We start from the raw sequence: 60,948 nt of genomic DNA on the forward strand, positions 1-60,948 counted from the left end.
TTTAAGAACGTTAATCTAACTCTTTTATTTTTATACCTGTAATAGTTCAGACCAGATAACATTTGCGAACGGGGATTCCTTTTTTTTTTTCCAAATATCGACAAATTGACTCTTTAAAATATTTTATGCACAATCTTTCCAAGTGTACAAAGCCAACTCGAACGCGGAGTAGCGTTTCTCTACACAAAATTGCCCATTATGTTGTATAACATGCGGCCCTACGTAACAATGAGTCCCAGTTGATTGCAGAATTCATACGCATTCCCATGTTATGACTGTATACTATACACAAACAAACAAACAACCTGTTGTCAAACACAGGCGTGAGATACACTTGCTCGAGAACACGACAAGCAAGTGCGGTAATGAATTGAATGCACTACTTATTCAGTGAATCTGCTCTGAAGCAGGTCGATCATCACGACCATTATACACCTCTCCTCTGTTCAAACTATTTTCCTGAACTCGTCACGTAAATCACTTGCAAAATCGTTCATAACATGGATCGGTTCCTTCCCCTCAATCCCACTGGATTTATACTTCCTTCTGGCCACAATCTAAACTCACCTAAACGAATGACATCGAGTGGTTGTTCTTCCTGTATTATATTTATAGACTCCGTTTTTTCGTCCTTATCAAGATGTTCCATTGTTTCATTACCAAAGCTTAAACAAAGAATGACATATATGCTTATCAAAAGTGGTTCATTCGTTTACATCGCACTATAAACTTCATTCAATAAAGTGATATACAATAGAAAGCATTGGGCATCGGGTTTATATTCATATAGGAAAGACCGGTAGTGTTGCAGAAATCATTGTGTTCACTTGATCTTACTGCTTCAGATCTTCGCATGTCCTTACTCGCAACTGTGTAACAGATTACATTTTGGCAAGAAACATTGCGATAACTTTCAAGTTGGTTTGATGAATCCTTCCGTTAGGTTTGAAGGTTGTAACTATTGTGGAAGGAAATTACCTTCCATTGTCGACATCGCTGATTGATCGCACATTTCATCTCCAGCACTTTTAAACTGTCAGACAAATTGCGGGGTTGCGGAGGGCAGAGCACATTCCATCGAGGATAAAGTCCTGCTAAAAATCAGCGAGGAAACGCAAAAGTCACGAACATGGAGTTGGTTCACCCGGACTGTTGGTTGACGTGTTGGCAACCCCATGAACTCTGGCAGAATGTACGTGACCCCGTAAATTAGAATGACCTATTCCATTATCACCTACGTTTTGTTTTGTTTTGTTTTTCTCGCTCGCTTGCTTGCTTCCTTTACGGGGCGTCAATACGCTTTGAAAACCCTGGCTCATCGTTTTCAGCGATTTGAGTCTACGATGTCTGAGATTTCGGCTAGAACCATTGGGAATTTCCCCGCTAGATGCGCGGGGAGGTCTTACGCGACCCAGCAGTGCAAGGTGGGGTATTCAACAAATCGCAAAGAGTCAGTTAATTCCGCAATTGTCTACGTTTGCAATCTTTTCTGCGTATGCCATCAAAGGATCGCATCGCCGGCAGTAAAATGGTCCCGCTGGCTTTGCAAGTGGTGGCAGAGTTTTATTGTGTGGTTACGTTTTACTTGGAAGCTTTGAGTTGTTTCTTCGTCCATTCCTCATCGATCTATGATATTCAATTAAAGATAATATAAACCAGAGCAGAGCGGGCTCTGAAAAATTCGAACGAGCCGTTAGTTTGACTCGACGTGGTACCACGACAATCAACATACACGTATTGTACGAAACCATTATTGCATGATTACTAAGACATGAGAGCACTTTGGGGAGAGTAAGTCTCACAGTGTTAGTTATATGAAAGGTACTTTAACCTGAAACACAAACTAAGACAAGGACCCCGTTTACAGTGCCAGGCTCGGCCGCGGCTCGGCCGCGGCCCAGCCCACCTTCATTTCAGTGTAAACGTGCAAAAGGCCAAATGCGAGGCCAAAATTGGCCTCGCATTTGGCCACGCTCTGGAGGTGCACTGCAAAAAGTCCGGTGTTAAATAGTGAACACCGAGCTGGTTTTAAATTTTCGGTGCTCATTTATGGTGTTAAATTAACACCTATGGGTGTCATTTCAAAATTTTAAACTGTTTTTTGAAGAGTTTCTTAGTAACTGCACTTCTTGTTGATTTTTTATTTAAACAAGACGATCAAGAATTTTACATTAAAATACTAGATTTTTGAAAAAATGTGAAAATAAATTTACACCAAAGTAACACCAGCTGGTGTGGTCCCTTATTGAAGCTGGACGGGTGTTAAACCATTGATATTAACACCAGCAAATATCAAATCAACACCATGTGGTGTCATTTTTGAATTAACACCAGTACAGTGTCAAAATAACACCAGGTACAGTGTCAAATTAACACCACGAAGTGTCAGGTGAACACTTTTCAACACCATCACAGTGCATTTTTAACACCTGTGGGTGTGGTCCTTTATTGAAGTTTGATCGGCGTTAGATTTAACACCCGTGGTGTTAAATCTAACACCGATGTTTTTACAGTGTGGTCTCGGCCGCGGCCGAGCCCGGCCTTTTGTCAGTGTAAACGCAAACTGGGCCAAATGCGCAGCCAATTCTAGTCTGGCTTCCAAACCCTCTGTCTGTACTATTTCGCTATTCAGGATATTAACCCCCTCAACGTCGAAAACTAGTATAGTTTAAGGTGGTTTTGTCCTGCAAAGGATTTTTTCCTTCGGCAAAGGCCTTTGCCCGAACGGCGACTTCGTCGCCACGGAATTCAGTTGGCAAAGGGTCTGAAAACCAGACAATACCAAACTGCGTTCGTTTACATGCAGAGCGCCACTACGACAAAATATTGAAAGGTTTGAATCAAAAGCGCGGCCGAGCCCAGCAGTGTAAACGGACAAAATTGCGGGGCTCGGCCGCGCAATTGAGGCCGAGCCCGGCCCCGCACTGTAAACGGGGTCAAAGAAACTCAGGGAAACTTTAGAGGTACCAAAACTTTATTTTATCTTTGAGGCTGAATTGCTTGGCTAGACACTTAACATTGATAAATCATAATGCACGTAAACAAGAAAGACAGTGTACTTAAATGACAAATTCAACTTTTAAGCAGCCGAAAACGTCGTCTATGATATGGATTACACAAGAGTATTTCAGATATTAAGTGTTACTTGGTAATCACTGATCACTGTTGCTTCTTTTCTGTCAAACAACAAGAGTTAATCTAATGCTTTGCAGATGATTTACGTGTCACAGTGCTTCGAACAACAAGACATCGAGACAAGTAAACGGCAGGAACAAAAAAACAATTTGCATGCCAGCTTTCTTGTCATGCCACTTCAGTTGAAATGGGTGGCTCGTTAGAGACGCGCTTATCATAAATAACAAAAAGATAACTATTCAGCAATATAAGCACAATCCATACACAACTGATTCACCAAACGGAAAACGAAACAAACTGAAACTAGTTATGTATATACATGAATAAACATATATACATATATATATATATATATATATAACGCGTTCAATTTTGCCTTTATATTCTCACGTATTGTCAATATGTCAGACCTTTCCTAGAACAAAATAAAGGACGGTATTTCAGTTACAGGTATGTTTAAATTAGGTAAATACAGTGCATACTGCTGTTTAATGCAGGCAGTAAAATACAGAGTTTTTTATCGTTACACGAAGCGCGCGGCTTTAGATAACTACCGTGAAATTGATTACAAAACAAACTTTAATCCCTGTAACGTGAAGACTGCTCTTCAGATTGTCGTTACCTTTTCAACCAAAGGGGTTAGTGAGTTTGTGGTCCAGCGGTTCTGAACAGAGACTTATCTCACTTCTGTTGCTACATGTTCTTTTGTATTCTTTTCTACATGTATGCACGTATATGTGACGTACATACTCTCTTATCGTTATGCCTTCTTTTTTTTGTTGAAAAAATGTAAACCATACAAACGAATGCAAAAGAAATTATATCTGGCAAGGATTAATGTACCACAGGAAATATAGCCTCTCCCTTAAGGCAACATATATTGCGTTGGACAGGCAGCAGGTAGAACACATGACACAGTGTCGAAAAAGAATACCCTCGGATAACAGAACGCCAAATTGCTCGTGATCTTGACATTTATGAGATTGAGATGATCTTGACATTTATGATATTCCTCGACGCGTCAATGAAAACGGCAACAAGGGCAAGAAAACAGATGAAGTGGATGCCAAAAGGAATTGCCATTATTAATGCCTGTATCCGGTTTCCCATCCAGCCACCATTGGCGGTTCCAGGAAGCCACGGAACTCCCTTCCGTCGGGTGACCAGCGGGCTCCGTATCCCTCGATGTTGCGAACCTCCAGAATGGGCAAGGCGTGCTGCAGAAAAAGAGAATGAGAACAAAAGCAAAGGTAATTTCCGTGCAAATAACGTATGTCGCGTGATTCAGGAGGGAATAGGATTTATCAGTTAAAATGCATGGAGAGTAGACTGGAATATGTGCACCCTAAAGACAGCACGCTTATAGGTACCGAAATTTTCACACAAAGTTGCCACAACAAAGAAAACCAAAATTGGGGGCTTGTCCGGGACCGCTACGCCACAGACCAAAGTTACAATTACACATGTGCTCAGTGCGGTTGATTCACTGAACGTATCTGAACAGTGGAAACCCATATCGCATTGAACATATCCAAAACACATCTTTTCTTTGGAAATGGAATCCCCGTGGATATCTGAGCAGATTTTTTTTTCTATTTTCCTCATCTGAGGTACTTTATTTTTCCACATAACTTCGCATATTTACAATCACTTTATCCACAAGTATCCAAACGCACTCAACACAATCATTTTGACGGGAAAAAAATAATCAAAGGGTACATCAATGATACCAACCAAAGTAGTTGAGTATTCTTTAATAATCCAATATCACTGAATCTTGTTTGGTTGCACTTCAAACTGATCTGTGCAAATTGACGTTCAATGGGACGTTCTTAATAGATCCAAAATCAAGATGCAACAAGTGCTACGAGGGAAGACACACACAAAACAAAGCAAGTGGACTTCTACAAATGTACACCAAAATCCAATCTTGAGATTCGGTGATTGCTGGAGGCCCCGTGGGCAACAACATAATTTGGGGTTTTGGCTACGCTCTGGGGACCCCTGGGGGGCAACACCCGTACGTTCGTATTGTACAAATTTCGAAATCTGGGTCCCGATAAGGGTCGCAATTACTTGCGAAAAGCTGACCTACGCATGTACATAAGTAATGGTATGCTTACTACACCACAATACCAATTCAATACACCACGGCACGTCACAGCTAGTAAAAATAGGAAGGAACGACATGCGCAGTACATTGTGGGATATGTAATTATTTTTTTCCGGTCACCGTTCACTCTGTACAGCTTCGCGTGCTTTTGCACAAAAATCGCACAAGATCACGACCCAAATATTGTAGAATAACGCGCTATTTCTGTTCACACTATCACAATTTCTGAATAAACGCATTATTTTGAACGCATTTAGAACGGTACTTACGCCTCTCCCCCCCAATTAATTACTTCTGCCAAATGTGGTCAAAATCTTGTCACCTGCTGACAAGATGAATGGAAAAAGAAAAGAAAATTAGCCGATTTGGGGTATTTGGACCCTGCCCCAGGGTCCCCGTGGGAGGCACCACCACTACATTATAGGCCTACATACCCCGCTGGAAAGAAAAGTGTCCCGCAATGTGAAACACAATGTGAAATGCAATGAGGCTTCTCTTCACATAGTTACATTCGAACGTTTTAACATTGTGAACACGTTGTGAATCATCAATTCAGTGTGAAATAGAACATACCATGTGAATACGGTGAAAAACCACACAACAGTCATTCATTCAAGTGTACGGCGCAATTTGCCTGGTTGATACCATTTACTGACTACTGCTAGTCACCTGGGACGAACCACGAGGGGTCGGCATCATTCGCAGGTTTTCTTGTGCGGGTGTGTAGGGAGACCACTATACCAGGTTGGTACCCTGCTCTTTGCGATGAATGAATGACGTGGGCTCTTTAACGTTCGCGGCTAACTCAAACACTGGACCTCTATTTAACGTCCTATCCCTAGTGACAGAGTGTTTTGCCTCTTATTGTAGGGGACAGAATGCTTACACACGACATTGCTCTGTCAAACTCGGGAATCGAACCCGGTACCCTTGGATCTGGAGGCAGACGCGCTACCGACTGAGCAATGCCACCACCAACGCCACAGTGTGAAATCATCTTCACACTGTTAAATTCGAGTGTTTTCACATGTAATTCATGAAAACATTTTTAACACGCTGTGGGACACCGTGTTCTTTCCAGCACGGCACTATGATCCCCTACCCCACTGTTGATTCCCGACAATTTTTGGTCAAAGTTCATAAGTATCTTCTCGATTTCACGAAGAAAATAAAAATGTCTAAAATCATGGAAACTAGCTTATTTTGCGTGTTTGGGTCCAAGCGTCCATACCCTTTAAGACCCTACCATGTAAATCATAGTCTTGCACCTCCGTTTTAAGTTTGCATTTTGTCGATTTGCCATCTCTCTGATTTCTTGAAAATCGTTACACCCTTATAGAGTTTGCTGCCTTCATACTTCAAACTAATTATGACGCCATCGACTTTTTGTGTGTATGGATTTGGTACACAAAAATGTAATCGCTAAACCTTTCTGCTCACAAAGACTAAAGAAATGGGGAATATATACACGATCTGAATTCAGACGGGGAAAAGTTGCGTGAACTACAGGGATATATTTTGGTACGGGGTATCTTTGGACATTTGAACGTTTAATCTGCTATTACACAAATAGCCAACGTCGAATACCGAATTATGCTACAACCATGACCATGGAGGTTTTTTATTTGAAAACAAGGAAAAGTAGAAATTACGCGGTGCGTAATATATGTCCCCGCCGGAAGTAGCATTTTGTAACAAAATGTGCAATATAGGTAAAAAATCAAGGTCAAAGGTCAAAGAAGTCAAAGGTCAAAATTCTGTGTAGAAGTTTTGAAGCCCTCACCTAGTGCCATCACATAAAGCAAATGGAATCGAAATTGGGTTAGAAATGGCGAAGGAGTAGCATTTTGTAGCCAATGTACAATATAGGTCAAAAATCAAGGTCAAAGGTCAAAGAAGACAAAGGTCAAAATTCTGTGTAGAAGTTTTGAAGCCCTCACCTAGTGCTATCACATAAAGCAAACGGAATCGAAATCGGGTTAGAAATGGCGAAGGAGTAGCATTTTGTAGCAAAATGCACAATATAGGTCAAAAATCAAGGTCAAAGGTCAAAGAAGTCAAAGGTCAAAATTCTGTGTAGAAGTTTTGAAGCCCTCAACTAGTGCCATCACATAAAGCAAACGGAATCGAAATCGGGTTAGAAATGGCGAAGGAGTAGCATTTTGTAGCAAAATGTACAATATAGGTCAAAAATCAAGGTCAAAGGTCAAAGAAGTCAAAGGTCAAAATTCTGTGTAGAAGTTTTGAAGCCCTCACCTAGTGCCATCACATAAAGCAAACGGAATCGAAATCGGGTTAGAAACGGCGAAGGAGTAGCACTTTGTAGCAAAATGTACAATATAGGTCAAAGGTCAAGGTCAAAGGTCACAACTGAAATTCTGTGTAGAAGTTTTAAAGCTCCCATGTAGTGCTATCATATAAAGCAAACAGAATCAAAATTGGCTCATAAATGACAGAGAAGTAGCAAATTGAACATTTTGATCACACACGGACGCACACACGGACGCACGGACGGACGCACGGACGGACGCACGGACGGACGCACGGACGGACGCACGGACGGACGGACACACACACGTACGGAGCCCGTTTCATAGTCCCCTGCCCGAACTCGTTCGGCGGGGACAACAAGGATCCATGGGGCATGTAATGAAATCGCAGATTTAAATATTCTTCAACACATTGCATATCTGTTAGCAATGAGTACATATTCTTACAGCAGGATAATGGCAGAGCCCCGGCTTCCTGATGGTTATAGTATCATTAACGGAAAGGAAAAAAATAATTGGAAATACCAGGGAGAGCTCGTATAGGGCACACTTACATTTGGGCCCACAAGAGCTAATGGACAGTTTGGCATTTACGGGTTAATGAACGAGCAGCCGCATTACATTGTGTTACATAGGCTGTTTCTAATCACTGTGTACGGGAAATTCATAGGACAGATGAACTCAGCGCATGAACTTTGAATATAGAAACGGCTTGGCAGACTTACAAACGCTGTTCGGTGGCAATGACCTGAAAGTTTTGTGTTTTTTATTTTTCATCTTTTGTCCATCATTTTTCTTCACTCTCTTTACTCTCCATCTATCTTCGGCATATACAATCAGCACTCAGGAAAATAGCAGAATTAGGGCGGAGAAGTTCTGCTGCCACTTCGGGAAATTACTGAATTTTCTTCCGATTGACGCGATTCCCGGCTAATTTCCCCCGGCTTCGCGCCAGGCTCTGAAATAATAGTATGATGACTGCCGTATTTACGAGAGGTTTTGCCTGACCGACGACGCTGCCCTCTCGACGCTGTCTATCTGGGAGGAAGCGTTGGTAAGGACCTTTCAAACGCGATCACGAAGACAGGAATGGCCTTTATTCAGAGTCGGTAATAATTGGTTGAAAATTTTCGATCGCAATTTTTGGGTGACCTTGTGATGGAAATACTGGCCAAGGATCTAGTGCTGATTCACTGAAAATACACAATCGAAACCGAACAGTCGCACACGTCATTGACCGCCTCTTCACATCATTCTATAGTGTCGCTTTATTTAATGTAACTCGTAGGACCATGGAGCTACCAAAATGACGGTAGCTCCATGGTAGGACAGAGCAAAGGACCGCGTAACATGCCTGGATGAATTTCATCATCAATACGACCCTTTGAACATTAAATGATTCTATGTCTCACTGACAAATGAGACCTACTCTGAACAGATATGTGGGGCTATTCAACTTGCATGGTAATGTGATCACTCGAGCAAAATGTTTCCTTTTTTCAAACATTTGAAAATTGAAATAAAACGGTAGCATTTATTCGATATGGATGAAGACTCCAAGGGGATGTAGCAAGACCAATTTGGCGTGTGTCATGATAAGCACATTCGGGCATTACATGGGAAGGTTGTGCCAGGATCACACGTTACTGCGAATTTCGACATTCAGCGGAATCCTCTTTTACGACAGACAGGGCTGCACATGCGAGTATCACTTGGTGTAAATAGTTGGTTTGGCACTAAGCACGCGAAATGACTCAGCACGTGTTGTTTCGTGTCGTTTTCCTTGTTTTTGTTCTTGTTTGCTTTTTAAACTGTTGTTTCTATGGTAGCACGTGAGAACATGTCATGAGAGAGAATGAGTGGTGACGGAACACAAGGGCTGACAAGACTAAACAAAATGGGCTAGTCTCACTGTCGAGACTCATATTTCAGCAATGCTGACACACCGCTCTTTAGTATTTGTAATACGATAATTCTGAAAAACAAAACTCATGAATACTGTCAGTACTTTTGATAACATTATACATTTTCCCATGATCTCACGTAATACTAAAAAAGAGCAAAATCCTAATGTCCTAAAGTGTCGTTTCAACGGCAGCGTCACTCTTAATCAGGGGGAAAACACACACAAGCGAACATAAACACATACACAAAGATGTGGGTATTCATGCAACCCATCTACCAAAGTCGAAAGCAAAACCAAAACCTTCGTCAGTCAGAGAAAGAAGAGAACGAGTGCACGTGCGTTTACTGGCAGTGCCAAAAGGTGGCGCGACTCAAGCGAGAACTTGCGTGTCTGGCATGGCCTGTATTCGTACGACGGGGGAATCCCCCTGTCAAATCCAACAGACTACAACGCCCCCTAACTGCTGCCCTGGTAATCTGACCGATCTGATCGAAGAAGGCATAATCCACCCACACGTGCGTAATGCACACACGGATTACTCGAACAGTCCTGCATCCTTATTAATGATGTGAGCTTGTAATGATGATTCGCGGAATGTCTGGTGGCAGAGACTAAGGCGACGGTTATCGCGTGAATCACATCACGCCAAAAAGTGCAGCTCGCAGCGCGGCCACGGCACGCGATCCTTTCATGGGTAATTTCCCCGACGAAATAAAAACGTGATCGGGAAGAAAAGGGGACAGGAGGGTAGGGTCGCCGGAAGGTTAAGAGGCGGAAATTTGCCAACTTGTGACTGACCAATTCCCGTCTAGTACTGTCATATACGCAGCAAATGAGCAATGACTGACTACGGCTGCTGACGACGTATGAACACGACAATCGAGTCAGAGGAACAGGTCACGATTGTCAAGGCAAGGCCCACGCCCGGGCGTTCTCGCGATGGCGGCGCCGACAAATCGCGTGGCACAGACTTTTAATTACGCCTGCTTATCCAGCGCACGCGAGCGATTCACGCACCGCACGCGAACTCTCCATACCCCATGCCCCATGCCCTGTTTTAAGGACCAGCCTAAGTAAAAGGGGTAGCCCTTTCTCACGGAAATGAAGAAATATTTTGTCGACGCAGGGAAGAGGGAAGGGGAGGGGATGAAACTTACGCTGCGCTGAGTAAAGTAAAAAAACCGCGTGCAATTAATCCTGACAAGAAGCAGCTCTGAGTATGATTACTAAAGGCTACTCGCTTAATATTGTAGGACGTATAATTTTCCCGGGAGACAGGCTTGTGACCCGCCATGTCATCAATCATAATAGTGCGTGCGGCTAATAGCATTGATTAGCCATTTTGCTGGAATCCCTTTGCGGGAAGATGTCCGTTGAAATCAACACCAATTGACTCACGTAACAAAAGGAGAAAATAAGTAAATTGAGTTAAGGCTATCAAGAATTTCGCACGACAACGAGTTGGATCATCCATACACATTCAAGACACTTTTTTTTCTCTCCCCTTGAAATGTGGAGCCTCTAATACAACAAAATTTATCATGACAAAACTGATGCGTTAACAATGAAAATGATACTCGTCATTATAATCCCAACCACCATCAATGACCATCACGTATATTATCAAGAGAAGAAAAGAACAAGAATATAGAAATTGTAGGAATGCCGAATGTAAGAGATATAGTCCCGAGCAGGACGTGTGATTGATTCGAATCTCCGTAACATTCTGCTCATCAGATGAACAGATCGAGCTACTAACATTTTACACTCGTCGAAGTATGAGATAAAGGAAGTAGCAAAAGAAAGGCCTACTGTGAAATAAATAGAGAAAAGGGATTGTGGCACACAGTCGACAAGGATGTACACAAATATATACAGTCGACCTCTCAGGCATTTATCATAATCAATCTGCCATGACAGTTTGACACTTTAATACTATTTTGATGAAGCTGATGAAAATCTTGATCATGGAACGAGGATTGACCATTAATCCTCTGTGCACAAATGAACTTTTTTCCAAGTTACTTCTTCCGAAACGATATATAGATTCAAACCTAAAGGTTGCCTTTCCCCCTCCCCAAAAAGAAATCTCCTGTTAAGAATTTTGACAAGAAAACTAAACTAAATTTGGATAACTTTTGACCTGGACTTTTAATCCTTCACTCGCATTTCCTATTTCAGACAATCAACTCTTGCATTGTTTCTTTGCTGCTAACCATTTATCATTACGGAAGGGTAATCCTAGCTGAGGTACGGGCTTGAGAATAAAATTTTTAGTTAACAATGATTGCGCTGTCACCGCAAACAGATCCATGACAACTCTTGTAAATGTATACTTCTGCCAAGGAGGTATAAAGGAAGTGAGCTACCCTGTCCACCAACTCTACCCCCACGGGACAATCCTAACAGATATGACGAATGGAAATGACTTTCCAAAGTACAGGGACCTTATACCATTTGATTTCATGGAAATGACTGTCTTTTATGTCTACCCCTCAAGCCACATTGCATCGCCACTGGACATTCCTTATTGCAGCTGGAAAATGCTATTGTCTTTTGCCGAAGTTCAGTGATTTTTTACCCTTGACCGAAATCTCATCAATGCATCTGCATAATCATGTAGCGTACTTGGGACAGCTACTACGAACATTATATCGCGCGGTCTTCTCGAAATCGCGACTACGTCGGACAGACGGATGGACATCCCGTAATCGTTATGTCTCTTCACGGTAGGAGGCATGGACATTACATCTGATACAGGGAACGATTATGTCAAAATACACTCAGTTATTACTACTGACAATGGTTATCATAGTAATTGAAAGTAATGATAACAATTAGGTAGAAGGTAGTACGTGTATGTCGTATAACTGGTTTCAACATCATCAATATCAGGCGTAATCCGGTTTCACATGCCAGCCGTAACCAATAACAACCTAGTTTTTAATAGTCCAAGGCCCCCTCGAAAACGGTGCGATTAACAGGAACCTACTCGCTCTATATACAGCTTGTCATTTTGCCTCATTCCCTGAATGCCTCGAATTTCTGAACAAAACAGCGCGAGGCTTGCCAACTCCGGCAGTAACTGGATGCATGGTGCGGTAAAGATACCCGGAAATAGAAAATACCAGTTTCGGAAACCTTTGAACACACACACCTCCTGTCCACCCCCTCCCCCACCCCCATCGATTTAGAGGGATATAATAGTCTATTGGTTTGTTAGCATTACACGAGTCTCATATCCCTGGTTCGCCAAATTATGTCGTTTGGAATATATACGTATATATTTACCAGAAGTTTCTGTTTTTTCTTCTCATAAGTCTCTATAGAATTTAGTCTCAGACAGTGACATACTGCCCCCGATCCTCTACTATCCCCGAGTATTTTCAGAGAAACATAAAATGAAATACTGTAAAAGTGGTTTCTTTCGCGTACAGAAACTTTCGCGGTTTCCATTGGGCGGGCTTTTTCGCGTGTGTTTAAATTCGCGGTCGGTAATGATAGCGTTGTACAAGCGACGAGTTCAAAACATTTTCGCGTGATGTTAAATTCGCGGTTCAACCTCAAAGCGCGAAATGCGCGAAAATAAAACCACCGCGAAAGAAACCACTTTACTGTGACAAAGATAAGTCCCTGGACATTCAGGCACGAGGTCCTTTGAGTTCAAATCCTGCCCATTGCTCACAACCTCTGTATGCGCATCTTGTCCCCTTGCCCAAGTCCTCGTTTTAATCCAAGTCTTAAGTCGATAACCTGGCAATGCAGGGGTTGTAATATGACAGGGTCCTCTATAGGAGCACAGCCAATATGAAAAAGTTTACCCTGGATAAATACGGTCGTGGTTATATCCTTGCTACTATCTCAACGTATCATACTCAAAACGCCTGAAATGATATGAATTGGACGTCTATCAATCTTTACATTTTGACGTTTTTTCTTTCTGTAAATGCTGCTCAACATTTCGTGACCTGTAGCATTATACCCCATGACCGCAAGATGCCAATTACGGATGAATACTGTGAGAGATGACCTACGAAGTTATTACAAGCACTATGTTTAGGCGCTGGTCATCGGTTCATACCTGATGAGCTTCTTAACCGCGTATTTCTCACCTCCGGTCCCAGTTTTGGCACAGAAAACTATCCGAAGGGAGAAAAAGCTGCCCATCACCCATCTGAAACCCAACTGCCAATGTTTACTGAAACTCATGTATTGGCTCAAATGAGTTATTTTCACTCCGCCTTTTAAACGACACACTAGCGATGAATAGTTTAATAACACACATATATATATATATATATATACCACACCAAACTGATGAAGAAAAATGGTTTATGGGACTAATTGGGTTATAGTACAAACAGGAATGATGACAGACGGAAGAAAGTTACTCTCCGTGTCGATATTAAAGTATAACGTGAATAATTCGATGATTCTGAATTATTATTGTTTTTTTTTGTTCTTCATAATAAATCATCAGCAAAGCATATGCATAATATTCCGTATATCATGAAAGAGGAAGTATTAATTTCTAAGTATGACAATGATGTATACATAATTTTCTTTTATATCACTGTATCATGTGTACATGTATGATATATACATACATATATACGTGTGTGTGTGTGTGCAAATATATAACCTGGTGGAACATAAAGTGTAAAGCAGATCTCAATGCTACCACTTTGAGACCACATACTGCACAATGAAAAACAAAAACGCCAAACAAACAAACAAACAAACAAACAGCCAATATGCAGGGATGTTCCACTCGAATCCGAGGCATGCGGTAATCGCCACAGGACTGCGTTTCCTTTATCCTATCCAGCAATAGTATAGTCTGCTTTCCCCTCTCACCCTCCCCCTCTCCCCTGTATTTATACCACAGATAATATACTGTCATCACCTGTACGTATCTTTTTTTTTTTTTTTGGCTATATACTTTTTTTTTCTGTTTGATTTTTCTTCCTATCGTGTGTATGCATTCTGACGCCACTGATATTACCAGGGAGGTAAGACCTCCCTGTTATTACACATCCGTGACCCCAACCAACTTATACAATCCAACAATACGGAACACATGCCGCGAAACTTAATGAATTACTGCCTGTTTTCCGCATTGTCTAAAAACAGAGATCAAAATAAATCCCAAGGTAAATGGAAAATAGAGAGAACTATGATCTAATTGCAACACAAGCCAATGATTTTTTTCTCTCTCTTTTCAACAAGCAATTTCCTCGTTAACGAAGAACCCTGTATGTATTCTCGTTTTAAAAGAAAATTAACGCGACGCATCACACAGAAACAAATGCAAAACAAAATCAAAGCGAAAGAAAACACATAAAGTCAAAAACCAAGGATAAAACGCAAAACGAGCATTTATCGTATATACACAAAAAAATGTATCGCGATCATCTTTTTTTCTTGTGATTGTGAATAGTTGCTGCTGAGGGTCAACCCAGATATATTTGGCTTCATGGTAGGTTGAACTTTTAATCTTTCTGAACACTCCTCTACCGCACCTTAGCTTATACATAATCATTTCTATATAATAATATAACATAACATAACATAATATGATATAATTAATAAAATATAATGATCACAATATAATACAAGGAAAAGTAGAAATTACGCGGTGCGTAATATATGTCCCCGCCGGAAGTAGCATTTAGTAGCAAAATGTACAATATAGGTAAAAAATCAAGGTCAAAGGTCAAAGAAGTCAAAGGTCAAAATTCTGTGTAGAAGTTTTGAAGCCCTCACCTAGTGCCATCACATAAAGCAAACGGAATCGAAATCAAGTTAGAAATGGCGAAGGAGTAGCATTTTGTAGCAAAATGTATAATACAGGTCAAAAAATCAAGGTCAAAGGTCAAAGAAGTCAAAGGTCAAAATTCTGTGAAGAAGTTTTGAAACCCTCAAGTAGTGCCATCACATAAAGCAAACAGAATCGAAATCGGGTTAGAAATGGCGAAGGAATAACATTTTGTAGCAAAATGTACAACATAGGTCAAAGTTCAAGGTCAAAGGTCACAACTGATATTCTGTGTAGAAGTTTCAAAGCTCCCATGTAGTGCTATCATATAAAGCAAACAGAATCAAAATTGGCTCATAAATGACAGAGAAGTAGCAAATTGAAGATTTTGATCACACACGGACATACACACGGACAGACGGACACACGGACACACAGACACACACACGTACGGAGCCCGTTTCATAGTCCCCTGCTCGAGCTCGTTCGGCGGGGACAATAAACACCACGAACTGCAGCAACGGATGCGATCATAAGTTGCGAGATTTTCTACAACCCATTTGGCTCACAATTTGCATCTGTTTGACTACAGTTTTCTCCTTTGACTGCAATTCATCACCAGGTTCAAACTGACAGTAAAGAATGCTGCAAACTCAAGCGAACCGAACGGTAGAGTTTTCTCTCAAAACGGTAATGAAAATTTATAGAATTTTAGATTCAAATATTTTCACCAAATGGTAAAATAGGTGGCAATGACAAACACAAATTACAAGACAGACGGTATAATCACCTAATAAAAACTACGCAACAACTTCCAGCTCTTTCTTTCTTAAATCTTTCTTGCCAGGTTGTTGCAAAACAACAAAGATGCAACTTATATTCTAATTGAAGTTATGTAAAAAAAAATGGTTCAGATTTTTGCACAGGAAAATAAAAAATGGTGATTACGATTACATAATCACCTCTCTCAAGTTACATTTCACCTTTTTTCTCTTTTTTTTGTGAAAACAATGCTCATCCTTCATGATTTCTATAACTGGGACTTCGGATGGTGTATGTATTTTCTGTGCCATTTAGCACTCAAAGCACATAAAGGGTTGATTTTACGGGTGCTCTTCGTTATTCCGAAGGTTCGTTATTCCGAAGATTCGTTATTTCGAAGGTTCGTTAATCCGAAACACACAAATTCCCTATACCTAGAGGTTCGTAAATCCGAAAATGAAAAAGGGTCCGTTAATCCGAACGTTTGTGGCGTTATTCCGAAGGTTCGTTATTCCGAAGGTTCGTTAATCTGAAAATGAAATAGGGTTCGTTATTCCGAAGATTCGTTAATCCGAAAATGAAATAAAGTTCGCTATTCCGAAGGTTCGTTGATCCGAAATGATATAGGGTCCGTAACGATCCTTCGGAGTAACGAGCTTAGTTTCATTTTCGGATTAACGAACCTTCGGAATAGCGAACCTTCGGAATAACGAACCTTATTTGATTTTCGGATTAATGAACCTTCGGAATAACAAACCTCATCACATTTTCGGATTAACGAAGCTTCCGAATAACGAATCTTCAGAATAACGAACCTTCGGAATAACGAACCTTCGGAGTAAAGAACCTTCGGAATAACGAATCTTCGGAATAACTAGCTGTAACCGATTTTACATAACTTAACTTTTCTCTCAATCCAAATTCAGAATACGTAAAATACGTGGAATAAACAAATCACGTAATCATGTCATGGCAACACTCCAAACTGTTTATTGGGCTGATGGATAGTAGATGGATTGATCATAAAAATAAACTCATGGTGAATAGTTCGGAAACGTCCACTTCTCAGAAAGGTTATAAATTCACTGTCCCAGGGTCGAGAAGTGATGTGCGCTGCCATGTTAATGTTGTGGATTGCATAGTTACCAAGGACGGTGGAAGACAACACATTGCGTGTATTTATTTTGCGATTTCGTAAATCTATGTTTATCTACCCGTGGTTATAATATGCGCCCATGTTTAATTTTACAGTACTAAAAAATATGTTTTTCATTTAAATCGATTCATCTGAAAATATCATCCAACATATGGATACACACACATACACACACAAACACACACATATACACGTGTTTACACACACACACACACACACACATACATATCGTCCTATTACACGTAGGAGATTGAGTGATGGTAAAAATAAACGTAGAAATACACCACTATCATAATAGTGAAGCCATATTGAAAATCTGTCACCTGTATATGCTGTTATAAAGATGCTAAACACTTCAGCCAAAAAAGGTCAAACAAACAAACAAACAAAACTCACACACAAAATGAAAGTATGATTGAAGTTGCACTGACGCACAGTGGAAAACATAGTTAAGCAACCCCATTTTGGCGTCAATTCGAAAACCTGCATTTATCAAGGATGCTAGAATAAAATGAAAAAAAAAAGAATGAAGAAACAGACATACTAAACATATCAGCTTGGTCTCCGGAGTATTAGTATGATTACATATACTTATGATCAAACAAACTGAATCAAAATGGGAACTGTGGTCTTAGAAACGTAATTCATTTCAGAGCTAAATTGGTACCCCCCCCACACACACACACACCCACTAGCACAACTGTTGCAAATTGTTCTTAGTTCGTGTCCTCCAAATTAAGAATTGTATTGTTGTTTTGTTTTCATTTTCTCCTTTTTCTCTTTGGTTTCAGTACGATTGAGGGTATGCGTTTTGTTTGTTTCGTGTATGAGTGGCTTTTTTTTTCTCCTTCGCGCTCACGTATCGCCAAATGACACCGCCTCTCTGCCAGACACAACAGACGGTGTTGTGGTGTCAACGTACAACAGCGGACGCATTAGCGCCGCACGCAATCCGCGTCGCTCTTGTATAGCACACGGCAGGTGCATCACAGGACAAGTTGGTGAGCAATTAACGACTTCTTCAGCTGGTTCGTCCCCCCGAAGCCCAAATCTGCATAGTGAGTGTAGCGTAATGCAGACAAAAATTCAGCCTCATCTTGAGTCGATAACCACTTATGTGCTCCCGTCACATTTCGAGATTTCATCTGACAACAAAAGACATCGCTTGTTTCGTAACCGATTTTTTTTTCTTATATATGAAGAAAACAATCATAGCCCATACTTGGAGTTATTGTAAAATTGCGCAAACACAAGTGTAAAGTTCATTAAACTGTGATTACGTCCTGCGTTGATCACAAAATAGCGTGCCGACCGTACACCGGCCGTCATCGTCACCATTTGTTTTTCACAGCAGAGTCTTTGTTTTCCCACTTAGTTTCCTCCAATTTGGCGTGGCATGTAACATACACACCCCCCCCCCCCATTCCCCCTTTTCTTTTCTTTTCCGACGCTCGCCATTCCAACTGAGACGATGCACGCAACACCACACGGCAGTAAAGCGTGAAGCTCACGGTACGGAAAATACATAGTATTTCGGCATTGCGTGCAAAGTTCGCAAGAAAATCCATCCCATTGAATTATGAGAAAAACAGCCGCGGAACCCTTGTTCTTGTCGCGAACCCGGGCGAAATCATGCTCATTAAAATGAAGTTGACGCGAGCAGTAAAAGGGGAGCTGCGCACTGGTGTATACCGGTAGCGCCGACCTCAGCCCCCTCCTTCGTAGACAGGGACTAACGATATCTGTGTGTGTGTGTGTGTGTGTGTGTGTGAAGCAGATAACCCTCAAAAGTACTGCTAACCTATTCCCCCGTCAGTGAATGATCGCAAACCTGTCCATTTTGGAAAACCCTGACGACTGACAAATTCGAATGAGGAAATTAAACAAACACGAAAACAACGAGACATGAAAACTCGTCACATTGAGGACGAGTTAGGTGATACGCTTGTGGTCATCAGATGACGGTCATCTGTGATCGACAAGAAAAGAATGTGATATAGGCACCTTGAAGTTATATTGAGCGTGCATGCGAAACCGTTTCTGTAACCACTCGGCCACGGGTCATCGACGGAAATGGTAAGACAAAAAAACAACAACAATGTATAGATATAACAGGGGGAAAGTCAATGCCCACTCAACTAACGTGGCCGTGTGAACATCTATTGCATTGCTAGACGGAAAAGCGGCCTTGTAACGACTGAGGTCGCTATGCCATTTCTGGCAACTTGGGAAAAATACGTCCCGCAGACATAAAACCTATAATCGGCTGGTTTTGATACCTTGCCTTTAATCACAATTTTCAGTGTAATGACGTCATCAAATTACAAAACAATGACATCGTCTTGAAAGACAATTGTTCAAAGTACAACACCTCAGTCGTCGTCATTACATACTATGATCGGTTTGACAAAGTCAACCTGCAAAATTTTGCTGCAGTCGAAGCAATGTGGTCTCCAACACACAAAAAAGAGGGATATGGCGTGTGTGTGTGTCTGTGTGTGTGTATAGGTGCGTTTATATACGAACGTGATTTCTACATGGACGAATATGTAATACAAAATTGAAGAAAAAACAAGTAAAATAGCTAAGTATTTTGTTTCGTGATCTTGAGGGGTTCGAACCCGCAACCTCAAGTCTCTGAGATGTCGCCTTTATCCACTCGGCCATACGTCTCGACGAGAAAATATGGGGAACGTAAACTTATGTATGTGAAAGATACATGAGGAATCGTTTTGTCCACATTCCATTTTCATTTTCAGTTTTAAACTGCAAAATTGTCAATCTGATGAAAAGATTTCAAGAATAAAATGCATGATTACTGCAGCTTATTGTCTCAGCTACAACATACTAAAGTTTCAGAGGAAATGAAGCAAAATCAGATGAGATAAAGGTGCTTAAACGTTGTTAAGTCAATGCATGGTTTAAAAAAAAATCACCTCCCATAGACAATACACGTAAACTTGTCCGATTTTGCGTCTTTACCTTTAATCACAATTAAAGGTATGATGACGTCATCAAATATCAAAAGCATGACATGGACTTAAAAGGCAAATGTTCAAAGTACAACATATCTGAATTTGGGATAATATTGAGCTTAAACAACAGAGATACGAGTAAATGAATGTCAGAAACAGTACCTCAAAAAAATTAATTCCACTTTTTTGATTTCAGATGATGATATGATGACGTCATGAGTTTTCCTGGCAATATTGGTACTTGAAACGTTATTTCCAATTCATATGCTTTTGTAATATGCAATAGAAATATAGGGTCACTGGACGTTTTAAAGAGCTATGGCGACATAAACAAAAACATATTTTTTCACTATATTTGCAGAAAGACGCGCGCGCGGAATTTCAACTTTGACGCCAGTGCATTCCTTTGTTATAGGTCAAAATCGATCGGAAATCAATGGATATTGTTACTCAAAGTATCAGAAATCCAAATCAGTCAAAAAAATTGCATTTTCATGTTAGTTACGCCCTCTGCGCGCGAAATTGCGCGGACGGACGCGCACGCGAGAAAATGTTTGAAACGCTTAAAATTGTCTGAAACTTCGAGATTTCCCATTGGGAAGTCGTTTTGAGCCTTTTAAAATTTTGACGCGCGCAAACGCGCGCGTAATGATGACCTTGGTAACTAGCGTTAAAAAGTAAGATAGAGCCTGACCTGAACTTTATGTCCACCGAAAATGATACAGAAATGATATCTAGTTATGAAGTTATGATCGATCATGTGACAAGGTCCGAAAATCACAAAATGGCGCCTAGATGACGTCATAGATATGTTACTGTCATGAAAACCTTATTGTGGCTAGATATTGTTATGAGACATGTTGACTGAAAATGTCATGTTATTCCGTAATGTCATTGTTGAGATATTGACGACACAAAATGTGGCAGAAAGAAAGAAGAATAAAAAACGAGATATGAAACTCGTCACGCTGACGAGTTAGGTGATACGCTTGGGGTCATCAGGTGTCGGTCATCTGTGATCGACAAAGAAAAGAATGTGATATAGGCACCTTGAAGTTATATTGAGCGTGCATGCAAAACCGTTTCTCTAACCAATCGGCCACGGGACATCCCCGGAAATGGTAAGGCAAAAAAGAAATGTATGGATATTACAGGGGGAAAAAGTCAATGCCCACTCAACAATCGTGGCCGCGTGAACATGTATTGCATTGCTAGACGGAAATGCGGCCTTGTAACGACTGATGTCGCTATGCCATTTCTGGCAACTTGGGAAAAATACGCGCCGTAGACATAAAGCCTATAATCGGCTGGTTTTCATACCTTGCCTTTAATCACAATTTTCAGTGTGATGACGTCATCAAAGTACAAAACAATGACATGGTCTTGAAACACAAATGTTCAAAGTACAACACCTCAGTCGTCGTCATTACATACTATGATCGGTTTGACAAAGTCAACCTGCAAAATGTTGCTGCAGTCGAAGCAATGTGGTCTCCAACACACAAAAAAGAGGGATATGGCGTGTGTCTGTGTGTGTGTATAGGTGCGTTTATATACGAACGTGATTTCTACATGGACGAATATGTAATACAAAATTGAAGAAAAAAAGTAAAATAGCTAAGTATTTTGTTTCGTGATCTTGTGGGGTTCGAACCCGCAACCTCACGTCTCTGAGACGTCGCCTTTAACCACTCGGCCATACGTCTCGGCGAGAAAGTATGAGGAACGTAAACTTATGTATGTGAAAGCTGAATCGGGAATTCCATTCCATTCTCATTTTCAGTTTTAAACTGCAAAATTGTCAACCTGATGATGAGATTTCAAAGAATAAAATGCATGATTACTGAAGCTTACTGTCTCAGCTACAACATACTTAAGTTTCAGAGGAAATGAAGCAAAATCAGCTGAGATAAAGGTGCTTAAACGTTGTCAAGTCAATGCATGGTTTTAAAAAAAAATCACCTCCCATAGACATAACACGTAAACTTGTCCGATTTTGCATCTTTACCTTTAATCACAATTTAAGGTATGATGACGTCATCAAATTTCAAAACCATGACTTGGACTTAAAAGGCAAATGTTCAAAGTACAACATATCTGAATTTGGGATAATATTGAGCTTAAACAACAGAGATACGACCAAATGAATGTCAGAAAGAGTACCTCAAAAAAATTAATTCCACTTTTTTGATTTCAGATGATGATATGATGACGTCATAATGTATTTAGGTAAATATTGATACTTGAAACGTTATTTTCAATTCATATGCTTTTGTAATATGCAATAAAAACATAGGGTCACCTGACGTTTTAAAGAGCTATGGCGAAATAAACAAAGACATGTTTTTCGCTATATTTCCACATAGACGCGAACACGAAATTTCAAATTTGACGCCAGCGCATTCCTTTGTTATAGGTCGAAATTGATCGGAAATCAATGGATATTGTTACTTAATGTATCAGGAATCCAAATCTGTCAAAAAATGTGCATTTTCATGTTGCTTACGCGCACTGCGCGCGGAAATGCGCGGACGGACGCGAACGCGCGGAACGCTTAAAATTGTCTGAAACTTCGAGATTTCCCATTGGGAAGTCGTTTTAAGCATTTAAAAACTTTGACGCGTGCTAATGCGCGCGTAATGATGTCCTGGGTAATTAGCATTAAAAAGTAAGATAGAGCGTGACCTGAACTTTATGTCCAACGAAAATGATACAGAAATGACCTTTAGTTATGAAGTTATGATCGATCATGTAACATGGTCCGAAAATCACAAAATGGCGCCTAGATGACGTCATAGATATGTTACTGTCATGAAAACCTTATTGTGGCTAGATATTGTCATGAGACATGTTGACTGAAAATGTCATGTTATTCCGTCATGTCAATGTTGAGATATTCACGACACAAAATGTGCCAGAAAGAAAGAAGAATAAAAAGAAAGAAAGGAAGATTTTGACAAACACAATAGGTGATACGCTAAAAGCGTATCACCTAATTAATTGCAACTAAGAGAATACTAGCCTCTGCACCCAAAGAACCCAAGAGCTGTGCTTCATCACGAAATTTTTAGAAGCTGGCGTGTGTGTGCAGGAATCTGATGTGGACCGTGTAACGTTTGTTAATGACATAATTTAACATTTGCAAACGAAACAAAAACCCAGCGTTAGTGCTTTAAAATAATAAAATAAAATAAAATAAAATGTGAGTTAGGGATATAAACAACCACTGTAAAAGTTTGAATCCGTATAATCGATGTTAAAGGGGATGGCTAGTAACTGATCAGTGGGAATCAGTGGGAATGCTGGGGGATGATTGCTCAATCTTTGTGGGATTTATTTAAGAGTACATTCTAAATATCTATTGTTGTGTGAAAATTATTTGCTTCAGAATGGTCTCATATTCAAGTAATCCCCCTAGGGATGCTACCTGCAAGTTTGGTGAAAATTCATCGTGGAGTTTTCAAGAAAGAGATGAAAATTTGCAATTAGGCTCCAATTTAGGCCCCCCCCCCCCCATGATGGGAATGAGATTCTATCCCCCTAGGGATGCTACCTGCCAAGTTTGGTGAAAATTCATTGCAGCATTTTCAAGAAAAAGATAAAAATGTACAATTTGGGCCCCATTAGGACCCCTCCCCTCCCCTTCCCCTGGGTCCCAAGGGGGGCACCCCTGATTCCGCCATGAACAAACTTGAAACTTCAGTCATCAATGTACCAACTCTATCACGTCTGGTTCTAGAGAAGAAGATTTTTTTTTTTTTAATATAGATACCTTAATTTGGGGGGGGGGGGGTGGGTTGGGCCCCTCTGGGGACCCCCAGGTGGGGCATGGTGCCCATTGGAAAAAAATTGAGATCCTATCCCCCTAGGGATGCTACCTGCCAAGTTCGGTGAAAATCGGTCATGGGATTCTCAAGAAGAAGATGAAAATGTAAAAAGTTTACGCATGACGCACGACGCACGACGCACGACGGACGACGGACGAAGAGCGATCGCAATAGCTCACTTGAGCCTTTGGCCCAGGTGAGCTAAAAATGCTTTGTGGTACCTCAAAGTTTAAAGTTATGGTAGAAGTTTCATTGATGTCAGATATCGGACATGAACAAAGAATTTATAGTGTAACATGCTTTCACAGCATACATCCAGTCTAAAAGAGACCAAGCTGTTATCAACTACCGAACACCGGCCAACTGCTTTGTTAGAGAAGAAATACGATTCTTGGAATTTTGTTTGTAAGTCGATGGTTGATAGCTACGTAAACTCTTTACTCCCCCACCCATAGGCGCCGGAAGTGGGGGGGCGGCCGCCCCCCCCCCCAATCCAAAAAGTGGGGGGGGGGGCAAAACGCATTTTTGCCCCCCCAAAAAGCCCCCCCCCCCCAAAAAAAAAAAAATAATAATAATAAAAATAAATGAATAAACAAAGAAAATAAAATAAATATGTATATATATGAATAAAAGGGAAAAAATATGGCTACAAACGGCAGCTTTTGGACTGTAAAATGTCAAAATTTTCAAGCTCGCTCGCTTCGCTCGCTCGCATCCAGCAGTTGAGCCCGGTGCGCCTCCCCCTTAATTTCTAAAGTGAAAAACATAGCTACGACGGCAGTTGTTGGACTCTAGAATGTCAAAATGTTCAAGCTCGCTCGCATTGAATCGTTATGCCATTCTCCTAATGTTGCTGACAGTAATTGCCAGTAGTTGCGCCCGATGCCCCCACCCCTTAATTTCCAAAGCGAAAGATAAAATATAGCTACAAACGGGAGTTTTGGGACTGTAAAATGTCAAAATTTTCAAGCTCGCCCGCTTCGCTCGCTCGCATTGAATCGTTATGCCACTCTCCTAATGTTGCTGCCAGTAATTGCCAGCAGTTGCGCCCGATGCCCCCCTTAATTTCCAAAGCGAAAGGTATAGTTACAAACGGGAGTTTTTGGCCTGTAACATGTCAAAATTTTCAAGCTCGCTCGCTTCGCTCGCTCGCATTGAATCGTTATGCCACTCTCCTAACGTTGCTGCCAGTAATTGCCAGCAGTTGCGCCCGATGCCCCCCCCCTTAATTTCCAAAGCGAAAGATATAGCTACAAACGGGAGTTTTGGGACTGTAACATGTCAAAATTTTCAAGCTCGCTCGTTTCGCTCGCTCGCATTGAATCGTTATGCCACTCTCCTAACGTTACTGCCAGTAATTGCCAGCAGTTGCGCCCGATGCCCCCCTTAATTTCCAAAGCGAAAGATATAGCTACAAACGGGAGTTTTTGGACTGTAAAATGTCAAAATTTTCAAGCTCGCTCGCATTGAATCGTTATGCCATTCTCCTAATGTTACTGCCAGTAATTGCCAGCAGTTGCGCCCGATGCGTCGCCCCATTAATTTCCAAAGTGAAAGATATACTGTAGCTCCAAACCCCTTTTTGGGACTGTAGAATGTCAAAATTTTCAAGCTTGCTCGCTTCGCTCGCTCGCATTGAATCGTTATGCCATTCTCCTAATGTTGCTGCCAATAATTGCCAGCAGTTGCGCCCGATGCACTCCCATTTATTTCCAAAACGAAATATATAGCTACAAAATTCCAGTTTTGGAACTGCAGAATATCAAAATTTTCAAGCTCGCTCGCTTCGCTCGCTCGCATTTTATTGTTATTCCATTCACCTTATGTTGCTGACAGTATATAATTTGTCGATCGTTTCACACCGTCATTCCATAATCCATGTAAGGAAAACTTACAATGTTCCTCAATGACTGCGTTGTTGAATGTATCACATTCCGTAATGTATTGTAGTCCCATTATTGCTCACGCACACACGCACAAGCATACAGACCGTCAAAATTACTTTATGGTTCCCCCCATGTTTCGACCCACCGTACGCCACTTTACATATATATGTATATATATATATATATATATATATATATATATATGTATATAATATATGTATATATATATATATATATATATATATATAATAGATGTGTGTGCGTGTGCGTGTGTTTGTGTGTGTATGTGTATATTGTGTAACATATGCATGGTCTAATCTTGAGCCCCCTCCAATGTTTGCCCCCCCCCCCCCCCCCCAATCCAAAACTGCTTCCGGCGCGCCTGACCCCACCCCCCCCAAAAAAAGAAGAAACTAGATATATCGCTAGAAACGGCGACTGATATGCCTCCGCCATAATGCATGGTTCTCCTAATAGGTCTATAGTACAATGTCTTGACAATGTGTGATGACAGTTTCAAACAACTGGCAAAATATTAAAATGACAGGTTTGACACAAATGTGCTGAATGTTCACTTTCCTAGAACTAGGTTCGATCGGATGAATGATTAAAATGTCAGAGTGCAGGTATTTGGGGGAACTGACGATTTTTACTTGACTTTTGACCCTTTTATAAGTTTATGCATTGAGTAATTTTTCAAGGTATTGAAAAAAAGTGTAATTTCAGTATCAAATGGGAAAATAGCATTATCTAAACCTGGCCTTTGACCTTTGACCTCACAGTTCCAAAGAGAATCACTGTTAGGTTGAACATGCATAAATATGTAAGTTTCATGATGATACCTTGAGTTACTTTTGAGATATGGAGGAAAAGTGCAATTCAGCACTTTCACTTGACCTTTGACCTTTTACCTTTTGGCAAGAAACTTCCCACAGAATATATATTGGGTAATACATGTATACATCAAGTTTAAAAAAAACCTTCATTCATTGCATAAATATAAGGAAAGTAGTGATATTTTGAGTTGACCTTGACCTTTGACCCCTGACCTTTGACCCATGACCCCCAACTTCCCTAGATAATCACTGCCCATCGGTACAAGCATATATACTAAGTTCCATGAAGATACCTTGAACGATTTGCGAGATATGGAGAAAAACATGAAATTTCATTTTTTTTTTCACAAAATAACCTGTGACCTTTGACCTTTGACCCTGTGACCCTAAAATCCACACAAAGTATTATCCCCAAGGATATACCCTCATACCAAGTTTGATGTAAAACCACAACACGGTTCTTGAGATATCGACAAAAACAAAACGGGACGGACGGACGGACGACCCGAAAACATAATGCCTCCGGCCACTTCGTTGCGGAGGCATAAAAACCCTCATCATTGCTATGTTAATACACAACGGCAATAACATGACGCAGAGATAATCTTATTCGCTTTGACTTTACAAAACGGAGATATTGGGGATTCGTGCACAATTCAGTGGGAGACTTAGAACTGATGTTCAGTAGTCGGGTCGCTTTATAGTGAAATTACCTTTGCACGGCGGATAAAAGCACCAAATTTGGAGAGATGATCCCTCAGGACCTAATCATTGATATTTGAGTAGGAGCCCTCTGCAATTTTTGTTTTATTTCCATGGTATAAATGCTGAATTTCATTTTGCAGAAAATTTCGCGGGCATGAAACTTTCGCAAATTTCGCGAGGAGCTAATATCCGCAAAAGCAAAATGCAATGCATTTAATGCCAGTGGCAATTCGCGAAAGTTTCATGCTGCGAAAAAGACTGTCAGCTCCAAGTCACGGAAATTTCATGCCGCGCGACCTGACTACAGTTGGATGTTATGGTGACGTCTCATTTCACTAACTTGAGAAAAATGGGGAACATTGAAACCGAATAACTTTATTATTTTGGGTCTGGTTTTGATGGAACATTTACCATTGCGTACATCTGAAAGGCCCTCTGTGTTACTATATGCGGCTATATCCTGTTTGGATGTGCTTGAATAAAAAGAAAATCAGCCTTACAAGAAAATTATGAAGAGAGAATGCAAGCTGTCTTCAAAAAGCAGCAGATCACTTCAGTCTAAACAACTTGAAGAGAATCGGAGAAATGAGAACAAGGTTGTTATGCCCGGTGGGTTGTAAGCATAAAACACAATTGATAACAACAAATGATATTCCACTGATTTTTTTTTTCTTTCTGCGTAATGAAGAAAGATTTTATACTATAGAAGTCACCTTCAAAAAAGGGCCCTCCCAAAATAACACATAAAGGAGGAGGAAGAGAGAGAGTCACAGAGAGAGACAGAGACCGATATATTGATGAGATAGCTGACTTCTCACCGTATTCGTCTGAGGATCACTGTCGCAATATTTCATTGCCGATGACAATATAATATTTGCCGCGGGAAGTGATAAGGGTAAACGGGCGAAGTATAGACGCCCTCATTTTGCACCGATTTAGAGCGGAGCGTTGCCGACAAAATAATGATTGGCCACACACAAAAAGCACAGGTGGCGTAACATGAATAATTGGGCCAAAGCTTCAGCCTTTGGTCAGAAGCCAGAGGTCCCGTGTATCATTGCGCTAAAAATTCCCCTGCCTCCTTTATAGCGTCAGCTTAGGAGCCCTAGTTTTTAAAAATACGACTTGTTACCATCGCATACTCTCTCGGAGTGAAGGTGGTCCGTGAACTCATTCGTTTCGCGCGAAGCCGAAATGCAGACGATCATGTTTGCAGATGCAAAACTCGGGTTTAGTGTCTAAAGTTCGTCCGTACCACTTTTATAGTATACATAGCAGCATGCATGTCATTTCTATGCTGTATAACTGCAACTTTGGAGGTATCAAGAAAAAACATAATTTTCTGTGTCATTAACATCACAACAAACTATAAATACCTCCTGTAAAGACTATGTTTGTACCTCACGGCGTATTGCGTTGCAAGGTATGAAATACAAACATTTTATACGATTTAATATGATTATAAATAAATGTGCATTTTGTGTAGTTTACTCGAGTTGCGCTTTCGGAGTTACCCACATTTCGAATTTGAAGAGAATCGGAGAAATGAGAACAAGGTTGTTACGCCCGGTGGGTTGTAAGCATGAAACACAACGTTTTATACGATTTTATACAATTTCATACGATTATAAACGTGTGTATTGTGGTTAACTCGAGTTGTGCTTTCGGAGTTACCCACATTTCGGCCCCTGTAAAATCGTCACATTTATGGTTGTTTGCATCCATTCCGACTCGTTTTAGACACGCTCTAAACGTTCCATTTCCGGATCGTACCCTTCACACGTTCACAAGTAATTTCGAGACAATACTCGACTCATACCAGCGCCGAATATCTCTGGTCCGGATTATGAGGTGTTAATCTCCTATTTAATAGGGATCGCACGCGACACGGGAGAGTCAACCCCGTTTGCGTGCCGGGGGGTTACCGGCAGAGTGGATTGAGGGGAAGGCGTTAATTCTGCGGCTGTGTCAAGAAATTACACTTAATTGGGTATTATTGAAGGCACCTCAACGGGTCAGTTTATGAGTTATGAGTGGATAAGTTGAAAGTGGTCATAAGTCCATTCGCTGCGAAACTGAAGGGCCATCGTTCCGAATGTCCTGTATATTTCACTTCTTTTTTTTTTCAGCGTGCAACTCCAATGTAATGGAAAATCACATTTCATGGCATGATCTGGTATAGGCCATATAAGTGAAAATGCATTCACGTTCGAGGACATCCATAAAAAGAAATGAAGCAAAAAATCGAAAGATGTTAGACATGAAATAAAAGGTACGGCCTAACTGAATCGGGATTTTAAAAAAAGTGAAAGAAATGGAAAGAAGAACAGAAAAGATGTATAAAGTATTCTATCCAAAAGATCTATATAATCATCTACATCTATCAAAAATATTGTGTGTGTACAAGGGACACTTTGTTCGAGAGAAAGTTTAAGCGTATTTTATCGCGTGGACGTTTGCTCCAACTTGTCGATTTTATTTTATACTATAGGTCAAGAAAAGTGTACATCACATCCATACGTTATAAATGCTGATTCATAATACAAAAATAATCCACCTGCAAGACAATCATTCGTCTATACATCATGTTGAAAGTTACTCCCGACACCAACGTTTTGGGCGCTCACTATCAACTCACTGTTTATATTGCATCAATAACGTACTTTTTTAACCTCTTGATACGAATGCGCCACGGGCGTCTACTTTTGGTGGATGTGTGCTAAACATTAACCTAAACAAAGTTCTTGCTATCATCATTATCAGGGCCATTATCATCATAAATATATTTGTCATTATTGCCATTGTAGGCATTATTAATATCAAAAAGACAATCATTATCATTATCATTAGTACAATTATCATCACTATCATCATTATATCGATATCATTACTGTCATTTAATGCTAGTTTGATAAGGTTGGTTCACACGAGATAAGATGTAATTGATAACTTTTTTTTCCACAAAAAGAAAAAAAATTACTCACATTCAGGTACAAATAAATGTCACTCTACATGATACTAGATTAAATAATACGATTTGACAGACAGCTACAAATAGTCTAAGTAATATGCATAAAATTCCAGCATATCAACTCCAGGGCTCTGTTTTATCAAGCGAGAGTTATAATTGATCTCCGAGACTTCTAATCAATTATAAGTTTTGATAAAACAGGGCCCTGGTGGCATTGATATGTTCACCATCAAAATATGCAAATGTTGGCGAAATCGTACAACTGTATCTCGCCTTTGAATCACTTTTTTCCAGCAATATTTTGAAGAACGATAAAACCACACTGGTTATTTCAGTAATTTTTTTTTCCCGTCGATACTACTACCATGCGTTCGTTACAATTCAAACTTATCTTTTTTTTTTTTTTTTTTTTTTTTTTTTTGGATATCATGGAAGTCAGCGACCTTGATTTGGCTAGAAGTCATCTTGGGCAAATGACCGAGAAAAATCAACCGCGCTTTTTGTGAATCGATTGCGCGCGGGACACTTCACGAGGGTGGAAACCCCAGGAGATGATAACATCACTTCCAATCCACATTTCTTTCCTTTTTTTTCCCGAAAACAATGCTCGCATCTGACGCGGTCAATGACAGGAATTACCATGGTAACGTTCTCCCCCCTCCCCCTTGTTCCGTTCTGTTTTGTCTCTTTGCTCCGGAGGGAAACTCGAACGAAACGAGGGCAAGTCGCCCACGAACTCGATCGTGCCAGAAAATGCGAACACGTGGAATCAATCAATACCACGGTTGTGAGACAGATGACCGCGAACCACGACACACATATGTGGAGGACATTCACACAGCTTACACATCAACGCTTATGGATGTACTTTAGAACATACAAATACCTTAGTCACTGAACATGATTTACACAGAGATATCACGTTTCGTGCGTGTCCGTTTTGTCTTTTTTTTTCTGAGGCGGCTTCGGTGGCTTGAAAAAGGGGTGACAGTGTTAAACTTGGTGGAGTCAGCACCAACCGCAGAGAAAAACAAATTACTGTCACAGAAGTTACACATTAAGGGGCACAGAGGATTAACTAGCACATGAAACAAAACCGACACAAGTATTACGTCACAGACACAAGGGAGAATACTGAATTCATTAAAGATCATGCGCGACATTGGTAAATGCCATTTCGAGCAACTACAATATGTCATCTGCAAATGCAACTCAGGGACCTTTATAAAATGACAGGATAAATCCTGCCCGATAAGTCGCTGTATTTCTGTTTCATAAACTCGTTGTATCTTGTAAAGTACGGACAAGTTGCCAAGGGTTGTCAATTTTTTGTTGTTTTCTTTTTAAGAGCTAAAAGTTGAGCCTGACTTAATCAATTTCTGGAGCAGTACGCGCTAAACCTTCTCAATGAATGAAGGAATTCCGTTGAAGTTTCCGTTGAAGTAACAGTGAACAAATTTCAAATAACTTCATTAATTACATTTACTTGCATCATCTTATTTCACAATATGTGTAATCATATTACAGCATTCATATATAAATAATTAGCTTCTCTATTACTATCTATATTTCATTCCTAGGCCTACTACTGTCATAAATATTAAATTCCATAATTTTCATATCATTTTTTCATCATGGCGTTGCAACTTAAGCGTAACTTTGGACAACGATCATCTATTTAACTGCAAACAAATTCCTGTCAATGTAATTTTTGATTAAAAAAAACAAAAACAGCTGTGCTCATTATTGTGCTGAGAGAAAAAAAAATGCATTGTTTGGCAGGTGAAAGACTTCATATGCACAGGATTGTGGGTATTCTTCTGTACTTTTCTTTTGTTACGATAATTTCTACACTTCTAGAATGGAAATGCAATGTGTCTGCAAAAGATATTACGGAAAGATTTAACTTACATTTTACTCTTTAGAACAACATGACCATGCAACGGTCCCTAGGGGCGGATCCAGGAATTCTGTAAAAAAGGGGGGGGGGGGCGCAACTTATATTTCTGGTGCCACTTCAGGGTTTCATTTCATTTTTTTCTTATTTCTTTTGTTTTTAATGAAAAACAAGGAAAAGTAGAAATTACGCGGTGCGTAATATATGTCCCCGCCGGAAGTAGCATCTAGTAGCAAAATGTACAATATAGGTAAAAAAACCAAGGTCAAAGGTCAAAGAAGTCAAAGGTCAAAATCATGTGTAGAAGTTTTGAAGCCCTCACCTAGTGCCATCACATAAAGCAAACGGAATCGAAATCGGGTTAGAAATGGCGAAGGAGTAGCATTTTGTTGCCAATGTACAATATCGGTCAAAAATCAAGGTCAAAGGTCAAAAAGGTCAAAGGTCAAAATTCTGTGTAGAAGTTTTGAAGCCCTCACCTAGTGCCATCACATAAAGCAAACGGAATCAAAATCGGGTTAGAAATGGCGAAGGAGTAGCATTTGGTAGCAAAATGTACAATACAGGTCACAAATCAAGGTCAGAGGTCAAAGAAGTCAAAGGTCAAAATTCTGTGTAGCAGTTTTGAAGCCCTCACATAGTGCCATCACTTAAAGCAAACAGAATTGAAATCGGGTTACAAATGGCAAAGGAGTAGCATTTTGTAGCAAAATGTACAATATAGGTCAAAAATCAAGGTCAAAGGTCAAAGAAGTCAAAGGTCAAAATTCTGTGTAGAAGTTTTGAAGCCCTCACCTAGTGCCATCACATAAAGCAAACGGAATCAAAATCGGGTTAGAAATGGCGAAGGAGTAGCATTTTGAAGTAAAATGTACAATATAGGTCAAAGGTCAAGGTCAAAGGTCACAACTAAAATTCTGTGTAGAAGTTTCAAAGCTCCCATGTAGTGCTATCATATAAAGCAAACAGAATCAAAATCGGGTTAGAAATGGCAAAGGAGTAGCATTTTGAAGCAAAATGTACAATATAGGTCAAAGGTCAAAGGTCAAAGGTCACAACTGAAATTCTGTGTAGAAGTCTTAAAGCTCCCATGTAGTGCTATCATATAATGCAAACAGAATAAAAATTGGCTCATAAATGACAGAGAAGTAGCAAATTGAACATTTTGATCACACACGGACGCACAGACGGACGGACGGATGGACACACAGACACACACACGTACGGAGCCCGTTTCATAGTCCCCTGCTCGAACTCGTTCGGCGGGGACAATAAAGGGGGCGTGCGCTGGTTGCGACCCCCTCTGGATCCGCCACTGAGTCCCTTGTTGCTTCCGAGGGCACAGACATGACTAAATCCTAGTCGACTTTGGAAATTTGGTCACAAAGGGGCTTTTAATGTATCTGTATTCTTCAAATTTGTGCTGTTGTGCATACATTTAGCTGCCCTGGATTTGAAGCCCACCTTGCTATTACAATACAATGTCATCTGTGTCCAAATAGGACAAGTCAAACTATAATCTCACATTTTCTACAAGGGTGTGAAAATGGATATTCATAATTGTTTGTGCATTTCAACGCGCTTACTTGGCTTAAGGTATCTTTCAAATAGCTGAAACAATGACCTGCACTGAATGCTCTATACACATAAACTTCTTTCTCATGACAGAGAACACTGTGATGTGACTTAGTGTGTGTGTGTGTGTGTGTGTGTGTGTGTGTGTGTGCGTGTGTGTGTGTGTGTGTGAGTGTGTGTAGGTGTGAGTGTGTGTAGGTGGGTGTGTGTGTGTGACATTGGCCATAATTCAAGCCCACACAGAGTTTTTATTGTGTTTCGAACAAGTGTGACCATCTTCGGATGATTGTGACTCTGTTTAACTCAAAGGTTATTGGAACTAGATTTTTCATGCGATCAATTTATGGAGAGATGACACATGTTGAAGGTCATCGACGTACATGCACATCACAAAGAGCCTGGATAGAAGTAGGGTGTCTGTCTTACATGGGTTTGGGTAAGACTACATGATTGTCTGAACCAGACATATTCCCCCGCGGGAAGTGAATGATAGCAGTAGATTTGTAATGTCAAGAAGACATATGTGGATGAGGGATTTTTCCCCTAATCCAGGGGCTGGAAACCAAATCCACCAGTCTAATGCCCCTATGGCAGCCGTTCTTTTTGAAACCTTAATGCCACATATCATGCAATCACTCCATCTCTGCCCCAAAGCCATTGTCTGATGCTTATGATACAGCATCAATTCTCCTCCATGTCCCAATGCCATTGTAAATACAGGGTCACTGCATCACAGAACATTCTTGATTCGCTCGAGTCGGTTGAGAGTTTGTTGCGAGTCAATCAAGCCAGCAAGTTTCACTAACTATGAACATGCAAGAAGTCCACCCAACATTGCTTACAACTTGCTCTAGCCGCTAGTGTGTTTCCCCCTCAACTTTTTTGCATGTATTCCTGAAGAGGAGAGAGCATGCCATTGTTTCACTCTCACACATCTCACACTCTAGCATTTCCACACATGTCTGCATCTGAATTCTTGCTTAAGGACTGATGCATAACAAGAGTTGTTGTTGCATACTGTTATGAGATAGTAAATATGGTATAAAGGGAAGGCTTTGAAAAAGATTGTTCATTTGCATACCTAATGGACATAATATTATCCCATTATGAACTTCCAAATAATAACAGTAAAGAACACAACTTCCCCGAAGCACGTGCATGAATATTTTTGGTAACCTAATGCTATCTTACCACAAACAAGTTTGTAAAAATAGATATGAAATGATGTACCCACTTATTAACCAAGCAACAGAAATGTATTCAAGAGATTTGTGAAAACAGAAAAGACTATTATTTCATTTTAAAATTATCCAAATGCTGATGTGCATTATACTCAACTACCATCACTATCAACACATTCATGAAACAACCCTAACAGTTTCAGATTTATAGAATAATAAGAGTTGATCACCACAACTGCACCTACTGGTAAGTATGTAATTTCAAGTCTTTGAGGAAATCATTCATCAGCAAGTGCTGATTTTCAACCTTGGAAAATGAGATACGTTTCTGCCAAATTTAAAGCGTGACTGATGCAAAAGCTCCAAATCTAATGAAAGTCCAGCACATATCATGCTGAATATCACCATTTAATGTAAATACTACTTCTACTTCTTCTTCTTCTACTTCTACTACTACTACTACTACTACTACTACTCATTATCATTATCATCATTATCATTATTATTATTATCATTATCATTACTATCAATAATATAATCATTATCATTATTAGCATTCACAATATCAATAATGCACTTATCACATAAAAATGTGTCTAAGCGCTGAGAGAAAGAGAAAGAGGAAATAAGAGGGTACAGTTTCAGAATGTTCAGATATATAACAACAATTACCAGCTGCATAAGTTACGGCATGAGACTACAAATATAAGATGAACATAGCATTTAACATAGATTTGAATTTTCTGTTAAATCAGTTCTTTTAAACATTCAGGTAGATCACTCTACTGCTGAGGGGACACTGAATGAAAAGATCATGGTAAGATATAGTATTGATAGGAGGAACTATTAAGAGAGATTCAAATATTTCTCTGAATGTATGCTGCAAGCAAAGTATTCATACATTTGTAAATGGCATGATGTGCTGGGTTGATATGATGTGTTGACTATTACTAGTTACCACTGGCAATTATACAACACCTAAATAGAATGTAGCTATCCGATTGGTCGATTGCCCATCATGTGACATTTAGTTAAAAGTTCCATCGCATGCTGTGGCTGTCAGCCGTGCAACTTTGTTTGAGCAAAAATGGATAGCGCATGGCTGACGTCACCCTTTTCCATTGACTCCCGTGTTAAATTCACAATTGACCCAAAGTTTTTGTTCCATCACACGGCTCTGCTGTCACAATAAACAAATATTTGCCGCGCGCACTCAACAATTACAAGAACGCTTACAAACGTGTACTTTTGTTGTCACTCACTTTTGTAAACAACTTCAACTGATCCACTTTGCATTCATACGTACACGGTGACTGTGACTGTGACTGTGCGGCCGCTCATTTGTCTTTCGCGGAAAATGGTTGCCATTTCTGTGCTAAATTCAAGAATCTGTGTGGACCACATCTGTTGACGTTCGAGGTGTTGTATAAAACAAATAGTGTATGGTCTCTACTTGTGCAATGGAACAAGATTTTGCACTTGGTGAAAGATGAGGCACACTATTCAGCTCGCTTTGCCTCGTTGAATAGAGCGCCTCTATCATTCACCTCGTGCGAAATCTTTTACCATTGGACTCGTGACCATTCACTGTTTGTATACATGTGCTAACAATGGGTCAACATGTCACTGGCCCGTTTTCTGGTATGTGTGTGTGTGTGTGTGTGTGTGTGTGTGTGTGCAATGGACTATTACACCAGGTTTGAACCCAGCTCTCAGTGAGAAGGGAAGTATAGGTAGAATAACATGCTGCATGCATGAGCTGTGACCATTTAAAAAACGGGACCTCCAATTCTGTGCTAGTTGATGTGTTTTGCCTTCCACCACAGGAGGGGACAGCATGGTAACACACATCACTGCTCACAGTTTATTCCTGTAACATTGTACCTCTCGATGCAGTGCAGCCACACTAATACAGACTGAGCCAACAACCATTCGACAGTTTTAGTAACGGGGAGTACTCACTTGCAGAGTTATTAATGTCATCGAGTTTACACTCTCCATCACTTCATCTTCCACACTGCTTTAATCAGGACTAACAATACCAAAATCTAAAATTAACTTGAGGAAAACTAAGCAAAGTTCAACCACATGGTGGCGCTCTACCTACAGTGCATGCAGAAAATACACACAGAACATCATAGATTTTGTTAGTGAATGAAAGAAGTAATTCTAGTGATCATAACTTCAATCTCTTAAAATAAAAATGTTTGTGTTTTTGTTTCACTTTACCATTCACCATCTCGTCAGCTGACAAGTGTTTTAAGACTACTTATTCCACAATTAAAAAGAAACATAATCACAGACTTTTTTTTCAGAGTGACTTAAATTGTTTCTGACTTTGTTTCATGTTTGTTTGAAGTGTTTCACCTCTTCAGTTTGATGGCAGATTGACCTTAGTGGTCAAAGTGTACAAAGGAAGTGGTTTGTACTCACTGGTAGCTGGTGAATATTTAACCATCCCACATCATTAAGAATCTTCCTCAGAACTTTTTCAGCACTCTCATTCTTTGCTTTCTCACCTGAAATATACAGAAAATGGAAAAAATAAACGTGGATGGAGCACAGTTTATTTTTCAGACTTTCATCTGAACAGCTATAAATTGGTTATAATGGCTACAGATTTTTGGAATTTATAGTGACAGGGATGAGGAATAAGAACGTTTTCCAAATTCACAACAAATCGTAATGAACAAGGGTGATGACATATGGCAGCCTCACCATAAGAATACATGACTGGGGGCTCAAGGAAGCAGAACAACAGAAGGAAGCATACATGCACATTAATGCTACACAAGTGAACCTGTTAGGAAAGCAGTATTATAATGAATTCAATTGCTACATTTCTGAAATATGTGAGCCTCCTATGTCATTATTCTTGTTCACTGCAATTTGTTTGTTTGGTTTCTCTGCTCAAGAACAACAACAAATTCCACAAATCTATACATGGAGCTGTCGATTTACATACTACATGATGTGAAAATATGAAAATTGTCTGGACTTTCCCTTTAAGTTTTAGAGGTGCCTTTTCTTTCTTGTTTTGTACATGAGTGATCAAGATCACAACAATTAAGATCATTATACCTGATGAAGGATCTTATGTTCATTGTCTGACATTCTGTAATGACATTAAAATGAAGTCAACATCTTCATTCAAACAATTACTGGATTTACAGAGATGCACAGTCATATTGGCCAATACAATTTTCATCATTCCCTAGTGTTTGTTTGCAATGCGCAGATATTTAAATCTTTAAGGGAACAGAATGCAAAAGCACATCTCAAACTACAAATTTTCACAAAAACAGATGTTGTGATATTCTCCTCTACACCTCATACAATATATAAAGAGCACTGAGCACTGAGCATTATGAAGTGACATGTTCATCACTTTCTGAAGAAACCCATTCTCAGTTTCTATATATTCAGTGTATTTTCTTCTCTCTTTTAATTATATAAAATAGCGCAATAATAATTATTATAATACAGTCAAACCTGTCTGTAGCGGCCACCCAGGGGAGACAAAAAGTGAACAAAATAGACACGTGGCCCCTTTAGATAGGTTTTTATCATGCTTTTTCTCTTAGAGGGAATTGTTTTTAGTGGTTGCATACAGCAGGTGGCCGCTCTATAGACAGGTGGTCGCTAAGACAGGTTTGACTGTATTATGATATCATACTTACTGCCGGACAGGTTCCCCCACCAGTTGGAAGACTCATCTCGATGGCAGTGCTTTGCTAGCGCCCTCGCTCCAACTGTCAGAGCGCTGCCAGACCTATGATGACATCACATCATTCATGCAAGAGGAATCACATGCATAAAATTTATATACTACATTCTCCAAGCTTTTTTTTTTTTTTTTTTTGCTCAACCACACAATGTGAAGGAACCTTTGAAATGACAAGGTTACCAACAAGATTAAAATTGTACGCAAGTGATTGTCTGATGTATCTGAAGTAAAATTTGAAAGATATTCTTTTGGCAGAAATACATTGTCATACATGATTACATACTGCCAAGAAATGCAAGGGGCTCTGAAAAATTGGTATTTTCCATCTTGAAATAACCTGCTCTGTGTTTCTCATCATTATTTTGTGTGAGATGCATTCTTTTCAATCAGGCTGGAAATGTTTGCTCTCTCCGGGACATAATTTTTGCTTTAAAAAAAAATCCTCTACTATACCATGACACAAAGCAATATCTGGATTACTTACAGACAAAGAGGATTGGTACAATTGAGGGTGTTTTTACACCTTGCTTTTAATAGATGAGCTTACTAACAGCAGCCCAGGTTTGATTGAATGCGTTGAAGCACACAAGTCTCCATTGAGTACTACTACAACTGGAAAGCCTTATCGTACAGTGCTCTACAAAACCGGAGGTCATCGCTAATTATGTTAAAGGACAAGTCCAGCTTCATATACATAAGGATTGAGAGAATGCAGCAATATTAGAAGAATACATCAGTGAAAGTTTGAGGAAAATCAGACAATCTCTTCAAAAGTTATGAATATTTTAAGTATCTGTGTAGTCATTGCTGGATGAGAAGACTACTACGGTGTATGATGTCACATGCGTACAACGATATAAGGAAAATAAAAAGGGAATTTCACAAAAATTTACTTTTTGAATAAAGTGCAAATGTATTCGGCTTGTTACTGATGTAGATTAAGAGTAATATTATTCCCCCTGCCTTCTGAAAGAGAGAAGTCGATTGTTCTTTTGTCATGCGAGAAAAATTGAAATATGTTGAAATTTCTTTATTCTTTCTTTATATCGTTGTACACATGTGACATCACAAGCTATAGTAGTCTTCTCATCCAGCCTTGACTGAGAAGAAACTTTAAAAATGCATAACTTTAAAACGGATCGTCCGATTTTCCTCAAACTCTCACTTAAGTGTTCTACTACTATTGCTGCATTCACCCGACTCACATGTCTGTAAAGGTGAACTTGTCCTTTAAATTTAGGCAGGTGATGATGATGACGAAAGGAGGATAACTCACTTGTTCTGCTCCCTGAAACTCTCCTCCAAGATGTCTCGAGTCGGAGGGAAGACCAGCTGGGTCCCAATGGTGTCCCGCACCCCTACGAGATCCATCATGCCCCTCTTGCCAAGATCCTGGTGGAGAAAGTGGTGTGACATGTGATTACAGTGCACTTGCGTTACAACAAACACGGTTATAACGAAATTCCGGTTACAATGAAGTAAAAAATCAGGCCACAACATTATCCACTCTATGCATTTTTATTGTTTATTTGTTCGGTTGTAATGAAATTTCGATATCACGAAAGAATCCTGCTGGTTCCGGGGACTTCGTTATAATGGGAGTCCACTGTACATATATGTGTACATGAGATGGTAGGATACATTCCTGAATCTGATACAAGTAGGTGCACATTCAAATAATGTAATATCATATCATTTCGATCACTACTGAAGCATCCGATGAAATGAAGCCTCTATATGAAATAGAAAGTCACAGCATTTTGAAGATTAATTATGTTCTCAACAGTGTAGAATGCACCAGGTGACTAGTAATAGTCAGCAAATGGTACCAAGTACTGGTCAGTGGCAGATCCAGAGGGGGGCGCACCGGGTGCTCGTCCCCCTTTACTTTTTGTTGAAACAAAACAAAAGAAATAAAAAAGAAAAAAATTGAAATGAAACCCGGAAGTAGCACCAGAAATATTTTTTTTTTGCACATCCCAGCCCCCTTATGGAATTCCTGGATCCGCCCCTGCTGGTGGTCAGTAATACTGACCGTTAGGAGCTGGACAATCTTGTGCTTCTTCATGTCGTCCTCCAAGCCATCCCAGGAGGACCGCAGGCCCATCATGTGACAGGAAACGGTGTCCATCACCATCTTCCTGCACGGAGAACAAGATGGAGGACATTTGGGAATTGAGTTTAGGCAGGAGACCTGGCTCTATATTAGAAGTATTTGATCATTTTGATTATTAGCTTGAAAGTTTGTTTCTTTGGTTGATTCATTTATTTTTAGCACTCATGCACCTTAGATATCAGAACTGGGCCATAGAGACAGGCAGTGAGATGTTTTTTGTTTTTTTCTTTTCTTTCTGTATCCTCACTAGCCTTCATCTGGCTTTGTGTGTAGAAACATGGAAAATATACTGATATGTAGATTTATCTCCCTCATGTAAAGTTTCTAGCAATATGACTGTACAGAGCATGAAAAGGGGGTAGTTTTACTAGCTATCTACAGTGTGTATGAGCAGCTGAATGCGGTGCAAAGACTTACTATCTGGCATGATATAGTATATTTGGGAATCCATGATCTGCATGCAATCATGATTCTGTGATCGATATCTAAATTTCTCACAATAGAATGTAAGCAGTGCGCGTAGTTAGCAATAGTTTAATACTTAAAGGTAGGGAATCCCATTTGCATGCATTAAATGAAGAGTTGTATAAATACAGTGGTATGTTGAAGAGAGTATCATTTTAGAAACTCCCATAAAGTATTGAAAGTGGAAGGTAACATTTAGTACATTTTTATTGACCGTTAGATTTTGAATTGAATTTTTTTCGGGGCTCACCGTAAATTCCAGTACATTACTATGCTACCTTTGCAGACCCATGCACTGCATGTGTGTCCATCATGTATATTTTGTGAAGAAAGTTCATCAAAACTTACAAACATTTCTATATACATTCTTGCCACACACTCTATATGTTATTACATCAGCTCTTATACTTTTAGATTTGTGTTTATAGATAAAAAATACGGAAGACTGCAACAAAAAGGCTTAAGTGTGGCTGACACACAGAACTACTGAGTAGTTGAGTTTTGTGCATTATTCAAATTGTAGATAACTGTTGACTTCCAAATTTCTCAGCATTGGCCTAAACAAGTCCCATGAGGTTCATATTTAATGTTTTGCTGCATTTTGGGAGGTGTGTAAAAGGTATTCCCTACCTTTAAGTAGCTAGCTAGCCCAGTGCTAGTCAACGGACGGCATCACAGAGATCTATGGTGCGATGGCATGCATGTGTGTGAACAATGCAATTCAGCTCTACTGACAATGTGACTGCTTTTTTAAAGTGACTGCTTAAAAGGCAGTCGGCTCCTATTCGCAAAAATTTCATGCTATAAAATGTGACCAGCTACAACAAAAGGATCCTACAGTTGCTGACGGCTGAGCCGAGAAAATAGACTTTGAAGTCACATCATCAAAATTGGTCAAAACAATTGCATTTCTGTTTTTTGCATAATTTTGTAGTCTAATGTTTTGTCTATCATCTGCCGAAATTTGGAAGCTAAATGATCAAAGGAAAGGCAAGAAATCAGCATTTTTCTGGGCCATGATTTTCCGATTTTCAACGTAACAGAAACTTGTCCGAAGATTTGGATTTAGCGCCGCAGCTAGACTCCGCCCCTAGCAACGAGGGAGTGATCTTATTGGTCAGTGCGTGGTATCCTGATTACTGATTGGTCATGCATAGACCGCTGGCGCTAAGCTTGAATGAACATCGTGGAGGTCGCTAGGAGCATACCTTCTATTGTCAAGCGGTGAAAACTGTTTCACCTCCCCTTGATCATGATAGCATCGGAAGGAAAACTTTGAAGGCGTTCTTCTCGAAACTCTGATATCCACAACCACTTGACATGCGCTAATAAAATCATCGATATCTGCGCAACCGAGTACTTTTATGAGTTGTGCTATGTATGAAATCAAAGTAGAAGAGTATGGGAATGTCATGCCATTTTCAGAAAATTGTTTCCCCCGACTTTCGCATCCTTTTGTTGTAGCGGGTCACAAATATCTTGCTTTACAGTACCTCCTGTTGTCCGCATCCCCCTCATCCAAGTGCTCATAAACCTTCAGCTCACGAGTCGTGCAGGTCCTGGGGGAGAAAAAGATTAGAGCACAAATTCAGCTACACAATTTTCACTCGTTCCATCTGCCACTGCTAAGTTTTATGAAACTTTATAAACAGGACTACGGCCAAGTAATTGATTTATTTTGTTTTGTTTTTTTGACAGATCAATGGAAGAAGCTTGATATAGTTCATCATCATTATGATTATCATCATTACTCTTATCCCCATCTGAGTCATCATCATCACATTTTTTATCATCATCATTATCTTTTCATTTATGTGTGATCTTCTCCACAAATGACACATAAATCTTAAGTAAAATGGTATAAGGTATTCAACCTAATACTCAAAGAAACCTGGTGAGTTCAGTTTAAAATATAAAGAGATTTTTAGAAACTTGTCGGAAAGGGATCAAAGAGACTTCAGCATGGATCAAATCAGAACATTGAACTTGATATAATGGCAATGTATCTTGGGTGCATGTCATGAGACCGACACCCACAAGTCATACAGCCCTTGAGTCATACAGCTCACAACTCATACAGCTCATGAGTTATCCAGCTCACGAGTCACACGGCCCATTATTTCGACACTAAGATAACAAGGCCCACGAGACCGACACATTAATCCCCGCGTCGAATCTGTCGAACTCGAGGGCTGTTTTTACCTAGTGTCGAACTTGTGGGCTGTATGACTCGTGAGCTGTATGACGGATGGACCTGTTTTCAATGTCAAACTCGTGGGCTGTATGACTCGTGGGTGTCCGTCTAGTGGCCTGTAGTGGGATGATCCCATGTATCTCTACTCACCCATTCCACATCCAGTCCTCTATAAGATTGGCCAGGAAGTGGATGAGAGGGATGTCGGGGTAGGGAAAGCTGAGATGGTTTCTGCCGCCCCCTTTGCCGGAGGACTTCTCGTCCGGATCCTCCCTGGGGCGGTAGGTCAAGGCATCCCGGTCCTCCACAGTCAACACGCCCTTCTTGTGAAGCTCCTCTACGGCCTGAGGGAAGGTTTAAAGGGGCATTCCAGACGATTTTCACAATTTCACATCATGTAGTACATAAATCAACAGCTCCATGTATAGACTTGTGGAATTTATTGTGGTTGAGCAGAGAAACAATACTTTGAAAAAAACCTTAAACAAATTACACTGAACAAGGATGATACACAGGAGGCTCACATATTTCAGAAATGTAGCAGTGCAATTCCATTACAACATCGCTTGCTTGTGAGATCACCTGTGTATAATCTAAGCACGCCTTCTTCTTTTGTCCTGCTTCCTTGAGCCCCAACTCATGCATTCCTATGGTGACCCTGCCATGTCATCATCCTTGTTCATGGCGATTTGTTATAGATTTCGAAAATGTTCTTATTCTTCATCCCAATTATCATAAATTTTGAAACTCTGTCCTCAGTATAACTAATTTATAGTTGTTCATATGTAAAAATCTGAAAATCATCCAGAGGTCTCCTCTAATGTTGGAGCGAAGGAGTAAAGATTCAAGGAGAGGGGGTAGGAAGCATCAAGGCAGAGGGAAGAGAAGGAGGCCAACAAATAAAAAATAAATAAATTACAAAGTTGAAGTCAAGCATCAACTTCTGTGTCTGGCTTTGGCCACACCCACTTAATTAAAAACAAAACAAATATGTATGCAAATATTTGATGCAAATGTTAGGCTGTATGGAATGCTCTTCCTTTTTTTTACACAAGCACAGGGCTAAAGAGCTAATATCTGTCATAAAGAGCTGTCATGGCTACCATATGCCAAAGCAGACGAAAGGGTACTTAAAAAAATGTATTACAAAACCCTGTAGGTTTCACCTGTGCGTTTCTCAGTCTTTCACTGATGAAACATGATAAAGCATTTGCAGAATACCCATACAGATTGACAAAGTTGTGCAATTTCTTTTTTACATCTGAATTCGATGTAACTTCTACTCTTCCATTAGTTGACTTAACTCTATTTGTCTGACATCATTCATTTTTTGCAAAGTCAGATCTAATATTGATTGACATTGGACTATATTTACCTTTGCAAACACTTTTGCAAAATCTCAGTGAAATATTCTACATTCATGCCCACAGCACTGTCTAACATAAAGAGAGAGAGAGCGGTGCAACTTACCTCCTTAACAAAATGCTCCATCTCAGGGAAATGAGTATTGAAGTCCAAAATCACTGGAACTAGTGGAATGTGTTTCTGTTCTACCTGGTCATTTTAAAAAGCAGACATTACAGAAAAGTTCATCTGTAGGATTGCATGAACAGATTTGTTTCAAAATATCTATGTGAGCATGCATACACCTGGGGGGCATTTCATGAAGGAACTTGTCGGATAATATATCTGACAAGTCAATTATATCCGACAAGTTTTGAGAAATTCTTTAGTCTGATTGGCTGATTTCTCTGAACTTGTCGGATATAATTGACTTGTCAGACATTTTATCCGACAAGTTCCTTCATGAAACGCCCCCCAGATGTCATTTAGGATTCTCTGAAGGGGAAATTAAAGACGGGCTGCTAATAAATTTCACCAATACTGCTGCATATAGCTTAGAAAAGCAACATACATCTAAGGATAACAGCATGAGGTACATAACAACTACATGTACTTGACAAATTGCTATTCATCACTGAAAACCAATGTTATACACTGCTTCGAAAGCCACAATGTAGTAGAAAGACCATATGTTACACTGATATACTGGTTGTGGCAGATACTGTAGCCCAAAAGCACTAAATGATGATTTGGTGGAATATAAGACATTTTGTAATTGTCTACAAATCAAACCTTTGATATCTCTCCTACCTCATGTCCAAATCTAAAAGTCTTGGAATGTGTCAAAATTTACCAAAACTTTTGATATTTATGAAGGACAAATACATTACAATGCTGCTTTCCTCTTTTAAATGGACATGTACACACAAATCTGAATTCACAGCCAGCTTTCTAACATCCTTTGCTCATCAACCACAAGTTGCGGCTGTACATCGTACCATTTCTTGGACAGGTTTGGAAACAAAGCGAGACCAATCATACAGCAATGGAAGCGCAGAGTCTGGAAATGTTAAACACTGCAAGACAATTGATGTTTGGTGACTTTAGATGAACATTTGTGGTGATTTGCAATGATGGGTCTTTTCATCTTTTGTAATTGTTATAGATAGTAAACAGTGAAAGAATTAAAGAAGAGTTTTCTGCTCTCAGTCATATCAATGTAGAACACATTACAACCTGTACGTAGCATCATTAGTCCATGTTAAAGGGACTGTACAGTAATGGTTGAAGTGAGGATTCAACTTGTAATGTTTTGCGATATATTTAGAAACCACTCTATGAAATATGAAAGAGCATGTAATTCCAAGAAGGATTCAACATTTATTTGATGAAAATTGGTCTTGAAATGACTGAGATATCCATAAACAAGGTAAACAAAGAGAACCTAATGAAAGTCGTGGCCTGTCAATTTTATTAGGATCACTCTATTGGATATCTCAGTTATTTCAAGACCAATTTTCATCCAATAAATGTTGAATCCTTCTTGGAATTACATGCTCTTTCATATTTCATGAGAGGTTTCCCATTATCACACATAAAAAAGTTATAAACCTGAAGATAAGTCTCAACCAAAAACTATATGTTCCCTTTAACCTTTTATTTTGCTGTCTTTACCTTATTCTGGCTGGTAGTGTTATCACTATATTCTCCTGGGGGAGTCTTTTCTTTATTGACTTCCTCAATGGGTCCAAATTTGACAAGGTCTGGATCACCCCAATCCCAGCTCTGTCATAAAACGGGACGAATAGCAGCTCTCAATATTCCATGCTCTGCAGCATATCAAATAACATATTGTATGCAACACTGATATTTCATGAAATTTTGTTTTTCAGAATTTCGCAAGTCGGGTACTATTCATAAATTTCTAAAAAGTGCAAAAATATTAACTCTCATTCCGACATGAATGTGGCATGGAAACATTTCTCCATCCACTGGCACTGTACCGCACAGTCCTGATTCACACGCAAACTAGAAATGTCGCTATGGCAACTGGTATGCCTCCGCCATAATGCATGATTCTCCTAATAGGTCTAGATAGTACATGTGGACAATGTGTGATTACATTTTTGCAAAATTGGCAAAATATTACAATGACAAGTTTGTCACAAATGTGTTGAATGTTCACCTTCCTTGACTTAGGTTTAATTGGATGAATAGGAGAGTATGTATTTGGGATTTAAGGATTTTAACTTGACTTTGACCCATTCATACGTTTCTGCATTTTTGTGCAATTTTCAAGGTATGGAGAAAAAGCGCAATTTCTGTATTGAATAGTAAATTGTTACCATTTTCATCTGGCCTTTGACCCTAAAATTCATAAGATAATAACTGTCAGGCAGAACATACATAAATATGTAGTAAGTTTCATGATAACTTGAGCCACTTCCAAGATATGGAGGAAAAAACTACTTCAGCACTTTCACTTGATCTTTGACCTTTTGACCTTTGAGGCAAAAGCAAAAGAAAAAAAAACTTTCCAGAGAATCTCTTATTAGCTTATACATGCATACATCAAGTGTAAAAAAAAAAAAAATACTCCTGCTGGCATTGCATAAACATGATGGAAATAGTAAAATTTTGAAGTGTTGCCCTTGACCTTTGACCTCTGACCTTTGACCCCATGAACCCTAAATTCTCTAGATAATCACTGCCAGTCAGTACATGTATATACTATGTTCCATAAAGATACCTTGAATATCCAAGGTGCAGAGAAAAAAGGTGAAGTTTTAATATTTTTACTTGACATTTTAACCTTTGACCTTTGACCTCATGGCCGAAACTTTCACCAGAGAATCTTAATTGGGTAATACAATGTATACACTAAGTTTCAAGAAAATATCTTTAGGCATTGCATAGATATGGTGGAAATGGTGAAATTTTATGTATTTGACCTTGACCTTTGACCTTGAGCATGTGCACCCAAAAGTTGATAGGCACAACTTCACCCCCTAATACACATACATGCCAAGTTTCATTAGGATACCTCAGAAGGTTTTGATAGTTACCCTGTCCACAAAATTCATTACGGACGGACAACCCGAAAACATAATGCCTCCGGCACCACTTCGTGGCTGAGGCATAAAATAGACTCACTATCAAAATATATGGCATTATATACTGTAAAGTACTTCCTTGTAGCTCGATTCAAAGCACAAATATATATATATCCATGTTTGCTGGTTTCATCATATGGATTATCTTTAGAAATGGGTCATAGATACTACGATCAGTCGCATCATCATCATTACATGTATCCTTTACAAGTATTCAAACATGATGCCTTTACCTTATTCTGGCTGGTCTTGTTGTCACAGTGATCTCCTGGTGGAGTCTTTTCACCTTTGACCTCCTCAATGCGTCCACACCAGTCCCAGTGATTCTGCTATAGAATAATAGTAATAATAATAATAATAATAACAACAACAACAATAATAATAATAATAATAATAATAATAATAATAATAATAATAATTATTATTATTATAATAATAATGACAATACTACTACTAATAATAATAATAATAATAGATAGATAGAAAGATTATTCCACATCATAGGAGCATTAAAAGCAAATTTTCCTGTTGTTTACATCTGCTCTATAGCAAATCAACTAACTTAACCTACACCCCCGGTACTTGATTTCAATCACACTCCATATCTCTGTTCAATTTAAACTTCATACATAGTGTGAAATACAATGAAGGCCAAAGCAAGTGATATACTTTTTTATTTACCAATCAGACTGAAAATAAGAAAGTTTTAGGATATTACATTACTATCACCTCACATAATTACAATTCTGTGGTCGTTGAAAGTTCCCTGTTTCCCTGAAAATATGTCACAATTTGAAATTCTATAATTTTCTCTCTTTTTTTCAGTACAATTTTCATGAGACCTCTTTGGTCTGTGCCTTTGAATTTCTAGTATTTACTTTAAAAGCCACTTTGCACATGGTATGGAATTCCAAACTAAAATGTTTTTAGTTATTTAAGGGTAAATTTTTCCTTGATTGTGTAGTGTCAAGATGACCTACACGCAATAATTTTGCAATGTCATGATTCTTATAATAATACCACTTTCTTCTCCTTCTCTCTCCTTTATTTAATTTCGCATTCATAAATTCACTCTTTCATATATATCCATTTACAAATTCAGACTTTCTAAAGTTATTATCTATCTGTATTATTTATTTATTTATCAATCCATTTATTGATCATCTGCTTCTTTCCTTGTATCCCTTCTATGAGGAAACACATGTACTTTCCATTTCAATCAGCAATGTAATACAACGCCAACACTAGATCAAGCCACGTTTGTTACTCCAATGTGTTTAAGCATGCGAATCAACATGTGCTGTTCATTCAAATTTACAGGAGATTTTTCTTTTCATCATTTCTCATTTTGTTGCTTTCTTTTCAGTCAAGCAAAATTCATGTTTGGGCAGAGTGTTCTGCAACAATTTGAAAATTTGCTTGCCCAACTAGTCAAGTGGTGTAAAAAAGGTTTGTACAGAGGCACCCCATCTTACCTCTACAGCTGTGTCCAAAAGCTCTTCTGCCCTTGGGCTTTCTGTGTCTGGTTTTGCTCCAAGCTCAGGCCAGTGCTGTTAGGACAGGGAAAGCCAGAGATAGGGATTTTGTGTCCACTTTAGCTAAGTGTTAGGTTTAAGGGGATGTAGAGTTTCGGTCAAAGGGATGATACAGTATTGGTGGAGATGAGGATTTGGCTTTTAACTTTTTATAAGATATCAAGAAACCACTTGTGAAACAGTACAGAGCATATCATTCTACGAGGAACTGAAATTTTATTTGCTGAAAATCGGTTTTTGAATGGCTGAGACATCCAAACACGAAGTAAAACAAAGCGATCATAATAAAAGTTGGGTCCCACCTTTTGTTAGGATTGCCCTGTTTTGGGTATCTCAGCCATTTCAGAACCAATTTTCATCAAATAATCATTGAATTCCTTTTGGAATTACATGCTCTTTCATATTTCATAAGAGGTTTCTCACCATCTTGCCCCAAAAATGTTAGAAATCTGATGAAGGTAAGGTCTCAACCAAAACTATACGATCCCTTTAAGACTTGGCTTCAGTTTTCAGAACTCTTATGGGATATGAAAGAACATCTGATTCGAAGAGGAATTCAAAGTTTATTTGGTGAAAACTGGTTTTGAAATGGCTAAGATTTCCCAAGAACAAAGGTGATCCTAATAAAGTGTGGTACATCAAAGGTCTAAAGAATCAGCTATTTTGTTATTACTGGTCAACCTCTAGCAGTCATACAGAGACTCCAACTCTCCCGCCGAAAGCCCATTTTTGCGAAATCTCCTGTTCTCCTGCTTGAAATGATTTCTTACTTAGTGTCATTGTATGTTGAAAAAAAGCCTTAGATAGCACGAGATAACATCTAGAACCCTAGAGCTGGACCCCGGCCACAAGGAACATCGCGCTTCGCGCACATCAAGTTGGAGTCTCCCGTTTGCTAGGGGTTTCAGGCGGGAGAATCTCCAGATCAGAAGGTGCATGGGGTTGGAGTCTCTGGTCATATTATATTTTTTTTTGTCTTACCTCGTTGCTTGATATAAACTGTCTGTCTGTCCTAACTCCGGTTCTCCTTGGTGGTCTCCCTCTCGTGTAATTTGAATGATATGACGGACCTCTGATGACGATCTGAAAAAGAGGGAATAAGTTCTCTTAACCCGTTTTGTCCGGGAACCTAGTGGCCTGCTTATTAAGTCTATGGGCATTTCAGAATTACCAACTTGTTTTTTCAGTATTGAATGGGTAATTACAGCTATCCATCTGCTATTCATGTTTACTTCAATAAACAAAATCATAACTTGATAACATAATATGATTCAGAACATATTTCTAATTCGACAACAATGATGACAAACCCTGAATTATTACTTTATCAATTTTGTTTATAATGTTAATAATCTTACGTCTAATGAAGCTACCTTTATGATAATAATTTCACCTCAATATCATCATGTATACAAATCAAAAAGACATACAATTTGGAAGTTTGCAGTTCTATTTTACATCTCATTATGAAGTAGTAAATAAATAATAACAAGGAAAAGTAGAAATTACGCAGTGCGTAATATATGTCTCCGCCGGAAGTAGCATTTTGTAGCAAAATGTACAATATAGGTCAAAAATCAAGGTCAAAGGTCAATGCAGTCAAAGGTCAAAATTCTGTGTAGAAGTTTTGAAGCCCTCACCTAGTGCCACGACAGAAAGCAAACGGAATCGAAATCGGGTTAGAAATGGCGAAGGAGTAGCATTTGGTGCTCAAAATGTACAATACAGGTCAAAAATCAAGGTCAAAGGTCAAAGAAGTCAAAGGTCAAAATTCTGTGTAGAAGTTTTGAAGCCCTCACCTAGTGCCATCACATAAAGCAAACGGAATCGAAATCGGGTCAGAAATGGCGAAGGAGTAGCATTTTGTAGCAAAATGTACAATATAGGTAAAAAATCAAGGTCAAAGGTCAAAGAAGTCAAAGGTCAAAATTCTGTGTAGAAGTTTTGAAGCCCTCACCTAGTGCCATCACATAAAGCAAACAGAATCAAAATCGGGTTAGAAATGGCGAAGGAGTAGCATTTTGTAGCAAAATGTACAATATAGGTCAAAGGTCAAGGTCAAAGGTCACAACTGAAATTCTGTGAAGAAGTTTCAAAGCTCCCATGTAGTGCTATCATATAAAGCAAACAGAATAAAAATTGGCTCATAAATGACAGAGAAGGAGCAAATTGAACATTTTGATCACACACGGACGCACACATGCACCGACACACACACGTACGGAGCCCGTTTCATAGTCCCCTGCTCGAACTCGTTCAGCGGGGACAATCAATGTATTATTCATTTGCAGTTATCATCATGTCATAATGATTATTCATATCCACTCATTATTAATGAATTTATTGTGCTATTCCTGATAGCACATTATTGTATGTATGCACATCTCACATATATAGATCTGCAATCTATATTGATGGTATATTAGAAATATACACAATATTGAATGTTTTTTTCCTGCTCATTTGTATTTCATGGTTCTGCGTAAAATTGATATCAACTTGCTCTAAGACTAGCACAGATAGTTAATAAAGCAAAGGTGAAAATCATCAAGTACTAGGTCCGGATTGTTACTTTATCATCTTAGCAGTCATGACATTGAGTGTGGAGTGGCTATTATGCCTGAATGCCATGCATTACACAGCAAAATTATAAGGTTAAGTTTCAAGGGGACTAACTAATGATGGTGGAAGAAAATGGTAAATTACAATTTAATTGAATTTGCATATAATTATCTAGTGGATCATGAACTGGAAATCAACATTAACAAAAACATAAAAAAGAGATCATACAGGGTGGTCCACGAGGGGTTTTAGCATGTCGCTGCAACATGCTAAAATTCTTGTGCAACATCCTAAAAAGCCAGCAACATGCTATGCAACATCCTCAAGAATTTGCAACAAGCTCAAAGTACCAGTATTCAAAAATGTGCAAAACATGTGCATAACATAAGAAACATCAAACTACCAGGTATACTTTGATATATTTGTGTGCAAAACATGAGAGAGAACATTGAATGTAAGCAGCACAAAGAGAGATAAGCAGCAAAATATTGCGTACTACGTACTCATCGTGTGCGCTCCGCGCATATTCAATTTCTGCAATATTCTCAGATTCTGAGCTTGCAACATGCTAAAATTTCAAGTTGTGGACCACCCTGAATATATATATATATATATATATATATATATATATATATACATATATATACATCTAAATACATATATATATATATATACATTGTATTTATAATACAAATGAACTCAATCATAGTCATGAAATTGGAACACCTTACTGTAAAATTCATCACCTCATGTTTATGGGGGGTATATTATAGGTATATTCCACGAGTTTTGGAGGTGTTCACTTTTTTTTTTTCCTGGCCTTCACTGCTTGGAGGCGTCAAGATAATAGAGAAGTGTGGATAATATGTGATTGCTCGAAATATATACCTACCTCAATGTTACTGTCATTCAGGTACTCATTATCCTCTTCCCACTGACTGTTGTAATAAACCTGTGTCCAGAAAAAAAAAAAATAAGAAGAAAAAAGGCAAATTCTTGTTCAGCATGCAATACAGTGCATGGTACAGAAGACTGAAAATTCCCTGCTTTTGCAATCTCACAGTTAAATGTCTCACCAATGTTGAGCAAAGTATATGGTCAGTTTTACGGTAAAGGGTGTAACTTTCAATTTTTAGCCTTTTGGCCCACCCTGAACACATAGATTTACAGATCTCAAAGATTTTTTCCCATGTGAGTCACCTTATGAGTAGCCACCTTGGGTAGCATAATCAGGTCCAGGTATTGATGCATTTTGTTTTGACAGTCACATATGTACCCTAAAAATGACTATTTTGTTGCATTGAAATTTATATAACATTTTTGAAATGTTAATAATTTTCTACAGCAACTGCAGAGATCTAATTTTTTATGTTAAAAGCATAGTTGTATGGTCAATTGAAATGACCAAATTAGTTTGGTTTGTATCTGGCCCTTTATTTTAGAATACTATGACTTCAAATTTGAGGTTTCGGAGGCTTCATTTTCCGTTAACAATTGTTTACAAACTTTGATGGACAGTAATGATCAGTGGATGTGTTTTGGTTACTTTCTTTTATGCTGAAAATAGTAAGGTACAGCTAAACTTTTGACTTACATCAAAGTTTACTTGATTCTAGGGCTATTTGAAATTTTGTGATAATTTTATTCCATCAAGTGAAATTTCCGTTAGCAGTTTTGAAGCCTCCGAAACAAAGTGTTTAGTCAAATAATATGAATATAGATAAGAGAAGCGACCTAATCTATATGTCAAAATGTAGGATATGGGGCCCTAACCTAATAGACCAAAAATAGTTAAGATCCGCCAAACTCTCTGAAAATAGGAGACAATACAAATTTTCCGTTAACACGTGAAGCCTCCGAGACGCATTGAAGCCTCCGAAACAGCAAAAACATCTAATTTGACATTTCTGATAAATTCTTTGAGTGTCTGCCCCAAATTATGCCATGAAATCATCAACAGACATAGACAGACAACAAAAATAATAAAAACATTATGATACTGCAATAATTTTTTGAGCTAATACATTTTATAGAGAAAAAGTGGTTTCGGAGGCTTCAAAAGGATGTTAACACTGCATTTTTGTGATTTTCTCTGAACAAAATCAAATTAGATTTATTGTTCACCCACCCAATGATTGCTTATGACATATCTAAGGATATTTAATCGCATTCAGTTTTCTGGCTGCTTTGTTTACTCACCAATATAGATTTACTATATGATTTACCTATTTTTCTTAAACAGTGCAGACGTGTCACACATAACTCACCTTTTCATTCAGCAATAAAATATTAGCAGATGAGGATGTTGCCCCACAAATATGTTTAAATAGTGTATATCAACCAAAAAAGACACAATTTACCCATCACTTTCTACATAACATACATGATTTTCATAAAAACATAAGGCATACCAAATTAATTTTCCAGATGTTTCGGAGGCTTCATTTTATGTTAACAGCATGTAAATGGAATGTTTTGATTGCAATTTTGTAATTCTAAGTCTATCAAATAACTGTTTGGACTGAATGAGACTTAATGATTCCTCAAGCAAGGTGTAGATAGTTGTTTAAATGTATGAAAAGCATTTATTTTGTAGGTTTCCTTTTGAAACAATGAAACAGGCTAGATATTGTGAGTAATGAAAGTGACTTCCAGCTTGCATGCATGCCCACATCATGCAACAGTAGTGCAACAAAGCAAGTAGTTGTGGATACATCAATGTTCTTAAGTTGGATAACTCATTTTTACTCTTGAGAGAAGTTGAAGTGTTGTGACCATATTTGTATCACTCTTTTGACTGGTTAGACTTTGATAATGAAGACCAAACAATTACTTGATTATTTAGTGTTAAATACACTTTTTTTTTTAAAGAACTGAACACTATTCCTGTCCTGAAGATTCAAGGACTTTAATAGATGGTTATTCAAGAGGGAAGCATACACTTAACTAAGAAATATATTACTTTTGAATTTAAGGTTGTATCTTTTATGCATGATCCAGAGCAAATTGTGGGAAATACTTTTTGGATTTTTAGACTTTCGACTCACTATCATCTGAGTGTAATAGTTTCGAAACACAATCTTTTACATGTCCATTTATAACCCATTGACAAATCCATTCCATTGTTACTCACATGGCATTTGTTTTTGCCATACTAAAATCTTGACTTTTTCAGCTTTCCATTTCTTAACAAGTTCTTTGGCTTTCATTTCCAATACTTATTTGGAGGAAAATAATTAATCAATAAATTTGTGATTGGATTTGAAAATAGCTAACATCTTGCAGATTATCATTTCTGTGGTGTGACTTGGATCACAGGGTACTGTTTTGGAATTTTGACATTTGATTACTTCATTCAGACAGGTTTTCATATCAATTTGTATGTCAGATCTGATGCATGTAAGGTGCAACACAATCTTGATACTATACCCTATTTTCCATACTTTATCATGCTGGCAGTGACCACTTGACTATTTTTGATTAAACAAAATGTTACTTGTGTTACGAAACATCTCTTCGCATACATGTGTGAGACTATGACATGTTTGCGGATGTAGTTCTCAGTGCAGTAAATGGACAGTAATGGTTGGGATAGGATTGTTTATAAATGACATATAGACCTCTACTTATAAATAGCCTGTTGCCATGGGATACATGTAGTTTACATGGGTGGGTGACTGGAGAAGTTATGTTCATGAAGAACAATATTGAAATGATTGAAATCTTTATAATCTGTTTAGTCCTGGCTTTTCTGGAAAAAGTTACAAGCCCCTAACTATTTTGAAATTCAAAGGGTTAAAACTGTAGTCTGTGGGTTTATATACTATTTAAAACAAACTTGTGGGTTTCTAAAAAACTTAGATATTTTTAAACACATTTGCTGCTTTTTAATTTTTTGCTAAAAAGGTTGTCATTTTTAGAAACAGTAAAAGTTCTGTTAGCAATTTCTCAATGCGTACCTTCAAAAACAGGCCTCCTAGCTGTCACAGGAGTCACACTAACTGGAATTTTATAAAATAACTATAAAAAAAGAAGCCTTTGAAGAATTAAAAAAAAATGAAAAATAAAATGATATGAAACAGGGGTGACTTGTATACCACAGAAAAAGAAAGTAAAATTCTAACTATCATATATTATAGGGAACTATACATTTGGTCAACATTTTTTTTTTATTCATATTCGTACACAGTCATGGGTAGGGTATGTACATTTATCTTTTCAACAGCCGATTCAAAAAGATGAATGGGATCTTGACCATTTCAATTTCTATTGAGCTCCATGATAATATCACCAATATATTGATTATTCCAACTCCATTTTGATGATGACAGTTTGATGATGACCCTTACATGGAATGGCTGATCGGTGTTTAAGATTGCTGTTCTATGACCATGATCACTGCATTTGATAGCTACAGTGATAGTAGGGGGTATCAGGCATGGTCATATGCAAAAGAATGTTTATAAGCCTTTTTTCCCCTTTCTATATTTTACAATGCTATGTTGTAATCTAACCGTCATGCCATCTCATAGTCTATTTTCTATCCCTTTCTCATCAACAGTTGAAATTGATTTCACATGTATATAAAACAATTATGATGGGTGGTTTATGTCAATATACATCCCACAAACTGCACTTATAAAGCAAGCAAACATAATCTTTGCATTAAGTCTATAGCTACAGTTCTAACTCACTGAAAGTAATTCTTACTGCATTATGATGAAAAGTTTGACAAATGCATACAGCTGTACATGTGTGTAGCCTAATCATGTTCTGCATTGCCAAAGTCATGGATATGCAAATACAGTGTATGTATACAACTGAGCATAAAGATTTAAAATATTTTTCTTTGTCTCTTAACATATATGTTGGAAAGTCTTTTTTCTGCATACAAATAAATACTATTTTACATGTTACAACATTGTTAGTTATTTGGAAACAATCAGCTGCATTAAAGTACTTCATATTACCTTAAAATGGACCATTTTTGCATGTTAACAGTCATGATGAAGCCTCCAAAACATGCGTTGCTGCTAACTTTAAGCCGCAAAAAAAAAAGATGTTCCTAATCAGTGTACTTTTATTGCTACTGTTGCAGTGTCCTTTAGAATCATATTGCCTCATGTAATGTCATAAATTCGATCTGAGCATTGCTCAAAGTGTACACAGTTTGTCATTCACTTTTGTGGAAGCCAATTTCCTTATAATAATAAGTACAATTTGTATGAAGGGTACACATTATGCACTGCCATAAAATGTACATCTGTATACTGTTATTCATATTTTATTGATGCCTTGTTCTTATTCTAGCATGTAGTGATAGTTGCTTACTGTAGTTTTATTATTTTAAGTGAATACAGGACTAGAACTTTGTGTTACCAGTTTTGAAGCCTCCGAAACACACTAGTTTGTTAACTGAAGCCTCCGAAACTCACAAGTCTGAAAATTTCAACTTTGTCAAAAATAATCAAATTTCTTTGGGATTTGGGTTGATAAATGTTTGTTACCAAGAGATAATTTAGGGCTATGTTTAGAGTGGCTCTTGCTTCTAGAACATTCTTTTAACTTAAAAATAATTTGTCAGGTACCATTTTTACCTTGGAATTTGAAGTTCACATCCAAATAATTGCAAGAGCGAATATCTGTTGGGGGAAAAGTGTTTTGATATTTCAAATATATGTTCACAGCAAATGAAAAGTTGCATTACCTCCGCCATTTATCTTCATTTGGTTGCTGTGGGTGACCAAAACATTCTTGTTGTTTTTACCTAAATTTATCTAAAATTCCATAATAGTCACTTCATTTTTCATATTTAGCCTAAGAATTAAGCTCTGGAATGACAAAATATTGAAAATATAGACATTCCTATATAAAATAATGGCAAAGATAAATATGGAAACACAACTTTAATTTTTGACCCTTGCCACATCAAAGTTACACCCTTTACTGTAAAACTGACCATATATATCTGCTTTCAGATCATTGCTGGCATTCATCTGGCTATTAAAAATTATCTAAATGAATAAAGCTAAAATTTTGTCTCATGAAGTGAGGTAAGCACACACATTAAAAAAAAATCAATATGTTTCGGCCGCGAAATATGCTGGCCTTCGTCTGGCAAAACAGTACAAATTTTGTGGCCGAAACGTCATATTCATTTTTTGGTAATTACCTTGCTTCACGAGACAATAAGATTACTGTAAAAGTGGATATTTTCGCGCGACTAATTTTTTCGTGCTTGGCCGGGTCAGAAGAGTTTCGCGTGTTTTTAATTCCGCGGAATCAAGACATCATGCACAGGAACATGTGGCAAGCAAAAATATTCATGGGCTTTTATTTTTGCGCTAGTTGCTGATTGCGCGAAATGTGCGAAAATTTCAACACGGCGAAAATTTCCACTTTTACAGTAGCTATTATTCTTTTAGATCATTTATCTAGCTAGACAAGGGCCGCAGATTTTATGGCCAAAATGTTGTATTTATTTTTTCGTGATTATCTCACTTTGTGAGACAAAAGCTAGCTTCATTCCTTCATCTTCTTTGATCTCTGCCCAATTAACACTTCACAGGTATCTTCCTTTGCAAAGATTGTCTCTGCTCAGCAGACTGTCTCAGCAGAAATTATCTGCTCTAGTCTATACAGCCTGCCAACTTTGAGTACTTTATTTTTCTGTCATAAACCTCTCTTTGATATATGAGCTCTAAAGTTCCGTTGGAGTCCCACCAAGTAGGCCCTACACCAAGATAGAGGTGTTACATACTCACTTGATTTATTCCTAAAGGTGGTATATATCTATGCGGCTTCTTCCCTCGTCTGCTAGTATGTCCTCTCCTTGTAGTCCCTCTTCTGTTGTAACCACGACCACGACCACGTTCCATAGCTGTATCTCAAAGTGCCCTTTTAGTTCTATCTATGCAACTGAGCTGTCTCCAAAATCCTTCACGTCCTACAACAATGCCAGCTAAAGACTTGATTTGAGCCCGGAGCCCTAATTCCACTCTATGTTTTTATATACAGAGACGCTTTCGGTTCCACATGGGTCAACTTGAGAACAGAGGTAGGGTGTCTTGTAACTTGTAGATCAGTTTTACTTCCTTGAAGGGTAGGCACAAGAATAGTTGATAACTATTGACTTGTCTCATTGACAAATCAACATGGCTGTGGCAGAAAGTTGACGACACATGCTTTGATATTTTCCAAAAGTCTTGCTCAGATTCTAGCACTGCGTAAGTGTAAAATGAGCTTTTTCCTTCCTTAGTGATGACATTAGATCCGTACTCCTTGTCTGAGACAACCTAGCTCGTTCACGCTGGCAAATATCTTCTCTCATTCTAACCATTCATCATACAAAGAACTTCTGCCTGTTCGTAATATCAGAGTGATATCGTTTCTGTGTCCTATTCTCACTAATCATCAGACTTAAGACTATCAAATCATGCAAAGTGGCAATTGTTCAGCAGCGAACTAACTATACACAGCCATGTCGCTGTGTAAGTGCTGTATTCGCACAGCGTACTTACAGCGTCTGGTCGGGCTAACAGCGAATTAAACTATTAACTGTTAATCCTGTCTTCAAACAGGTTGGCCTACAAACAATCTGTCCAAGTGAGCATTCCCTAAATGCCATTCGAGTCTACCACCATACTATAAAAATAAACTTGAGTTCTAAAGTGTGAAAATGGTTTGGAAAGGAAGTGGAGAGGAAGAAGAACGTCAGTAGCACACAATGAACAAGGTCCTTCTGTCACTGGTCCATCGAACTTAACGTTGACTCTGCTGTGATGGCTGGATGAGCCGAATACGGAAGTCATCTCTATTCAATACATCAGTACACTGTATCATGGCGTTTCAAGGAAAGCATGAGCTCGAGAAGTTTAACTGCAACTCGGTATAGCGGCACAACCACACCAAATGAAAGCTGAACGTAGTATGGAACAGCAAAGGTCTTGGATGGTGATATACCTGGTTTCCCAAACGTCTAGAAGTTTCCACAACATAGACAAACAGCCTTACCACACAAATGCCACATCATAACAAACCATAAGGTCACAGAACTATATATTGGTTGTACAGCTGTACGAGCGGAACGCACACGATCGACCGAGTTAAGGAGCCCGCACTCGCCGGGGTGACACACAGCAGCGTGGCCTATACAACCCTGGAACTACTCGTTTACTCTTCGTAGTGAAAGCTCAATTCCCACTTAAATATCGGTATACAGTAACATAAAAGTTAGGTACTTACATATTTGAAACATCAGGTTTCCACAGTGTTCATCGCTGAGTTGGTGTTGTGATATTGTTAACGTAAAGCCGATGAAAGAATGAGGGTCACGGAACCTTCCAGACGGTTGTTTTATATGCGAGCCCGAGTGGCGTTACGGTATTGGGGTGCTGTGTCGCAATAATATCAGCCCATCCCCCTTTTCCCGGGGTGTCCACAGGCTAGCTGATGAAAGCTCGTGCAACCAAGGAGGTTTGAGAAATGGAGTAACAACAGTCTCATTCCCTTTGATCCCATGTATGTGCTAAACTGGAGCTGCCTAACAGATAGGAAGACAATTGATTCATGTGACATTGCATCATGACTCCTCGCTCTCAAAGGAAGATATGTCTTTATGATGGTAATTGCTTTTCGCCGTCCCTTCTTAGAAAACAAGCGGCACATTAATAGTATAGGCACGGGGATGTGTGAATAAAAATTATACAAAAATTGATGAAATAAAAATCAAAATTACTCGTTGTTACATGACTTTACACTAATCTGACATAGAAATGAATAAAGAACTATACTCGAAAATTATACCATATCAGTTTCATTTGTCGCAAGCGATCGGAAAGATGATAAAATCGGCTTTGTAGTGAGAGTAAAGTTCCAAATATTTTCACGACATACAGTTCAGGTTTACATTTTTGCACATAATCTAGGAGGGGATTACT

The 60,948-nt window shown here is 38.8% G+C and overlaps 2 protein-coding genes and 1 long non-coding RNA gene across 3 annotated transcripts; all 3 read right to left on the bottom strand.

The window, feature by feature from the left end:
* Nucleotides 1-3,505: 3,505 nt before the first annotated feature.
* On the bottom strand, nucleotides 3,506-43,865 carry LOC139723577 (uncharacterized). Its single transcript, XM_071634813.1, has 7 exons — nucleotides 43,606-43,865; nucleotides 42,755-42,820; nucleotides 40,716-40,821; nucleotides 39,957-40,072; nucleotides 38,634-38,725; nucleotides 37,387-37,472; nucleotides 3,506-4,352 (listed from the first exon to the last, which is right to left on the bottom strand). Exons 1-7 carry the CDS (start codon nucleotides 43,614-43,616, stop codon nucleotides 4,221-4,223), a joined length of 609 nt encoding a protein of 202 aa, XP_071490914.1. The 5' UTR covers nucleotides 43,617-43,865; the 3' UTR covers nucleotides 3,506-4,220.
* A 1,059-nt stretch (nucleotides 43,866-44,924) lies between these two features.
* Nucleotides 44,925-48,249, bottom strand: LOC139723578 (uncharacterized). Its single transcript, XR_011710365.1, has 3 exons — nucleotides 48,146-48,249; nucleotides 46,474-46,584; nucleotides 44,925-45,009 (listed from the first exon to the last, which is right to left on the bottom strand). It is a non-coding gene; the product is annotated as an uncharacterized lncRNA (long non-coding RNA).
* Nucleotides 48,250-49,339: 1,090 nt separating this feature from the next.
* Nucleotides 49,340-59,011, bottom strand: LOC139723582 (uncharacterized). The gene is made up of 4 exons (XM_071634818.1): nucleotides 58,774-59,011; nucleotides 52,902-52,961; nucleotides 50,429-50,530; nucleotides 49,340-49,462 (listed from the first exon to the last, which is right to left on the bottom strand). Exons 1-4 carry the CDS (start codon nucleotides 58,885-58,887, stop codon nucleotides 49,340-49,342), a joined length of 399 nt encoding a protein of 132 aa, XP_071490919.1. The 5' UTR covers nucleotides 58,888-59,011.
* Between the last annotated feature and the right edge of the window lie 1,937 nt (nucleotides 59,012-60,948).

The sequence above is a fragment of the Diadema antillarum genome, unplaced genomic scaffold (assembly GCF_040938485.1).
Source record: "Diadema antillarum isolate AM-2024a unplaced genomic scaffold, OU_Dant_1.0 scf00000193, whole genome shotgun sequence".
Lineage (NCBI taxonomy): Eukaryota > Metazoa > Echinodermata > Echinoidea > Diadematoida > Diadematidae > Diadema > Diadema antillarum.

Excerpts from the sequence above, each read along its gene's own strand:
- LOC139723577 (XM_071634813.1), bottom strand. Across the intron at positions 40,822-42,754 it reads GGGGATGCGGACAACAGGAG|GAAGATGGTGATGGACACCG; the intron begins GTACTGTAAAGC and ends TTCTCCGTGCAG. Across the intron at positions 40,073-40,715 it reads AGATTGTCCAGCTCCTAACG|GATCTTGGCAAGAGGGGCAT; the intron begins GTCAGTATTACT and ends TTTCTCCACCAG.
- LOC139723582 (XM_071634818.1), bottom strand. The coding sequence starts at position 58,887 with ATGGAACGTGGTCGTGGTCGTGGTTACAACAGAAGAGGGACTACAAGG. Across the intron at positions 50,531-52,901 it reads TGAATGACAGTAACATTGAG|ATCGTCATCAGAGGTCCGTC; the intron begins GTAGGTATATAT and ends CCTCTTTTTCAG. Across the intron at positions 49,463-50,428 it reads AGTTTATATCAAGCAACGAG|CACTGGCCTGAGCTTGGAGC; the intron begins GTAAGACAAAAA and ends CTGTCCTAACAG.